Genomic DNA, 71,420 nt, shown 5'->3' on the forward strand with positions numbered 1-71,420 from the left:
AGTGGTCGGAAGCAGCTCGGTTGTGCTCGGCGCCGGAACCGTTGCCACTAATTGCTGATCTGGAGTTTTGTCAACCGTAGAATCTTCATCTTCGATGGAAGGCGTGAGCAGGTCTTGGACGAATACACCATGTGGGATTTTGGCTCGGGATGATCCTAACTTTGACAACGCATCCGCTGCCTGGTTCTTGTCCCAGACCACATGTATGTACTCGATGCCATAGAACCTGCCTTCCAGCTTTCTTATCGATTTGCAGTATGCGTCCATTTTTTCGCTGGTCGTGTCCCAGTCCTTGTTGAGTTGATTGATGACTAGGGCCGAGTCTCCATAGACATAGAGATGTTTAACACCAAGCTCAACCGCAATGCGTAAACCATGCAGGCACGCTTCATATTCGGCGGCGTTATTAGACGCTGGGAAATAAATCCTGAGGACGTACCAGAGCTGCTCCTTGGATGGTGACACGAAAAGAACTCCTGCTCCCACACCATCAATGTTGAGAGAACCATCGAAGTACATTGTCCAATATTCGTCGGATCCTAGAGAGGCAGGCGTGCTTAAGTCTGTCCACTCAACGATGAAATCGATGAGTGCCTAAGACTTGATTGTAGTACGGCTTGCAAATTCCAAGGAAACGATGCGTCCGTTCGCATCCTTATTGCGAATGATGTCCCCCAAAGGATACTCGGTCATGACCACCACACGATATCCATCGAAGTAATGTCTCTTTTCGAGATGTTATCAGTATGGCGTAGAGCAGTTTCTGAATCTATGGGTACCTGGTCTTGGATTCGTTGAGTACCTCACTAATGAAATAAATTAGCCGCTGTACCTTGTAGGCGTGGCCCGGCTCGTCGCGCTCGACCACCATTGTAGTGGAAACCACCCGATCGGTTGCCGCAATGTAAAGTAGGAGAGTTTCGTCTTCTCTGGGAGCAGTAAGCACCGGGGGTGATGTGAGGTATTCTTTTAGCTGCGTGAAAGTAGCGTCTGCTTCCTCTGACCACTCAAACTTCTCGGATGCTTTGAGCAGTTTGAAGAAAGGTAGCCCTTTTTCTCCTAATCTTGATATGAAATGGCTTAGAGCGGCTATGCATCCGGTAAGCTTCTGGACATCTTTCACCTTTTTTGGGGGCTTCATGTCTAAGACAGCTTTGACTTTCTCCGAGTTAGGGCGTATGCCATCGTAGCTGACGACGTTGCCGAGCAGTATGCCAGAAGGAACGCCAAAGATACACTTCTTTGGGTTTAATTTCCATTGGAATGTATTGAGGGATGCAAAGGTGTGTTCCAGATTGTCAACAAGGGTACGTACTTCCTTGGTTTTGACAACTACATCGTCAACATAAGCCTCGACGAGGCCGTCTTTTATCTCGTCGTTGAGACAGGCCTATATAGCGCGTTGGTAGGTAGCTCCGGTGTTTTTGAGCCCGAATGACATAGTCGTGTAGCAGTAGGCGCCGAAAGGCGTGATGAAAGATGTCTTGATCTGATCATCCTTTTTGAGAGCGATCTGGTGATAACCAGAGTAGCAATCGAGAAAGGAGAGCAGCTCGCAACCGGCGGTTGAATCTACGACCTCGTCTATGCGAGGTAAGCCGAAGGGGTCCTTAGGGCAGTGTTTGTTGAGATCAGTGTAATCAACGCACATTCTCCATTCATTATTCTTTTTGCGTACAAGAACCGGGTTGGCTAACCATTCCGGATGATACACTTTGATAAATCCAGCTGCCAAAAGCCGTGTAACTTCTACCCTAATCGCCTCCTTCTTATCGCGAGTGAACCGTTGTAGCTTCTGCTTGATTGGTTTGGCCTTGCTGTTGACATTTAAGGAGTGCTCAATCAAGTTCCGAGGTACACCGGGCATGTCGGAAGGTTTCCATGCAAACACCTCCGCGTTGCTCCTCAAGAACCTGACGAGCGCGTCTTCCTATTTGGGATCCAGGTTGGCCCCGATGAGGGCCGTTTTGCTAGGATCACCATCGACCAGTTGGATCGTCTTGTGCTCCTTGGACCTGATGTTCTTGCGTGGAGCCTCGAGCTCTGGGATCTCCAGGTGGTCAGCCGAGGTCTTCTTAGCGTCAAGCATGGTCTCGGCCATAGGAATAGAGAGGTCGTGGGCCTCTGCTATTTTGAAGCTGTCATCCTCGCAGGTATAAGCTGCGTATACGTTGCCCCTGAGGGTTAAAACTCCTTTCTCGATGGGCATCTTGAGCACCAGATACTTGTAATGAGGTATGGCCATGAACTTGGTGAGCGACGGTTGACCAAGAATAGCATGGCAGGTGTCGTCGAAGTCAGCGACCACGAAGTTGACGTAGTCGGTGCGGAAGTGGTCCGGGGTCCTGAATTGCATAGGTAGCGTGATCTGCCCGAGAGGTGTAGAGCTCTGTCCGGGGAGAACGCCCCAGAACTATGCCTCGTACGGCTTCAGGTCCGCCTTGGATATTTTCAGGGCAGGCAGGCTGTTCTTGAATAGTATATCGATGGAGCTGCCGCCGTCGATCAGTACCCTGTCGAACTGAACCTTGTTGATACAAGGATCGAGGACTAGGGGAAAACGCCCTGGCTCAGGTATGGCGGCCCATTGGTCCTTCCTGCTAAAGTAGATTTCACGGTAAGACCATGGAGGAAGCCGCGGATCGGTGAGAAGGTTGTCGGTGTTTGCCACGTTCAAGCAAGCGCGGGCGAGGAGCTTGCGCTCTCGTTTGGTCTCAATGGACACCTTGCCGCCGATGATGGTGTGCACGCGATCAGTCGGCTTGACGTATTTATGACGAGGGTCTACATCGTCGTTGTCGTTGTCCTCGTTGCGCTGTTCCCCCGCGTCGTTAGGCTTGTCGGACGTATCCGGAGCCTGTTGACGCGTGTAGATAGTCTTGAGGACGTGGCAATTCTCCATGGTGTGGTTTGACTTTAGATGGAGCTGGCAGGGCCCCTTCAATGCTTTGGCGTAGTCGTCCTTGTAGTTACGACGTCCGCTGCCCTTTTTCACGGTATTGACTTCGCCGTCATCTTCTCGAGCACGCTTGCTCCTGTAATCGTCACGGCGGTTGCGCCGCTGATTACGTTGGTCACGGTGGTCGCAGGAGTCGTTGCGCTGGTTGCGGCGATCAAAATTGTCGTTCCGACCACGATTGCCGCGGTAATCATCGTGGTATGGAGGGTGGTCGGAGCGTGGAACCCTTGCTGCTTCTTCAACGATTATCTTTTTAGCGTCGTCGGCGTCCGCGTATTTCTTAGCGGTGGCCAAGAGCGCTGTGACTGATTCAGGTCTCTTCCGGAGGAGCTTGTCTCTTAGGGCGTCGTGGAAGTGGAGGCCGGTGATGAAAGCCTCGATTGCTTCATTGTCGGAGATTGATGGGACCTTGATGCGCATCTCCGAGAAACACCGAACGTACTCGCATAGTGGTTCGTCTTTCTGATCTCAGATCCATTATAGATCGTACTTGTTGCCGGGTTGTTCACAAGTAGCGATGAAATTGTCGATGAAGGCCTGCTTGAGCTCCTGCCAAGAGTCAAAATAGTTCGTCGGTAAGCTAACCAGCCATTGGTGACCTGCATGATCAACAGTGACTGGGAAGTAGTTAGACATGACATGCTCGTCAGCCATGGCTGATTGGCACGCAGTTTCATAGAGCATGACTCATAATTCGGGGTTTTCCTTGCCATCGTACTTCTGAAGTTTTTCGAGCTTGAAATTCTTGGGCCATATGACTTGGCGAAGGTGTGGAGTGAATTGCTTCAGACCCGGTGGGCCGTGGGCGGTGTCATACTCCATACAGCGATAGCTTTCATGGGATGCACGATCGTTGGCTCTCTGGTTGATGCGAGCACGCAGATCACGTCCACCGAGGTAATGGCGGAGATCATTATTGCCATCGCGGCGATCTCGATTGCCATCTGGATTAGCCCTGCGACCGTGGTTATCACGGCGATTGTCGTGGTTATCTCGGCGGTTGTCGCCTCGAACGTCGTGGCGGTTATCCTCCCGGCGGCGGTTTTCGTCCCGACCACCATCATGACCACCGTTTCCGCCTTGACGGTTGTCCGATGGGTCGTTGTTGTGCGAGCCACGTTGGTTGAGCGGCTCTGAGCGACTTGAGTATTGGCAGCTGTGGCTTGATTCAACTGAAATGGATGGTGCCCGGGCTTGATTTATCTCTACGGTCTGAGCCATAGCAGCCGTCAGATAAGCTTGTATGTCATCACGGATCACTTGGGTCTCAGGAGTGTTGGGCAACCGCTGCATTGTCGCCATGGCGACGGCTACGTTGACGCTTGGGGTCTTGAAGACTTGTTTGTCCCCCACCCTGTCGAAAGCATCGTTGAGGTCACGTGGTTGGACCCTTATGCGTCATGCCTCCTGGTCTGCTTCAGCTTCGATTTGTCGGCGATTAAACCGGTCAATATTACGTGCTTCGCGTGTAGTCTTTTCTTGTTCTATTTCACCGACTGCCGGCGGCTCGTTATTGCTGACAACATGGATCAAATCCCCTCGTCTTGGCGGGAAAGACGGAAATTGGGGGAAACCCGGGGCGTGGTCTGGTAGATCCAGATCGTATTTGATGCATTCCTCTTCGTGACGCTGAAGCTCGGTGTGGACAGATGCGTTGGATGCGATGCCGGATGAGGAGCTGGAGTCACCCTCTCAGATCGTGTGGACGGATCCTTCTTGATAATCTTCAATCCGGACCATGTTGACGATGTTACATGGCTTCGGCTGGGATCGATGTATAGGACACAGATTCGAGCGGCGTCGTAGATTGTACGCGTAGCTGGAGGCAGCGTTTTGCAGGCCGTAGGGCTGGACCTGGTGGTTCTCTGTCGAGACTTCGTACTCGCAGAGTCGGAGACTCATCGCGAAGGCTGGCTGGCGATGAGCGAAGCGCCCCTCAGGAGTAGATACGACCACAAGATCTATTCCAAGTCGCGCAGGACAACTGGTCCGAGCTGGTCGGGTAGATCTGTTGTGGGGAGCTGTTACTTGCTCATTAGGTTGGCTTTGAATCGTACTTACCAGAGCTAGGGTTTCAACGAGTTTGATGCCGACCCGATCGACGGAGTCGAGCAGGTCGGTGTTGTCGATTTGCCTTCCTCTGTAGCGGGGAAGCGGATGACGGGTTGTCGGCATGGCTGTAGGCGTGGTCAGAGCCAGATGTACCATGGTCGGAGCCAGATCCATCGTGGTCGGAGCCGTATTCTTCGTGGTCGGAGATGTGTTCACCATGGTCGGAGATGTGTTCACCGTGGTCAGGGCTGTGTTCACCGTGGTCGGAGCCGTGTTCACCGTGATTGGAGCCGTAGCCGATGCAGGTGAAGTAGTCGTCGGCATAGGTTGAATCCACGCCTCCTCCGTGGTCATGGCGATGAAGTCGTCGGAGCCGGTGGTCCAGGTGATCTGGCCAACGGTGAACGTGAGGCCGTTGGGCGTAGCCATGGAGCCGGAGATGGTGACCATCTTGTTTGCTTGGAGAGCAGTACGCACACCCCCTACCTGGCACGCCACTGTCGACAAAATATGGTCGGCAGTCTACCTAGGGGTATGCCCAAGGTAGTAGATTATCGACAGACAGATGCGCAAGCCCCAAACAAGACGGTGACGCAAGACAGACACAAGGCTTTATCCAGGTTCGGCCGCCGAGAAGGCGTAATACCTACGTCCTGCGTCTGATTTTGTATTGCTGTATGTTAATGAGAGATGTTTTTTAGAGAGGTCCCCTGCCCGCCTTATATAGTCCAGGGAGCAGGGTTATAGATCTGGATACTAATCCTAGTCAGTTACAATTGCCATATGTGGCCTGATAAGGATTCCTATTCTAACCGACCAGGATCCTGCTTGGTCACCAAATCCGTCTTGATTCCTTGTGTGGGACTCCGATCAGGTTAACTGGGCCGTGCGTCGCCTTTCGGGTGGACCGAACTCATCGATCCGGGCCAGCCCAAGCTTAGCCGTAAGGGTATAGGGGTTAATACCCCCACACGCGGTGTCTAGGCGAACACCGCTCAAGAACTAGCACATTCCTCGCTAGTCTGCCCCCAAGTGGAGTAGCATATGGCACGACGTATACACTTGGGATCATGATTAGGGTAGCCAAAAAAACTGTCATCATCCTTCTCACTATGCTCCTAGGGCTAAACCCCGTGCACCTCTCCTCCCACAGAACTGGCTTAGTCCGCACTAACTCAACAGAACGGGCCCCGCCCATTCAGGGCCTGTGGCATGCACGTTTAACATAGCCCTGTGTCCCAGGCATCAATCCACGACGGTCCTTAATTAACCAGAGCAAGCACCTTCCACCAATATCACGTGGCCCACCTCGCACGGGTAGCCACCACGACATGCCTGTCACATCATATCCATCAAAACCAAATCTGGGGCACTCCACGCACCAAGTACACCCCTCCAGGGTAAATCCTCTCACTCTGGCCGGAATCACCAAAGAAACAGGTCAAGGCAAGGAATATCTCTAGAACTCCTCAATCACCACCACCCACACGGGATTCAACACTCCCGTCGCGCCAACCTACCATCTACCTCACGGGGAAGCCTCACGGCCAACCCCAATCCACCAACCACATCACCATCCAACCATCACATCACATAACAAGGCATATATGTAATAATAATGGAAGTAAATGCAAGCAAGCAGATAGGCAAAATATAAGTGCGAGCACGAAGCTAGGTTGTCAAGGTGAAGAGGTTTCAATCAAGGGAATCAAGGCTCAGGCAAGCATGCATCACATAGACTAGCAAAGGAATAAATATAAAGCGCTAGCAAATCTACTTGCAATGCCTAATAGGATTCTCTAAGATAAGGTTTTGCCATGACACATGCAATATCGAGGAAGTAGTGGTACGCGTCTCCAGGAGTCGAGGGCATCCACCAACAGGGTCCATCACCTCCGTGTGCGTCGTCGGATCCATCCGAGCTCGAGTCGTCGCTACGCAAAGAAAATGCCGAGAACAGCCACCAATAAGAAGCAATAAAACCACAATAAAAAACCTAACTCAACTAGAATAAAACACTGCACTGGGAGGTAGGGCAGTATTTTAGGAAAATTATGAAACTGGTTTCATAATTTTTGGAGTTAGGATGAATTTCCTATGGATTTTGGAAGGTGGAGAGGTTTTCTGAAAACAGATAAAAAGGAAAACAGGCGAGGTGGGCCCACTTGCTGCCTGTGGCCCAACAGCAAGAGAAAGCGCGGGCGCAGACTGGGCTGGGCGAGGCTCTGTCGCATGGGCCGGAGGAAGGCCTAGGCGCGCGTGGGCTGTGGAGGAGCTGAGGCTAGCTTAGCCTCTGGGCTTCACGCTCAATTCAGCTGCAGAGGCAGAAGTAACAGGGCGCCTGGCAGGTGCTCGACGGTAGGCCGGAGCGGCTTGCCGAGGCGTCGGGCTCGTGCTCGGTAGTCGGACAGAAGAAGGTGGACAAGGCCGGTCTTCTGCGCTCTCTTGGGCTAGGCGGCAGTGAGGAGGGCAAGGCAGCAATGGTGGTCGTCGACGTGATGCACGACACTGTCGTAGCTGCCGGCGGCGACAGTGGGCTCCGGGCATGGCCGTGGCCGGCCAGAGGCGCTAGTACGTGGTACTTATGTGCAGGTTCAAGGTCAAGGCGAGGTCGTGGCTCGGCCGACAAAGTAGTGGCAAGGAAGGCAAGGGTGGAAGCACGACGGCGCAGGGCTGGTGCCGTGGCCGGGCGGCGAACTGCAAAGCAGCGGTCCAGCCACTACCGTGCTGTGCGTGTGCGCTGCATGGTTGGCGCTCCGTGTTCCTCAAAGGCGTCAGCGTTGGGGTGGAACGGCGTGTTCGTGCGGCGGCCAGACGTGGGTGCTGGCGCGTGCCTAACGGTGCTCGGCCCTAGGCTCGCGAGAGCTGGGCGCGGCGTGTCTGCAGGGTGTGTGGCCGCGGTCGAGGGTGACCGGTGGCGATGGTGATGCCGCGATGTTCTGGCGAGGCGTCCGCGTGCTGGTCCGTGCCCCTGGGTGGCCGTCGGTGGAGACCCAGTGCTTGTGCATCGGTGTGCTGAGGCACCACAGCCTGTGTGTGCGTGCGTGTGATGGCGAGGAGGCAGCGACGAGCGTAGCTGTCGGCCATGGCTTCGTGGGCGCGGTCCAAAGGCCGGATAGGCCGAAACGGTGACCAAGGGTCGAAGGACGGGAGTTCGGGCTTGTGCAAGTGCGTGACCATGATCCGTGGCGGTGGCAAGGCAAAGGCCTGTTCGCCGCCGTGCTGTGCGTGTGCGCCGCGAGCGCTGAGCTGGGACGGGGCGCGGGCGAACGTGTGTCCGTGTGTGCGGTGTCCGTGACCGCGTCGCCGTGCATGACATGCGTGTGCGAGCGCGCCACTCGCGTTCGTGACGGCGCTCGGCCGTGCGGCGACCGTGGGTGGCTACCGGCGCGGTAGAGACGTCGTGCCGTGCACGATAGGCAAACAGAGCCGGCGTCAAAGGCCGGGACAGGAAGGCTTTCGAGGAACGAATAAGGGCTGGGGCTTTGGAGGTCCAGTGCAGAGGCGGTGATGTCCCCGTGCAGGACGGGCTCGGTGCAGGCAGGGCCGGTGCAGAGGCGGTGATGTCCCCGTGCGTGGCCGCGACGTCGTTGGCGCACGGTCGTCGCCTGGTCGCAGCACCGAGGTCTCGAACGGAGTGGCGTCGCGACCTCGTGGTTCGGTTCCGAACGCAGATCGCCACAGCGGTGTGGTCATGGACCGGCTCGGCGGTGCAGCTGGCCCCGAGACGGCTTCGTGTCGTGGCCGCGGCGACTCCCGTGGTACGGCTCAAGGTGAAGTCGCGGAGGTGGGGTGGCTACGCCAAGGAGGAAAGGTGCTGCTTCCCTGCGAGAACGGCGGGATCGGCACGGTGACGAGGCGAGGTGGTGACGCGGCCTCCGAGCGACGCGGCTTGGGGACGAGGCCGCCATGGCAGAGAACGCTGACGGCGTCGGGTGGTGAGGTCGTCGCGGTTCGGGGATGCTCGACGCTGTGACGTGCCCCGACACGCCGCGACGAAACAGAGGTGGTTGCCGTGCTCCCGTGCGGTGGGATTGGCTAGGACGGGGACGCCGGTGAACACGACATCGTGCCCTGCACAGCTTGCCATGGCAGCGTGATGTGGTCAGAGGCTCAGAGCGGCGAGGCTAGGTGCAGTCGGAGCTCCGTGGCGGAGTCGTGGTGGTGTTTAGTTCCCAAAATTTTGCAAAATTTTTTAAGATTTTCCGTCACATCGAATCTTTGGACGTATGCATGAAGCATTAAATATAAATAAAAAATAAAACTAATTACGAAATTCATGAAACAAATCTTTTAAACCTAATTAGACTATGATTGAACACTAATTATCAAATAACAACGAAAGAACTACAGTACCATTTCGTCAAAAATTTCGCTAACTAAACAAGGCCTTAGTGTAGCTAACAAGGCACGTTGATCTTCGATGATCGGAAATTCTGATGTCTGATTGCGATATGAAGTATCGTCCACACAACTCAGTATATAAGATAAGATATATAAATACTAACTCAGAAAATCCTTTTTATAAACACCGCCAGTATACCAACCCAACTCACCCAAGTCAAAATTTCTAGGTCAAAAAAGTTTGACGCAGCTACAATATAACAGGTAGTAGTAGTATAAAAGAATCCCCGACCAAGAAGATCGATCAGGGCTGTCAGAATCAGCAGCTGAAACGGGCCACCGACCAAAAGAATGAACGAATCATCGTGTCACAAGTCCAGAGGAGCAAACTCATCCCCACCGTCACCACCGGGTCGTCAGCCGTCGTTCCTCATAAGCGAGCTGTGCCTTACGGGTTCCTCATAAGCGAGCTGTGCCTTACGGGCTGTCGACCTATCACCTCTTTGAACCTCATGAGTGGAATTAGCCGTGCAAATCAGGTTTTCGCCATCGTCATCTCACATCGCAGCACCGGGCACTCCCGGACTGCAGCTTCCGCCACAGGCAGATCATGTGCTGCGGGGACTGGTAGTGTGCCGTGAAGTAGCCGTCGTAGCAGCCCGACTGGTAGAACCGCACGTCGTGCCGGATCTCCACCGGCCTCCGCGTCTTGTTGAACTTCTCCACCCACATGCCCATGCTCACATCCTCCATCTTAAACAGCTGCGCACCAAAACAACACAAACCATTTCAGCTATTGTTGCTTATTTTGAGAGCCATGTCTGTTGATTACTTTGACTCAGTTGATATGGTCAGATATTATGCTTACCCGAAGTGTCTGATTGTCGAATTCAGACACAACGTAACGAGCAATATCAGATGAAATTACATAGCCAGGTCCATTAGCATAATTCGGGTACACTTCTTCCGGCCATTCCTGCATAGGAAGGAGATACATTTTCAATGATAATGACACTATCTTTTAACTCTCTAGAATGTCAAGAAGATTAGACTAGGATAGAGAAAGAGGTGACAACTAAGGACAGTACAACTATGCTTGTGTACATAGGAGTAAGTCGCAAGCATACTCATTGTTTGCCACGAATGATATATAAATGCAAGATTTTCTTTTACTTTTCAAGAGTTCTGAGCTAGTGATACATATTTATTGTCTAAATGGTCATCATAGAGAAAAATAAACAAAGAAAACGTGCAGTTGGTCGATACACTAGATGTTTGTTTGCCAGCAGAAGAAAAAATATGGGCTCGATACTGCATGACAAAAATCCTATCACAATTACACAAGAGACAACAATTTACCTCATAAGTTACTGCCCACTTGCCAGATCTTAGTGGTCGATGGAAGTAGTTTATACTTCCGACATAAACGCTTTTATCATTTCGAACTTTCTTCACTTGATCCAGTACCGAATCAATTCTGACGAATGTATCATCGTCGCATTTCATTACGTACTTTGCAGGGACAACGTGCACCTGCATTAACAAAGATGATTAGCTGTAAATATGAATGAAATTGACCTGTAAGGAAATATGGCAGTGCTGCTTGCATGTACATATTACTTGGTTGCCAAATTGAAATCACTTACCCCATACTCAGCAATGGCAACAGTCTTCAATACAACGAGGTCATAGCTATCAATGAAAGGCACTATAACAATGTCCTGGAAGAACTCTGCCTCCTTCTTGAGCTCTGCGTTAACTTCCTTTTTTCCATTCTGCGAATTTTCTTAATCCGGTCAGCGTTTTGCAGAGTAAAAACATTTGATGACCAAAGGTGGTAGTAGTTACCAGAGCCACAAAGAACCGAGCTACAATATTGGATGATTTCCTTGTATACATCATCCATGATTTCCTTACAGCCATGCGCTCAGCAAAATGGCTGGCCGCAGAGAGAATGCCAATGAAAAGCTCAACAGGTTCAATGGGCAGTGGTGGGGCTTTCCACTGTTCAGACATCTCAAGGTATCGCTCGGGGGCGAAACTAGGATGCGAATTGGGTAGAGAACTAGCAAAAATTGACTCAATATCAATGTCTCCATTCAAGGATAATGCAGTTGCATCCTCAAGAGAGTAACCCTGAAGAGAGAAAAAAAACCGGCAACAATTAGCAATACATACCTGAGGACTACACACCAAGATTTATGAGGCTCTAACTGATAACTTACAGTGCGGTAAGGAAATGAAGCAACATGCCGCCCATCAACATTGACATGGTAACCTTCCAAACCAGCTGTTAAAGTCATAACAAATAGCTTGCCTTCTGTGAACGGGTATGGCCAACTGATGTGGACATCCTTTGGTCTGCCAATCAAACGTTTCACCCACCATTTCATCTTTGATTCCTCTGACTTGTTGTCATCGTCGCGAATCCATTTCTCACACTTGAGTTGCCCATCAACTGAAACACGAAAGCGACATATCCCATGAACCATAATGCCAATTTTGCAAAGCAAAGTCAGGGCCTGTATTCTTTAAGTAAAAGAAATCGTGGTTTTAACTTCAGTTTCAAGTTGAAGCGTTTGGATAAAAAATTCAAAGGACTGAATTGCTGGCTGCTGCAAGGAAAGTTCTCTCAGGTTCGCTGAACACCAAATCTTGATCATTGCTATGGTGCTCTACTCACTACAATGACTCATTCAACCATGGTTCACATCAGTAGGTCGCAAGCTTGCTTTAGCAGCATTGAATCATCCATAACTTAAAAGCAGCTGGAACTCATTGAACACAGGGACTCCTAAAAACACAGCACATGTGACACTAGAAACTGTTTATGTTCGATGAATCAGAGAAGGAACAACTATAGAACGAAGTTCAGGTTCCCACGTCAGTTGCCTCGTCAAAACTGAACAGCTCTACAACGCGGTTTCAGGTCAATGTGTACTTTGTAAGATTCCACTGATTTGAAAAATAGGACACGTCGCCATCAGGTTCAGGTCCCTCGCACGCATTTCTCCTCAAACAGGAAAATCAAATCTGGAAATGAATTCTTAACCCTTTCTAGAAATTTCCAGCACGAAGTTTGTACTTTCTATGCTGAAAATTCCACCAAGCTACGCTATTCCACGGAATTAAGACCCCTGAGACAGTCTTCAATTTCCGCAACTAACAAGACACCCATTCATAGTCGTACCAACCTCGATCTTTGTAGTTTAATTGAGATTCTAAACTGAACCAACCAACATGGCAGCTAGAACATTGGACGTTTGTTCAGATCGAAGAATCAAAGCAATCAAAACGTCGAATCAAAATGAACCCGAGAAATCCGGAGGTCGCTGGGGAGGTTGACGACAACTCACCGGTGTCCTCGGCGGGGCGGGAGGCGAATCCCTCGCAGCGTTGCGACTGCCCCCACTGCATCCGGTAGCAGCTGTTCATCTCGATGACGGGCTTCCGGCTGTAGTCCCCACGGATCCTGGGGTTGAAGTGCAGGATCCTGGGCGGCGCCTCGCCGTCGACGGCCTTGGTGCCGACCAGCTCGACCATGAACTGCGACACCATGACGGCGGCCTCCCCGTCCTTGCGCTCGGCGATCTTGGGGTCGTACTTGGGGCGGGCGGGGCGGGGCCGGGCCACCACGGTGACGTGGGAGCCCACCGCGAGCCCGCAGGGGAGCTCCACCACGCGGACGCCGTCGTAGGGGAGCTGCTCCCGGTGCACGGAGATGGACGCGGGGCAGGTCGGCGGCGGCGGCCACGACGCGGGCGCGGAGGTGGAGGAGGAAGCGGAGGAGGGGTTGGCGATGGCCTGGAGGTGCGGCTTGGCCGCGGCGAAGGCGGCGGCGGCGGTGGTGTCGAAGGGGGTGGCCGTGGCGTTGGGCCGCGGGAGGAGGAGGAGGGACGAGAAGATCGGGAGCCGCGGCGCCGCGGAGCCCGGGCCCGGTGCGGCGGCGGGGAAGGCTGGCTTGGAGGGGCGGGCGGGAGAGAACGGCGACGTGAACGCTGCCGCCGCGGCCTCCAGCTCCCGCCGCCGCGGGTGCTGGAAGGGGAGCGAGGAGGAGGTGGCGGCTGGGGAGGAGGAGGACGACGCCAGAAAGGGCAGCAAGGGGAGCTCGAAGAGGAGCACGAAGGCGAAGTACCCGGCCGCGGCGGCGAGGAGGCCCGCGCGGACCAGGCGCTTCTTCCGCGGAGCCGGCGCCGGCGGCATCGTCGCGGGCGGCGGAAGGTTCTGGAAGGCGGTGGTGGGAGGGAGGGGGGAGAGGGAGTGTGCGGGAGGGGGCGCGGGGTGGTGGTACTAATACTGCTAGCTGAGAGAGGAGGGTCGGGGTCGCCGGGTCGGGCCGCGGTGAGCTGTGACCGTTGCGGGCGGGGGGTCGCCGCGGCGGCGGCGCAGGGCCCTGGTGAGGAGGGAGGAACAGCGAACACAACGGATGGGAGGAGGAATTATATGTAACGGTTTTGTTGGGTTGGTTAGAAACTTCGGTAGTTTTACTTTTTACCACTGTGAAAATTGATGGCATCAAGCGGCGAGAGACGGAGAGATTTAAAAAATTTAACTGTGCAAGTACGGGCAAACAGTGATATTTAGTTTCTTTGTGTATAATAGTGAGATTAGGGCATGTTGGGCTGATGAAAAAACGGCTGATGCTGATGCTGATTTGTTTGAGAGGAGAACACTATTATTTTACTAAAACGGTACGACTGATAAGTTCAAGCAAACGGGGCCTATATAGGCAAGTGAAAATTTAGGAGCGACCACTTTATATGGTAGGTTTTACATGCCACTACAATGGCACTAGTTGACTCTTCTCTAGGGGACTTGGCCCATATAAATATGGCATGTTCCAGCAGAGAATAGATTGTCACCCTTGAATCAAAAGAAGAAAGATAATATCTTTCTGCACTTATTTCTTTCATTCTTGTAAGGAAATGAAACAAAATGTTGAAATTCAATATACAAAATTATTTTTTAGAATATATAATTGGTTGCGCTCGTGACAAACCATTACTGATTTGAAAGTACATTTGGGAAGTTCTCCGTTTTTCTAAACCAGAGGACCGACCAGGCGATTGGATGACACGGCTGTTTGGTGTTCGGCGGCAGCGCAGCGAGCGATTCGGCGCCGGGTTGGCAGTTCCGTACGGCCGGCCCCGTTTCCCGTTGGCGGGCAGCACGAACGCGGACAAAAGAGCCGAACCCCCGGCCACCGCCACTTCCGTCAGCCATCGATCGCGCGACCGGACCGGAGCGGAGCAGGGCAGCAGGCGACCCATCACCACAGCCCACACCGCGCGCCAGACGGTTCGCCGGCTGGCGAGAGCGCGGCGCGTGTGCCCGGCCCGTCGCGTGTTTTGGCCGCGTGGACTGGACCCCTCCGCTGCATGGCGGACACGTCGTCTGCCCGGCTCCGGCACGGCTGCCCCTGCCGCCGCGGCTCCCGGTCCCGCGGGCCCCGGCGCCGGCAGCGCGCTCACATGCTCGTGTCTGTCTGGCCGACGACGCCCGGCCCCGGGCAGGGAAGTTCTCTCGATCGCCCTTCGCCCGACGCAAGTCGGTCGCAACGCAACGGGCGAAAACTTGGTGGGGGCGAGCGGACCGCCACTTCCACGTGCCGCCGTGGCTGCGACGGCGAGGTGCGCCTGCCTTGTTGGACTGTACCTGTACCTGGACCTGGACGGCTCCCCTCCCAACTCATGAATGCCGCGGACACGAAGATGGTCACGCCACGCGCGTGCGAGAGAGCCGGGGCGAGTGAACGTGCTATCGGGCACGGCTGTCAGTACGTGAGAGCTAATTTATCTCCTGCTAGTCGTACTATCGTAGTATACTAGTACTAGCATACCACCATTGTTACGCTAGTACACCCATGCGACGACCTTCTAGAGTAGAGTGGTCGCCAATCTAGGCTCGACACGTTTCTTAGCGTATCGCGTATTTTGTTCGAGGAACTAAAGCTTTTAAATAATCGAATAATAATATCTTTGTAGTTGTAATAATATGTATAAAGTCTGCATCGATACATATATTTATGTTACAAGGAGAGCTTTTAAGATGGTGCTGATTTTCGTACATACGATACAGGAGAAAATAAATGCCCAACTATGTGGTTTTCAAGAGCTTTTGCATGATAATTATAATAAACAAATAAGCCAGCTGGTTGGGGTATGTACTAGGAATATTTATACACTTGTTTTCGTGTAAGCTAGTACGTACAACCTAGCTAGCAGCCTTCTAAAATAAGTGGCCACTAATTTACATTCTACTCGTTTATTTATTAGTGTGTCACCTATTTTTGTCGAGGAAGGTACAGACCTAGCTAGTTTACCGTGCAACGTCAAAACACGTGTACGTCCCCCCTCCCCCCAAACCCACCCACGTCAAAACACGTGTACGTCTTCCCTCCCTCCCAAACCCACCCACGTCAAAAACACTGGCTCGTATCGTTGCTAGTTCGTGAAGAAGTACTGCTAACTGATTTGTGTGAGAGAAAAATACTGTTCCGGTTAGAAATTTACGATCATTTACGACAAGCCACAACCAAACGAATAGGCTGAGTGTCTTTCCAGAAACTTTGCATCTCTCTCCTTCAACAAGATTCGTCATTTCTGCAGGTCAGAGAACATTCTGTGGAAGATTTCATTAGAGGATCGATCTTGGAACCTTCTTCTCTATCCCCATTTTATTTCTAACGTTCCACAAACTTCACAGCACTATGGGCAACACAGAAGAACTTTATGGTAATCTTTGTAGTCGAGTTCGTTGAAACCAATAATCAAAGGCCTCCTATATATAAGATTTCTTTGGAACCCTGTCCCACCCTAAAGCCTCCTTAAAACAAGTCGTAATGGTTTTTGCCATGTTCACTCACCCCACATATTTTCTTTCCAACTCCCCCCAGTCTGTAATCCATCTTGAATAACTAACCTCAAAAAGACTTTTAACTTCACTACTAGTATTATATTTTTCCAGAGTTTTGTCATCCTTCCACTGGCCACCCCCGTAAAGGTTAATCAGACATGCTGTATATTACAGAAGAAAATTTGTATTTTAAAAAAAAAAGCCACGTCCACGTGAGAAGAAAACACGGCACCAGACGACGCATCGGTGGCCAATCTATGCAGCAATCCATTGCCGTAAAGAAAACATTTGTCCATTCCAGATTAGTACACGCTCGCCAACCGCCTTACCGCCATACCCTGGCAGGCACCGGAACCACCAGTGCCCGTCATCATCGGCGGTTAGGATAACAAACATATGGCATCGAAAACTTTGTCAAGGCGACCATGATTAGATATGTATCAGCACGGTTGCCACTTGCTAGCTGTGCAGGGCCTTAGCCAGCAGAAGATCCTCTGATTAACTATGTCTATGTGCATTATTCAATTAATTAAAAAAATTATTCAATTAATTAAACCGAAACACTGGAGATGATGATTTGATTTTGTGTTGGGCGTGGACCCGGATCGGAATCGGATGGTGCGGTGCGCCGCGCTGTCTGTCCGTACGTGCTCTTGGGCTGGCGCCACTTGGAGAGGAATGCTGTCGCCAGATCATGGCCGCCTGTAATCCTTCTTATTCCCCTCTCTTGCCCGCCGGTGCTGATCTGGGTTGGGATGGCTTCCTTGTATCATAGATAATATACAGTACAACCGTCGTTAACTTTTGGCAGACACGCAATGTAGTGCTGGAGAAGAGCTTGGAGTTGCATATTTATTATTCATTCACACCGGTGGTGGGACCGTCCTGTTCGTTTGGTTTATAAGCCATACTTTTTTAGCCAACGAACAGTATTTTTCTGTCACAACAAATCAACCAACGGTACTTTAAGTCGTGGCTTATCAGCCAAGCGAACAGGGCTATAATGCACCACTTGTTTTGGGCCACTCGGTTGATCCAAGACTTACTACGAATGAGCTAAAAATGACATGTCGTGAAATTAGTTTAGCAAGATAACTAAATGACTGGAAAACACCATCGATTGATACGCACTTGCTTGCTTGGCTTTCTCCCTTCACTGACAAATATATATTTTGGACTGATTCTCTGCGATCCTATAGGCTTTTAGCTGGTATTCTAGTGGACACACCATTTCCTGTTTCTTTTCAATACTGTGGACACGCCATTTCTTTTCAATACTGGAGTATGTACTAGTTATTTAAGGTTCTAATAAACTGACCCAGCTTTGGCCGGATCAATCAAGCACAAAACAGAGGCATTTGGAGGCGCACGCGTCTATCCATCGGAATGGAAACTGAGTTATTGCACGGCCACTCACAGACGTTGGACGAAAGACGGAGCATCACACTCACACACACCATACATGCCAACGAGGCAAATGATTGGGTGGCTTTTTCTCAAATCATTCTGGAATTTGCAGCTGAAACAGGGGCCCGACCAGTAGGCGCGACCCGTAAGCAGCGATTCTGTATAAACAAACCATTCAAAAAAAAAAAATACCAACGCAAACTTGTGCGTGCCCGGTGCAATGCACATGGGAGCAACAGCAGGAGAGATATAGAGCAGTAATGCACTAATAATGTACAAGCATGTTTCCACACAATCAGACACTGCTGTCTCCCCAAGGTTTTTGTTTACATGACTGGAGCAAATCAATCCACCAGCTTATATGCCTAGACGTTTGCTCTGGCAAATCTTGAGCTAAAAGGCACATTAGCGCAAGCCACTACTGGGCTACAACAAGGCAATAATAATAACATGTGAAGCAGGAACACCCGAACACCTCACTGAAGAATCACAGCACCCATTACCCATAGTGGTCAGAGAGTATTGGTGTTTTGCACTAGATATCACCCGAGCGAAATTTACATCTTGGCTTGGCACCGGAGTAAACACACGCGATAAGCAGTAACACCTAGCAGTCACACATCAAGACGGCTGCGCGATTACGCCACCGCGCGCGCAGATCAGGTGTTACAGCAGGATGACCACCTCGACGAAGCTGCGCCAGCCTGGTCGGGATCTGGCCTGCTAATCTGAATAGTCGGGGGCTGCATAGTTTGGTGGAAGATTAGAGGTGACGATTTACATGACGATCAATGAAATGGGGATAACACTTGCATGAGTACACAAGCTACCTCAGTCGCAGTGGCAACAGTCTCAGTGAGTCTTTGCTTTATGTCCCTTGCCATGGTGAAGAAAACCTGCTCCACATTTTGATTTGTTTTTGCACTCTGCATACAAATATACAATGGAACTGAAATCTGAAACTAACCATCTGAGCAACATGATAATTTCATGAAGAAGCGACTATGACTCGGGAGGTATATCATATATTGCTCAGCTTAAATTAACAAACTACTTTTCAAAAAAAAAATTAATAAACTATTACCGTCTCAAAAAACTTGATCCCATATTCATCTGCAAGCTTCTGACCTTGAGCTGTGGACACTACCTGTTAACAGGGGAGCTATTAGGGCATGGAGAAGAAACCAGTCATGGATGCCTAGCAGTAGGTAATTTTGTGAAAACACGTACCCTCTTTGCATCCATATCAACCTTGTTGCCCACCAAGATCTTGTTGACATTATCAGATGCGTGCTGCTCTATGTTGCGAATCCAATTTCTAATGTCTACAAGTTAATTAAGAAAAAACAATAAATAAAGTGACTAGCATTTTCATCTTCTATCAACAAATGGGAATGCACATGCATGTTGCATACTGTTGAAGGACGATTCGTCTGTGACATCATATACAAGCAGAATGCCCATAGCTCCTCTGTAGTAAGCTGCAAAACAGGGGAGAAGAAAAGAACAATAAATCAAAGGAGCAGATATTTTGCTTAAAAATCAACAAAATGAATTGCTACTTTACATTCACTAGACTATGGAAAATATATGTGATCCAGTGCCCAATAACATGTTGCCGATTTACCATCCCATACTTGAAATATGTCACCATTGAAAGATTTACAGATGACCAACATATAACAGTTATAGTTTTAGAACTCTTCATGTGAAAGTGAAACTAGTCAAGAACAGATGTGGTAGTGGCATGCACTTCCTGAACCTTCAAGCTTAGGCTGCTGTCTGTATAGGCTTTATGGTCAAGGTGGGCTTTAGCTCTTTCGGTTCCGTAATAATAAACAAGATTCACTAATAAGGCATGGCTCAGCCAGCCCAGCTTGGCCACAAGATAGCTGTATTTTATGAATCATATCAAACTATTTTCCATTCCTTCCTCTTAAAAGTACCAGACGTGTATAATTTCAAATTGTTAAAGTTATTGGGCCTTCTTAAGATCAAGTATAGGGTGCTTCTGAAATTATGCCTACATCTCATCAGTAGTAGCCCCACAAGAGCATCATAGTTAAAAAAAAGGAGAAAATAATTACCAGTGGTAATTGTTCGGAAACGTTCTTGACCAGCAGTATCCCAAATTTGTAATTTTACACGCTTTCCATCAAGCTCAACTGTCCTAACCTTGAAATCGATGCTTTACAGAAGAGGGAAAAACTGAAGTTTAGAATATTAACTTACATAAATGAATGGCTAAAAGAGAGGATAGTGTAGCCTGGGTCCATACCCAATGGTGGTGATAAAACTTGTTGTGAATGTGTCATCAGAGAACCGCAGCAGCAAGCAACTCTTTCCAACTCCTGGAAATAGAAATGGGGCTCTCATTAGACTGTGCATTATGTTATGTGAGGGAAAATTGTTGCAACACATAAAAGTTTGACCAAACGGTATTGGTTAAGGAGAGAAACTACAGAATACAACACACGGACAAGGATGTGGATCATCAGGGAGTACATTCAACAGCAAGGGAATGGAATTCACAGGATTCTGACTGTCCAACCAAAAATTTAAGAGGAAGATCACACCTACTTTAATTAAGAAGACAAATGCAGAATTCTGTGCATGTAAATGTATATTGTTGGTAAAGGTCTTCATATTATTAAAAGTATAGTTAGTTTGTTAAGCAAAATAAGGCATTGCAGCTGCACAATGAAACCCATGCAGCTAACAGCTGCCAACATGTTGACAACACAATCATGTAGCATGCATATGAACATAATTGGACAGTGAAAAGAAGCTGGAGATGCCGATTTAAACATATGAAGGTAAAACAGCAGAGGAACACATTTAACTGCCTGATAAAAAGTAGAAAAAACAACATAAGGTGAGTGGAGAATGATTGTATCCCAAATAAACAGATTGTATGTGCAGACAAGATGTGACCATTTGTTCTGCTCCCAATTGTCTCAATAAGAAAGAATCAACATTGTCCTGTTTTTTTTTCTTATTTATGTTTCCATATACCTAGTTTTGAATTATTGATGTAGAGAATAATAATGGATAAATGTCCGTATCAAGTGTCATAGAAGTTACAAAACCAAATACAAACCATACTGACACAATCAACTTCAGGATTTGGCATGCACCTGAGGAAGTGTTCAAGGGCTCTATCACATAGTTGAGATTCAAAAGTACTAAATTCTAATGAGGCCAGCAGCGTAGATGTAAAAATATAGTGGTACAGGTAGGAGTGATTAGGAGCTAGGAGTAGGTGGTAAAACTAAACAGCAAACCTAACTCAATAATTCGACCCAACCTTAGCGATCCTACCAAAAACGCAGTCAACTGCAAGTCCAGTAGAGCTTCTTTATGGAATTCAGTTGGAATCCCCATGATAGCTGAGCAATATTTCACACCTCTCGACTTTTACGCCACCTGAATTTCTAGCCTACCAAACTCAGCAATTGACCTAGAGAATAACTCTGTTCTGGGAAATGCTCAGCAAACCACAACTTCAAGCAAGGTGTAAACATTGTACGGCTAGAAAACCACGGATGATCGCACCAGAAGCGTGTACCAAAAAAGCATCTGTTGGGGAATTTCTGGCTCCTGAAAAGAACAGGTGAAGGAGAGCACAACTGCAGGAGTAGAGTACAAATTCAGCTCTGATGCACAAATAAAAGGCCATCCATGTCTGATGTCTAGCACGGCTCCCAACCCAACCGACGGGTGTGTGTCAAGTCAAGTGTAGCAAGCAGCAAGAAACGAGGCACCATCTTACATCAGTAATAAAGCATTAAACTGCCACGCATCGCTCGTGAAGCTTCAACTTCAACCATGGGTTGTAGTACATGTACATCTAGCACTAGCAAGTCCACAAGCAACAGAAGTAGTAGAAAAAACCCTCCCTGCTCCCTGTTCCTTCAGCCCTGGGCGACAAACTGCCCCGCTCCGTACAGCCGACCGACTGCTCCGGAGATGCAAAAGGAAGGATCGGTAAACACACGCGCGAGCAGCCGCCTACATCGCCAGCCAATCGAGCTAATCAGGCGAGCGAGCATGCGGAGCCCAGCCCCACGCGCAGCAGGAGCGCTATTAAGAGCCGCGCGGAGGATCGGGGGGCAGCGTGTTCTTCGGGGGATTAGTTCAGGGGGTTGGGGAGGGGGAGTACGCACCGCTGTCGCCGATGAGCAGGAGCTTAATCAGGTGGTCGTAGTCGCCCCGGGACCTCGACGGCGGCGCCGCCATCCTCCTCCGCCTCCTCGCGCTCGCTGGCGGTCTCCGGGGTCCGTCCCTCCCTCCCTCTTTCTGGCCGAGGAGGTGGAAGCGAGGGGACGGAGGCGAGCAGGCAACAGCCAACAGCGAGAAAGGAGGGGGAGGAGGCGTCCAGCTGTACGCGACGAGCGAGAGAGAGGGTGAAGGGGGAGGGAAACGGAACAAAATAACGAGGACGGGAACGGGGAGCTGGAGGTGTACTGTTGCCGCCGCGGGGACGTCGCGTCGCCATCGCATCGGCCAGTGGAGCGCTGCCGTCGGGTCTGGTTGGTTGGACCTGGCGGCTGGCGGCGGCGGCGGCGTACAGCGGAACGGAACGGGCGTCGTTGCCACTTGGTGGTTGCCTTGGCTTGGCCTTGCTGCACTGCCAGCCATTTCAAAACTGCCAATTTGCGTCTTGTTTGTTTTCTTTATAAGCAGTATTTTTTCAGTCAATGAATAATATATTTTTCTCATAATAAATTAGTTAATAGTTGACTTATCAGCCAAACGAACAGAGCAAGCCAAGACTGTGATTTGGCTGCGACCATCACTGATTGATTCACTGCCAAAACGTAAGCGCATATGCCAACGGAACGGGGATCCTTTGGGACCAAAGAGAATCAAAGTCCAGTCTCATTTCGTTGTCATCCGGCCTGTTTGATCCAGAGACCTATGGTTAGATGCTGCTAATAATTAACTCTTTTATTTCTGAGTAGATTCATCTAATAGTCTAGCTAATTGTTAGATCATGTTTGGATCCATTCATGCATCCTGTTCGCTTGTTGGTTTCGTCCAGGAATTATCAGTCAGCCACAGTGTTTTTTTTTCTCACAACAAACCAGCACCAGAAACCAACCAGTGAACAGGCTGCGTAGCTAATATTAGCTGCTATTAGCTAGTTAGATATAATTAGTGAAATAGTTGTTATTAGTTGGATATTCAGCTAACAGTTAGCTAAATTACTAGCTAGACCTGTTTGAATAGAATGAGCTAATTATTAGCTGCTAACTACTATCTCTATGGGCCCAAACAAGGTCTTAATTAGCAACTAGCTTACTAGTTGACAAAACCAGCTAGTAGTTGCCTGACTAATATTAACTATGAGTTATTAGTTAGCTAAGTATTAACAGGCTTGGATCCGCCGAAACCACCCTGCGTATGCTTCATCCTGCCCCTTTGATCTTGTCACCTTCTCATTAGCGAGGTTCTCAAACACGGTTTATCATTTTGCATCCCGTGAATCAAATTGAAGCAAACAGAACTTAAGTAGATTAATTAATTTAATGCATAACCCGACCAATAACGTACACCAGCAGTCCGGGACGGGGAAACGAGAAGCAGACCGCAATGAGTCAGCACGGAGCAATGGAAACGACAGCTCAAAAGGTACATGAACAGAATATACGTACCTGTGTACATCGCCATCCCAGCGCGACGCATCGTCTATCAGAGCATAAAAAGAAGCGAGCTATGTTTGCCAGCTAACCCAAGATTATTTCTCACAATCAGCAGCAACCAGCAGCTTCAGCTTTCTCTATGCCAGTTCACTTCTTCGGCCGTTCCCTTGCATTATTATTATTATACTACCCCCCCCCCCCCCCCCCCCCCCCCCCCCCCCCCCCCCCTTGTTGTTTCAGACTTCCGTAGATAAGGCCCTTTGGGGGCCACTTGCAGAAATACAGCCACTGTCCTGGCAGGTACAACAACACACGCTTTCTACTTCACAGTTGTTCTGGTAAACGAAAAAAAGTTCGTGGTAATATGCCTGTAGCACACCTTAGCAAGGAGGTTCTCATAGAAATCGGTAAATTCAAGCATTCGACTTTACTCCGGTGAACGATGGGAAAAGCAAAGCTTGCGCCATCTATAGATGGCCAACGGGCCGGGCCAGCACGGCACGGCACGGGTCCGTCAAAAGCACGGCACGGCACGGGTCCGTCAAAAGCACGGCCCGGCGCTAACGGGCCAGGCACGGCACGTCGGCCCACCGGCCCGCGTCTAAAAGGGCCACGGGCCTAGCCGACGGCCCAGGCACGACCTGCTGGGCCGTTTTTCAGGCTGGGTCGGCCCGAAAAGCACGGCCACTCTAGCGTGCCGGGCCAGCCCGAGGCCCACGAGAGAGGGAAAGGGAGAGCAGGAGGCAAGGCAGCCACAGGAGGCGGCCGCGCGCCGTCGGCGTGCTCACGCCCAGAGGCAGATTCGATCGCCAGCGCGCTCGCCCTGGAGGTGGGGCCGCGCGGGGAGGCATGGAGGAGGCGGTCGCCGGTGCACTTGAATCCGGCCGTCGCTGCTCTAATCTGGCCGCGGACGCCGCGCGCGGGAGGAAGACGGCTGCACGGGGGAGGGAGACGGCCGGCGCGCTCGCCCCAGAGGCAGATCCAGTCGGCAACGCGCTCGCCCTGGAGGTGGGGCCGCGCGGGGAGGCATGGAGGAGGCGGTCGTCGGCGCGCTTGAGGGTGAGCTCGCTGAGGTGGGGGAAATAGACCTCGCCGCCACCGGTGCCGTCCTCGGGAAGGCGACAGTTGGTGAGCTCCGCGGTGCGGAGGGACCGGAAGGAGAGGAATGAAGGAGGGAGGAGAAGAGTCTCGTCGAAAGGGTGCCGGAGGACAAGTTCCAGGAGGTTTTTAGCGGCGAGGGAGCGGATCCAGGAGTCGAAGTCTGAGGCGGAGGGACAGGCGATGAGGAGATAGAACCTCACAGTGTTGCCGTGGTGGGGGGCGAGGATCCGGGACACGGCAGCGGAGAGGGAGGAGGCAGGGACGGGGAGGTGGGAGTCGAGAAGGTGGAGTGATGCGGAGGACCATAGGCGACGCCAGCGGTGGGATAGGACTTGGGTGCGCCCGGAGGCAGGGAGGGGGAGGAGGGAGAGGATGGTGGTGGCGGTCGCGAGCGGCGCGGCGGGGAGCGGGGTAGGATTTAGGGTTTGGGGGGAGGCGGCCGAGTGGGGAGTCCCTGCTTATATATGCGGGGCGCGGGGAGGCGGCAGGCCGGGCTGCCAGCGGGCCTCCGGTTCTGTAGCAGACCGTGCCATGTCGTCCCACGTGCCTGGGGTAAGGCCCAGGCACGGCCTGCTCCTCCGGGCCCTGCCAGCCCGGGCCTGCTAGTCGCCGGGCCAAAAAAACGGGCCTTGGGCCGGACCGACGGGCTCGGGCTGCATGGCAACTATGGCGCCATCGTGCAACCCATCCATGCGCCACCGTTACAGATGCTTCAAAGATTATCTTACATGTTGATGACAAAATTGGCCCAGATTACAAGGACTACAACTCACATATACCAGGACCTGAGAAACATCGTATGGTATGACAGCTGCAGATACAGCAAGCCATAGTCAAAGTTGCAATAATTTGTGCATTGTTCTTGTTCGATTACTCCTTGACCCAGCTCATCAGAACGCCCACCAAGACCTCTTACCCTCAGTTCTATTTTTCTTTTACATATTACATTGCAATATAGGTAAAGTGTTTTGTTTACGCACAGATGTATCCGATTGGTCCAAGTCCATTGCCCATCATGGTTTTGGAGATACAAACACTGTGAGGTTTACATTTGGTCAAATAGTAACTCTGGACATTTTTAAATTTACTTTTATTAATGGTGCATGTAGTCCTATGCACATGCTCCACCAAGCAAAACTAAACTGTGCTGTCCATCTTATTGTCATAATAAAAGATAAAAAGATTCAAAAGGGCCATGGCTTCGATGGTTAAAAACACAAAATAAAAGCTGCCATAGATGGCTCAGCAGTTTGCACATGTGTGATGCTTTACTTGGGATTCACTGAGTGAGAGATAGCAACCCAAATTTGTTGTCTTCAAAAGTTTAAGATGCTTGGTATCAAAGGCATATGTTCAATATGCTTCGGGGGGGGGGGAAAAAACTGCAAGCTAAGGAATAAATTACGCTAACAAAGTAATGTCATAACTGAATAAGATAACCCGTCAAAAAAAATGGCTGAAATCTTGAAGGTTGCCCTGCTACCTGGTGAGTTTAGCTGCAACTACAATCAGATCTTAAAGCCATATTGTAAATAGTAATAACTTAACTGAACCATTTCAAGTCTTCATATTTACAAATGAACTCCTTAGGCATCTCCAGAGCACCTGCGAACTTCTAACTATTTGGTTGGGGCCGAAAGAGAGCACGATTACTAGTGTGCTGCCTCACCCTGTCACCCACTGTTGTAGCTAAGTAGGGTCAGTTTTTAGCATGTGAGACTTAAGGAGGATAAACTATGTATGAATTAATCCCAGGTAATGGACATTGCTTTAACCTTCTAACTTCTTGATTACATGGGACTGGCACTATAGATGAGGGTCAAATGCTACTCATTCTTATTTGCTACTTTCTTTTCTTTTGAACTATGCCATAATTGTTATCTCATATTGCAACAGTCTGGTTTTCCTTCCAGTAACTTTTGCCACATGCATAACATCAGCCTTGGCGATTGGTAATGAGCAGTGTAGTAGTCAGGGACGCATCCAAATGGACAAAATTTGTCGCTGTGAATGTATTCAACAGGTCTTGTCCTATTGAACTGCTCAACCCACAAACCCAAGCTCACGTCTTCCATTTTGAAGAGCTGCATAGAGAGTAACAATAAATTAGCTTCTTCATTACTCTGAATTGCTATTATGAACTCTATACCTGTAGAGAGAGAGTTTATCAGTTTTCAAACAAGAGATCAAATCAAGTCTCATGCACAAATGTTATCTGCAAATAGCCTACTAGTCAGCAAATATTTAAAGAATCACATAAAGCTTCTATCGACCAATATAAATAATCCATTGCCTCTCTGTTCCTTATATTGACAATTTGCATAATCTGCTATATATAAAAATTAAAAAAGTGGCATTTTGGCAAATTTTATTCAAAGTGCTATTTTGACAAGTGTCTGACATCAAATGGAACTTCCGTGAGCTGTAAATAAAAAAAAATGCATGGGGGGCCTTTTTGCTGTGATGATTCTACGGAGGAGATTTTCTCAAGAGGAGAATATAAGATTGTACCGTCAGCTTTTGCTTCATGAATTCTGACATGATAAATTCAGCAATATCAGATGATATTACATATCCAGGGCCATTTGCATAGGACGGATACACCTCTTCTGGCCACTCCTGTGAAGTGACAAACAAGATTAACAATATCCACACTATAAATTAAAATGTGTCAAAAGGAGCATCAAGTGTAGCTAAAACATGTATGATCCAGTCACAATATGCTAGCAAAACATGTCCGGACAAGATACAGTAGCCCAGCTTCTGTAAACATATTACTTAATGCTGACTTGTTAGATGAGGAACTCTACAACATGAGTATGGGTCCGACTGACCATAAAATGCTATCATGCTGCCTAGATAGTTAAAGATGTTAACAGCTAAACAACAATGCAAAGAATCATATGCCAAGTCTCCAATAATTGACCTTTGAGGGGCCTGCTGTCAGATGCAGACATGCAACAAGTGATTTTCCAATTCAGTTTACAAAGACTGATAACTTATTATATGAACAAATAAAGAGTAATATGGTAATTTTCAAATAAATGCATCGGGGAAGACATCCAACATCCCCATCTTGACAAGGATATACTATGGTTTCAGTGCGCAAATCTCTGAAGATAATATGACATTGGGTGACAGAAGAGAAATAGAATTCCAATTCATTTATTGTGAGACAAATTAGTTGCATTCGAAACAGAATAAATGTTAAAGTAAATAAACAAAGAAATGCTGCAAACTCTGCACTTCCACAAAAAATTGCAAACACACAACCCAATGTTAAAAGAATTCAATATCAACTATATCTATATCACTGTATGAACATAGGTTTAAGCAGTCTTCTCAGTTAACACATCAGTCCAGTGCAGAACTACAGATGAACATAGCTTTTATGGAATCATGACTGCAAAGAAGTAATTTAGCTTTTGCTTCAAGTTTATAAGAAATGTTAAGGTGGTGCTTGAAGAATGAAATCCAATAACTGTTACGACAAACATTTCATAAGCTTCACCTCATAATTCACGGCCCATTTCCCATGGCGTAACGGCTTGTGTTGTACATTCATACTCCCCATGTAAAGACTTCTCCCACTTGGTACCTTCTTGATTGCAGTGACTACTGAATCAAGTCTCACAAAAGTATCATCATCACACTTCATTACATATTTAGCAGAGACAACATGAACCTGAGCAACCAAGTTCACTACTGTCAGAAAAATGCGAATACAACAGCTACAGTACTCCAAAGAAGATTTAGTTCAAATAGCAAGAAATTCTCTGCCATACCCCATACTCGCATATTGCAAGAGTCTTCATAACAACAAGATCGTAGTTGTCCAGGTAGGGCACAAAAACAATGTCCCCAAAAAATTCAGCTTCCTTCTTCAGCTCCACATTCACTTCCTTTCTGCCATGCTAGAGTTAAGAAACATCTTCAGCACAAGCACACAAAACAAATGAAGTAAGCTAAGCATTTGGGATTACATTGAAGTGTTTACCAGTGCAACGAAAAAACGAGCCACCCTGTTTGGTGACTTGAGGACAGCAGACATCCATGTCTTCCTCACACCCATACGCTCAGCAAAATGATTGGCTGATGACAGGACGCCAATGAAAATATCAACTGGCTCATCAGGCAGCGGAGGGGCCTGCCAAACAGTAGAAAACTCCAGATAATTCTGTGGCGCAAAGCTTGGGTGTGTAGTCGGCAAAGACCCTGCAATCACTGAATGCACATCGAGGTCCCCATTCAGTGACAGGCCTGTAGCATCCTCCAGCACAAACCCCTGCAAGGGCCACAACAAACATAAATTAACTGGACAAGTAGAGGCCAAAGTACCATACCGAAAATCTCAACTGTCCCCAACCACTAATTATTTGAACTAACTGCAATAGATAGTGCACGGCAATTAACAAGCATTCCCCAACATTAAACATATGCACTTACAGTGCGGTAAGGAAACGAAGTGACATGTCGCCCATCAACGCTCACATGGTAACCCTCCAACCCAGCACTGAGAGTAAGAACAAACAGCCGGCCCTCCACGAAAGGAAATGGCCAACCGAAATTGACCTCCTCCTTCTGCCCGATCAGCCGATTCAGCCACCATGCCGCCGTCTTTGACGTTGTCTTTGATTCCTCCAACCTGTCATCATCATCCCTAATCCACTTCTCACACTTCACCAACCCATCCACTGCACATCAACAAAGACATTCATTCATTCATTCAGCATGTTCTGAACAACAGAATCCACCTGAGGTCGGTCAAACAATTGAAAACAAATGAACTGACAGGGGTCCCCAACCAGTCTCCTCATCCGGGCGTGACCTCCACCCATCGCAGCGCTGCGCGGCGCCCCAGTTCATGCGGTAGCAGGTGTTCTGCTCGATCACGGGCCGGCCGCTCCAGTCCCCGCGGAGGCGCGGGTTGAAGTGGAGCACGCGGGGCGGGTCCTCGCCGTCGACGGCCCTGAGCCCCTGCAGCTCCACCATGAACTGCGACACCATGGCGGGCCGCTCCCCGTCCCTGAGCACCGCGATCGCGGGGTTCCGCTCCTCGTGCGGCGCCCGGGGCGTCGCGGCGACCGTGACGTGGGACCCCAGCGCGAGCCCGCAGGGCAGCTCCACCACGCGGCGGCCCCCCCGCACGCCGAGCTCCTCCGCGGTGAGTGCGATCGAGTGCGGGCACCTGGTGGCCGCCGCGGCGCCGCCGCCCTCGCCGGAGGAGGGCGCCGCGACGGCGGAGGGGTCGAGGCCCTCGAGGTCGGCGAACGCGCGGGCGCCCGCCGCGACGGCGTCCGCGACGGACCGGCGGAGCGCGCCCGAGCGGGCGGAGTCGAGGAGGCGGACGTCGAGGCCCGTGGCGAAGCGGGAGAGCCGGCGATCCTGTCCGCCGCGCGCCGACGCGCCGCCGGGGACGGAGATGGACGCCGCCGCCAACGCGGGGCGGGGCTCCTTGGTGGGGCGCGCGGGAGCCCCGCGCGCGCCCGCGCCCGTGCCGATGGAGAGGTGGAGCTTCCGCGCGGCACCGGCGCGGGAGAGCCGGCGATCCTGTCCGCCGCGCGCCGACGCGCCGCCGGGGACGGAGATGGACGCCGCCGCCAACGCGGGGCGGGGCTCCTTGGTGGGGCGCGCGGGAGCCCCGCGCGCGCCCGCGCCCGTGCCGATGGAGAGGTGGAGCTTCCGCGCGGCACCGGCCCCGGCGCCGGCGCCACCGCCGGAGAGCGAGGTGGAGACGAACGGCGACTCGAGGGCGAGCACGAGGACAGCGTAGAGGAGCAGCACGGCCGCCAGCCCCTCCATCGCGCGGCGGCGGAAGGAAGCCCCTGCCCCCGCCCACGAAACCCCCGCCGACGCTGCCTTCCTCATCACTCGACGCAGTAAGAAACAGCGTGCTGCTACGTCGTCGCGGGCGCGCGGCGGGGGCGAGGGCGGGTGCGGGTGCCGCGGCGGAGCATGAGGAGGAACGACGGGGCGGGCGGTTTACTTCTCCTACAACTTAAAAACAGAGTGCGGACATTTTTTTTTTTTGGCGATATTTATTTTAGTCTATTCAGGCCTCCACTCTTACGATCCCACGATATCTATCGCATGCTACATTTTTTTTTGTGCAATTCTCCTTGATTAATTATTACCTGTCATATGATGGAGAAATCATGATAAAATAGGAAGTAGAAAATTATTATGCTATTCATATACACATTACATGTTTGCATGCACCAATATACTTGACAACGAGCAAAAGAAAGAGAATTAAGATAAAATAAATATTTTTGTATTTATTGGAAACTTGCCAAATCTACCTACATTTAATTATTTCTCCTCTTTGCATTTGCAAAAGGGACAACTTTTTTCTCCTTTTATTTGGGTTCACGCTCGCATGTTCTATCGCACTCGCTTGTTGTTTCTTGCTGAAATTGCCCTTGTGTCTGTTCATTTTGAATCATTTTTCCATATTCTAATTAAACTATAAAATTTTAAATTACGATACGAGATAAGACATGCAAACAGATATTTCAAAACTACCTATAAAGTCTAAAGAACTTAATAAATAAATTCTTCTGGAGACAATGCAAATTTTCTCTAATATTTCATTTGGTGTAGTTAGTGTTATCATAGTACCCGCATATATTCATGGAAAATAAATCAAGGAATCATAGTACCCGTATGTATTCATGGAAAATAAATTGTGGACAAAACGTGGACATTTTTTGATGCGACATTCCAACATGGATTCATCGTTCTGCCAATATCCTTGAGGCAAATCACATAAAGGATGAGAGTCCATCTATGAGATTGCTCACAAGAGACTCAAACTTATATCTGATCATGGTAATATTGAATTGCTTTGCATCAAAAATATCGGCAATGATAAACAGAGACATAGATTTTAGTATGCATAGTGGAGGAAAACTCAACCTTGGCCTTCTCAGTAGCTTTTCTGAACCTTTGCAGTGCTAACTTATCCTTACTTAGATAGTCAAAAGGTGCACCATAAAATTATACTACACTAAGAAAAATGTCATCATTGGTTGTCTTGACCTGAAAAATATATCGAAATTAAGAATTACAACATCTAATTCAATATCTTAGAACATATACTCAAATGGATATCTTATTCTACAATATATGTCTGTGTGGAATAATCCTAAAGCCACATATATTTATACGGTGAGTATAACATACTTTGTTTTAAAAATTTATGAGAGATTTTTTAAGACATGCAGTATTATCTAGGTGACATGCACTAATATTTATATATATACTCGAACCTGTATGTACATGATTATATGGAGATGCAGTGGAACTTATTTATAGATTTATTGGCGCGTGAAAGAAATGGATATCGGAGAATTCTTTCTGCTGATATAAAATATTATCTTAGCCATATCATGAAAAAGTCTATAGAGTAGAGTTTGTGAGCCTACGACGTCACGCTCTCTGTGACTGTGTTAATTTCATAAACTTTGCTTTTTAAATTAAATGTGATTTTAACGTCGGTATTTAATTTAACAGTATTGTTATCTTATTGTGTGATCTGTATATTTTTAGTATAAAAGATTTAGTTGTTCCATAACGGCACGCTAGTGTAAATAAAAAAACAATGGCGAAACGGGCGATTAATGAGCTGCTACTAAAAGACGGGGTTGCTTTTGAAAGGATTTGATTATTGCTTAGCTAGCGATGATCCCCTTGGACCTTGGAGGCCTCTCGCTAGATAGCTGATCGCGGCGTGTTTAGGAATGGGATTAGTGTGGGGATTTGTTCGATTCGATACGCCTACGCCGCGACGGCGGTGTGGCCGGTGCGGGCGCGCGGACCATGGGCCTCCTTGTGTTGTGACTTGTGCGTCGTGAGGTGGGCAGTGTGGGCTGGTGGCGTTCCGCGTTGGGCAGAGCCGGAGGGGTGATGTGGCGCGTGGACTCAGACCGACGAGGCAGGGGTGCGCGGCGACCGAGAGAGAGGCGGGGAACACGTTGTCCAGGGCTCCAGGCGTATGCCGCTGTTGTCTTGTGGCAACGACGTGGAGTGCGTGACGTGGTCAACGTACGTACGTCGTTAAGAGAAAAAAAAAGTTAGCCGTGCGACTTTTTTAATAACAATTATATATAATTTGTTATAATAGCTATGTTTTGGTCCAACACGTCGATTATTTGTAAACCGACGGAGTAAACTTTTGTATTTATAGCTTCACTTTCGTGTACCTGTGTTCATCAATATGCAAGGAAAAATTTTACTTATTCCCGTGTAGACAGAAACATTTATTTATTTTTTCTTGGCATTAACTGCTACCCCTCCTTTCTAACATTTATTTAGGAATGTTCTGTAGTTTTATCATAAATCAAACTAGTCTAATTTTGTAGTACGCGTTTATAGAGAATGGATCAACTCTAGCGCATCAAAGTACTCCCTCCGATCCAAATTATAAATTATTTTAGTTTTTCTAGATATATTAGTTTTACTATATATTTAGACCGCATGTGCTCTCATGGGCGACTGGTTACTGGGGCTCACTCTCAGTCCAGAGACCTAGGTTCGAGTTACATTCTCTTAATTAAAAAGCAAGGGTAGGGTCTACTCCTCCCTATCAAGTTTTTTCTATATATTTAAACATAGTGTATTGTAGAGATATCATGACTCCTAAGAGGAGGTGAATTAGGTGACTTAAAAATCTAACTCTTAAACTATGGTCTCATTTTCTAACCCTAGCAAAACTTATGCAAAAGATAAACTATCTAAAAGTGTAACTATGGTTTTGCTAGTGTATTGCTATCTCTACCGCAAAAGGAGTAATATAATCAATGTAAATGTAAAAGCTAAAAAGCAAGGTAGAGATATGCAAACTCCCGTCGACGACTCCGGTATTTTTACTGAGGTATCGAGAAGTGCGTAAGCTTTCCCCTAATCCTCGTTGGAGCCCCTCACAAGGAATCCCTCGCAAGGGCCAAGCTCCCGGTCGGGTAACTCCGTGGATAGCCTCGGGCCTTCCCCATGCGCAATTGGGTCTCCGACGTGCCTTCCGGCAAGCCTCTCCCGGATGCTCCCCGCCGTCTTCAATATCAAGCTTCCGGCCGAAACGCCGCGGGCCTTGTTCCCTCCGGTACATGGTGGCGGCCACACCACAAACGCGGTTGGTGTGATCTCGCAAGACTACAAGCCCCTCCGATGTACAACAATGGTGCGCGTAAGCACCGAGTGGTAAGAGGTATGCAAACCTCACTAAACACTAGGTCTAAATCTAGAGCAAGCGCATAAACGGTGGTCTAATCAACCTAAGCACTTCGCAAAGCACCTACGCTAATCACCTAATGAATCACTAAGCACTATGCAAGTGGAGATCATTAAAATGGTGTATCAACACCCTTGATATGTTTCCTCAGCTCCACTCTTACCAAATGACCGGTTGGAGATTGTATTTATAAGCCCCACTGAGAAAGTAGCCGTTGGGGGATGAAATCCCGTTTTTCTGCTACTGACCGGACGCTAGAGTTGTCCTGATCGGACGCGTCCGATCGTCCCGACCGTTGGAGCCACGAACAACTGATCGGACGCTGTCAGCGTCCGGTCGCAAGTTCGCCGCTCTGGAACCTCTCTGTACTCGCTCGGACTTTGCTGTCCTACGTCCGGTCGATTTTGCCACCAGTGTCCAGTCCAGTGTCCGGTCGCTGCTGCTGATGCCTGTTTACCGAGCCTCTTGATCGGAGCGTCCGGTCATTTTCCTCCAGCGTCCGGTCACTTCTGTGAGCTCGTTTCTTCGTGATCTTGCGTACAGCTTGATTCCTATCTTCATGCTTGGATTTTGCTTGATATCTTGGGTCTTCTCTTGTGCTTCTAAGGTCTTACTTATGGTGTTGATCATCGGATCATCACGTTGCCTTCGTCCAAGTCACATCTTGCACCCTATTGAACTACAAAACAATCACTTGCAAATTCATTAGTCCAATTTGGTTGTGTTGGTCATCAAACACCAAAATCCAAAGTAAATAGGCCTAGGGTCCATTTTCCTCACATGTATATCTAAGTACATGTATTATTTGGTGATTGATGACAACACAACCAAAACAAGCAAATAATAGAATTTTGAAATTTAAAAACTACCTACTTGCTAGGATGCAATGCAAGGGGCAAGATTATATGATGCTAAAAAATACTACTTGTAAGAGTATATAAAAACTTATCTTGCCCTTTCAAATGTCCCCATGTGATATTATGGATTTAAGCCTTGCTTCCTACAAATTCTCCCCATTACATAGGCTAATCCATAATCCACTATCCTTCCTTTCTCGGACCATTATTATAAATTAATGCTTGCTTTTGGTCCTCTAAATTCTTCCCCTTTGGAATCAAACATCAAAAGGAAGACATTAGTAGCATAAGGGAGGGTCAAACTTTGTGATCCTTTGTGTGTAGAGTGAAATAGATCATAAAATTTGACTCTCACATTATAAAGACTAAGCTCTCCCTAAATATATGCATACATATAATAGAAGGCAAAGCATATGCATAATTGGCAAAGTATTGCACAAGGGAATTTAATCTATATAATGCATGGAGAAATCATATAAATATCAAAATGAAATCAACATGATGATATTAGTTTAGAAATACCACATGTAGAAATCAATTTGATTTCTACCACTTGCAATCGGTGGTGGATATTTGAAGTATGATGCTTAACTCCGGGGACTCCATTTTCCTTGCAATGAGACTACTACACACTTGATAAGCTTGAAAATGTGTTAGTCTCAAAGCATCCAACTTGTAGAGTAATATTTCCTTAAATTTGTGCACACAAGTATGGAATACTTATAGGAAACATGCACATTGATTTTAGAATAAAAAATACCACTTGAAAGATGACATCACATGAATGTGAGAGTCATTTTCGAAGGCGATATTCGGGAGAAATTATCTACAATTTGGACTTTGGCACATATTAGATGAACAATTGAAGAACAAGCTATGTGTCGTGCTACTAAATAATTTTAAACCATGTAGGCTTGATCCAAGGAATAAGAATGAAACCGAGCAAGCCTACCATATGAAATACCTAGTGTATGCATGACAAAATATATAAGAATGCAAATGCAAACCTAGGCATGAAGAGTAACTAGATGCTAAAAGATACCAATTGTAGGAAAATTTAAATCTAATACCAATTGAAGTAAATTGAATCTAGTTACCTAACATGGGAATAGGAATTTGGGTCCATAGTATTCACTAACCCACTTGGCAATATCTTTGTCCATCATGATGCACCCCATGAAATGCATCCACACTTTGCCAAGTCTCCAAATTCCCCAAAGTCCATTGGACTTCTCACTTCCCTTTCGGGATTCAAACATTTTTGGTGCTCTTCATGTTGAAAATAATTTCCTTTGGCACCCAAAAGCGTTTGACCCTATTGTTGGCTTGCTTGTTCACCTTGATGGCCACCACCTTGTCATTTTTTTTCTTCTTTAGCAAGTATGGTGTGGAGGCCTTCTTATCCACTTTGTTGGTGTAGGTGTTGGAGAGCTTGCTTGTTTGCTTCTTCTCTTTCTTCTTTGCTCCTCTCCCATTCTTCACATTGCACTCATAGGACTTGTGACCTTTCTTGTGGCACACATAGCAAACCACGATTTGTCCTTCATCAAGCTTCTTCACTCCCTTTACGGTGTTATCTTGATGAAGTTGTACTTGCTTAGCCTTGCCTTTCACTTGAGTCAAGTCCTTGGTGAGGCGAGCTACTTCTTGCTTTAGTTGCTCATTCTCCTTTGCAACCTCTTATGTGCATGTATCTACAACAACTTTCTCAACACAAACCTAGTTGCACAAAGATGAGTCTAAACATAAATCATTACAAGAAGTAGAGGCATCCTTTTTAGACATGTTAAAGGTAGAACTTTTCTTTTTAGATGTCTTGGTGGGGGTTGGATTCAAGATTAGCAACTTTATTAGTTAGCTCATCATAATGTTTGCACATAGTTTCCATTTTAGCAAGCAAACTTTTATAAGCATCTTGTGAGCTAGCTAACTTTTCTTTTAATTTTTATTTTTCTTTACAAGTTGCTCATCATTGATTGTGCATGCATTTGTTGTTGCACTAGCCTCAAGTCGCTCAATTTTAGTAGATAGTTCAACATTGAGATTAGCAACGTTCTCATATTGTCCAAGCAATGTTTTGTAGGCTACTTGTGAACTATCTAGCTTTTCTTTTATCTTTTCGAGCTTCTTTTGTTGACTAGTACAAACTTTAGCATAATTAAGATTTTGTTGCACAATTTCTTCATAAGAAGGCATTTCATCATCACTATCACTCTCACTAGAGGATGAGCTTTCGTTACCTCGTGCCATAAGGCACACACGTGAAGAGCTTGATGATGAGTGCTTGTGCTCTCGCCTCTTGTGATGGTGTTCTTCTTCACTTGAAGAATCATCCCATGACCTTATTGATGTGAGGGCTTGGTTCTTGCACGCCTTCTTCTTTGTCTTGGGTGTAGGCTTGTTTGGACAAATTTCCACAAAGTGCTCCAATTCACCACATCCATAACATCCTCTTTTTCTTTGCTCATTTCTTTGATTGGTGAAGATGATATCTTGAATTTGGATGGGCACACCCTTGACATTGAGCCTTTGGATCATCTTCTCCACCTTGTTGATAAGTTTGATTGATTCTTTATCAAGTTTGGAGGTGGAGGAGGAAGATTGATCATCATCACTTGAATTTTCATCATCCTCATCATCCTCATCTTCTTCTTTTTCTTCACTTGAGGAGCTTGAGCTTGAACTTGTCTCAACTTGCTTGCCCTTCATCTTCTTATTGCCACGTGCAAGAGCTTTACCTTTGCTTGATGAAGAGGCTTCTTCTTGACCTATTTTGCGTGACATTTCAAGTGCCACTATCTTGCCAATGACTATGGCCGGGGTCATGGTGCTTAAGTCCTCCATGTTATGCAGGATGGTGATGAGGTTTGCATATTTCTTTTATGGTAGCACGGAGATGATCTTCCTCATGATGTCCGCATCATCTAGCTTTGTTAATCCTATAGAATGGAGCTCATTGATAATTAGATTCAAATGAGAAAACATATCACAAACAAGCTCATCATCATTCATTTTGAAGGAATCATAGTTTTGTTTAGCTAGACAATATTTTTGCTCACGGACATTACTTGTGCCGTCATGGAGCTCTTGAAGTTTTAACCAAATTTCATGTGCCATATTTAAAGTGAACACTTGGTTAAACACATCCATGCTAAATGATTCAACCAAGCAATTTTTTGCTCTAGCATTGAAATGAATTTTCTTTTCATCACTCTTCATGGGTTTATCAGGATTCTTAATGGGTTTCATCCTGTCTGGAGTGACTCTCCAAACTCCCAAATCAACCGCCTCAAGGTAGCAAGCCATTCTAGCTCTATAATAGGGGAAGTTAGTGCCGTCAAAGTGCGGAGGCCTAGAGGTATCTATCCCAACCACTCTAAATAGTGTCGGCTCAACGGCGGTTAAGCCAAAGGTCTAAATTGAGCCAACCGGATCTGATACCAAATTATAGGGAGACCGTGACGCCTAAGAGGGGGGGGGGGGGTGAATTAGGTGTCTTAAAAATCTAACTCCTAAACTATGGCCTCATTTTCTAACCCTAGCAAAACCTATGTAAAAGATAAACTATCTAAAAGTGCAACTATGGTTTTGCCAGTGTGTTGCTATCTCTACAGCAAAAGGAGTAATATAATCAATGTAAATGCAGAAGCTAAAAAGCAAGGTAGAGATATGCAAACTCCTGTCGATGACTCTGGTATTTTTATCGAGGTATCGAGAAGCACACAAGCTTCCCCCTAGTCCTTGTTAGAGCCCCTCGCAAGGGCCAAGCGCCCGGTCGGGTAACTCCGTGGATAGCCTCGGGCCTTCCCCACGCGCAAGTGGGTATCTGACGTGACTTTTGGCAAGCCTCTCCCTGATGCTCCCCACCATCTTCACTATCAAGCTTCCGGCTGAAACGCCACGGGCCTTGTTCCCTCCGGTACACGGTGGTGGCCACACCATAAACGCGGTTGGTGTGATCTCGCAAGACTACAAGCCCCTCTGATATACAACAATGGTGCGCGCAAGCACCGAGTGGTAAGAGGTATGCAAACCTCACTAAACACTAGGCCTAAACCTAGAGCAAGCGCATAAGCGGTGGTCTAATCAACCTAAGCACTTCGTAAATCACCTACGCTAATCACCTAATGAATCACTAAGCACTATGCAAGTGGAGATCATTAAAATGGTGTATTAACACCCTTGATATGTTTTCTCAGCTCCACTCTCGCCAAATGGCCAGTTGGGGGTTGTATTTATAAGCCCCACTGAGAAAGTAGCCGTTGGAGACGAAATCCTGCTTTTCTGCTACTGATCGGACGCGTTCGGTAATACCGATCGTTGGAGCCACGAACAATTGATCGGACGCTACCAGCGTCCGGTCACTTGCCACCGGATGCATCTGGTCGTAAGTTCGCTACTCTGGAACCTCTCTATACTCGACCGGACTTTGTTGTCCTGCGTCCGGTCGATTTTGCTGCCAGCGTTCGGTCCAGCGTCCGGTCGCTGCTGCTGATGCCTGTTTGCCGAGCCTCTTAATTGGAGTGTCCGGTCACTTTCCTCCAGCGTCCGGTCACTTCTATGATCTTTTTTTCACGATCTTGCGTACGACATGGTTCCTATCTTCGTGCTTGGACTTTGCTTGATATCTTGGGTCTTCTCTTGTGCTTCTAAGGTATTACTTATGGTGTTGATCATTGGATCATCATATTGCCTTCGTCCAAGTCACATCTTGCACCCTATTGAACTACAAAACAATCATTTGCAAATTCATTAGTCTAATTTGGTTGTGTTGGTCATCAAACACCAAAATCTAAAGTAAATGGGCCTAGGGTCCATTTTCCTCACATGTATATCTAAGTACATAGAAAGCCTATAGGATCTCTGATTAGCCTAGAGGGGGTGAATAGATCTGTTAAAACAAAACTTAACCAAACGTCAAATTCTACCCGTGGCACTGCCGCTCTGAGCCCGCGACACTACCGCACCTACAGACAACTTTGAGATACAATTCAAATCCGTGTATGGAAACTTAGATCACATAAATTACTAAGGTTCCTGTAGGTATGTAGTTCACTGATCAACAACTAGAAGTGGTTGGAATACCATACACAAGTAGATCGGCTACAATCCCTAGAAATCACCTCAACAACAATATGAATCACAAGAAAGTAGAACAAGCACCTAATGACACAATGATTTATCACATGGTTCACCTCACCACAAGGCTTGCCTAAGTCTATGTTGTTGAGGTTAACCACTAAGGCTTAGGGCTTTGCAAACCTTCCCCATTCTCAAGTCAAGAGAGTTAACTCTTGAGATTAGGAGTGAGTTTACCAGCTTCAAGAGTGTCGACAGAAATTGTTCATGACTAGGGTCACTTAAGTGGTTATTATATCAACTCGATGTAATAATTGTGAATTAATAAAATTCTTTCTTTTCGAAAAAAAACTTTCCAAGTGACGGTAACTACTACATATAGGATATATGTGACACATAGAGAAATAGCTAAAATGAAGAGGAAAATTTCAAATTGAGATGGTGCTTAAACTACGTATTTACTAGTGTGTTAAACTGATAATGTAGTTAAGAATATTATATGACACACACACAAATTAAAACACAGTGAAGATTTGGTGCATCCACTTTCTATTCTCGATCCAATTGAATAGACACTACAACTACAAGTCTACAAGTCTAAAACTGGCTGACATATCTCAAGTGGGAGGCTGTGTACGTAGCCCGAGCAGACCAACAGGATCCTAGTGGAGGCCAAATGCCTAGTAATCGCGGGACGGGAAGTGCGGCCTGTGGGGCTGTGGATTGCAAACGTGTCCGTATGCCACACGGTGGAGTGCCGCGGGTCATGGAGGATGCCGTAGGAGTTACAGTAAGTCTTGTCATTGGCAAGCTCGGCATCGGCGAGTTAGCTGGGTTGTTATACACCGGCATACCCACTCTTGGCATGGTTGGTTATTGGTCAATGGGCTCCACAGGTACGTGAGGCTGGGTAGGAGAGGGTGCGTAAGAAACGTTTTCTGCTCTGAAAAATCAAGTCAGGTATTTTCGAAATTGATTTAATCGTTTGAGAACTTTGACATTGCGCCAAAAGTTGTAGAAAAATCCTAAAATTGTAACCAGTTTTGTCAGCTTTGTTATGATGTGCTCTATTACGTACTCCTCACGTTCTAAATTATAAATCATTCTAACTTTCTTGCAGAGTCAAAGTATCTCAAGTTTGACCAAATTTATATAATAAAATAATAACATTTATGATACCAAATAGGTCCCATTAGATTTTTTATTAATTATATTTTTATAGTGTACCTATTTGATGTCATAAATCTTTGCAATTCTCTCTATAATTTTGGTCAAACTTAAGATGCATGTTTTGACTCTCTAAAAAAGTTAGAATGACTTATAGTTTGGAATAGAGGAAGTGCAAACCATAAAATTATTTTGTTCGCTATAAAATTAAATAGAGTTAAATACACCAGAGGTCCGTTAGCTTATGTGTGTCTGGGAGGGGGGAGGGGTTCAGTTCACAAAATCAACTATAAAAGTGTATTTCTAGGTCCATAAAATTTTTAAGTTGTGCTACTTTGGAGTTTGGTCCATACCCCCACCACGTGTGCTTCTCATACTGATGTGGCATTGTGACTCGGCCCTTTAAAGCAAGTTCTGAGTTCTGGCTATTGTATTTTGTCAAACAACAGGTTGTGGGCGACACGAGCTCCGCCATTGACAACATCACCGATGCGCTCTCCCATGAAGAGCACCTTAACAAGCTCTAATCACCATCAGTGGTGGAGGACAGATAAAAACCAAAGTATGGCCTTAGAGTTGACAAAGTTTGATTAATGATACAAACATTAAGAAAAACACATGATGCAGACAGGATAAAGAAGAGTAAAACAAATTTGAGGTAGGGCAGCTACCACACCTAGCCCTACGGAGTGCTCCGCCACTAATCACCATGGCCACTGTTGCGAGCTCAGAGGTGTGGATTAGCTGTGGTGACCCCATCCCACCCGCTCGGAAGCAATGTTCCTCCTCGTCGACGAAGGATAGGTAACAGATGCCAAGGTAACTCTTGTTTGGGATATCGTTGATGATCTGGGACTGGTGCAGCTCCAGGTAATGGTTGTTTACCACTTTAGCATCAATGCGGGAGCAAATTGGTGGAGAGGTCATAAGAGCAAGCTCGGGTTCGAGTTCAAATGCTGGCGACGCCACCCCCATACGAGCGTTGGAGATCAGAAGCAGAGGCACTCCATGACGCACCACCACGGTCCCTCGGTTTTTGTTCTATGGCAATGTGAGGAGGGATAGCATGATCTTCAACCGCCGGCGATGGAAACGACTATCCCTCATCCGTAGTGCTAATGAACATCTTCAGTCCATGCTTTAGAGTTCAGACATAAGCTAGGGCAAGGAACGAGGTCGGTGACATCGTGCAGTACCCTAGCAGCGACTGTTAGTGGTGACGTGGCATGGAGCCCTGCCTCCGGGTCCCATCATGAGGAGTCTCTAAGGAGACGCCCTCTCGTGGATCTCATAGAGGCCTCGGCGAATGGCGCTCTAGAGCATGTGGTGGCACACCGACGCAGTTGGTGTGAACTAGGGTGATATCCACGGTGTCAACTAGTGTCTCCACTATATGGAGTTCATGTAAGGTAAGGGCATCATCATTCTGTACCACAACGGAGGCCGATGCCTCCTCCCTTTCTTCACATCAAGTTCTCCAGTGAAGTCCTTCGGCGAACCGCTTCTTCAGCCTTCCTTTCAGAGAAGAAGAATGTGCCTGATAACGTTTGAGAAACATAGCACCAGAGATCTAGTGAATAATTGTGCAAAATAAAAACTCTTGTATTGCTGCGAATACTATTGTACATGTGCACAGGGCCAAAAAAACGACCGTTTGCTTGTTAGGGAGCGTAGACCCATAGAGAAGACAATATAAAATTTATTATAAGTACAACAGGACTGGTACTAAAAGAATAGGCCGAAAAAAGGAACAGATTAGAGTCACTAATACAGAGACGGGCTTTACTCCCGGTGGGGAACCCTCTTTAGTCCCGGTTCCCCACCCGGGAGTAAGCATCCGGGACTAAAGGGGGTCCTTTAGTCCCGGGTCAGGAACCGGGAATAAAGGGGGGACCTTTAGTCCCGATGGGTAACACCAACCGGGACTAAAGGTCCTCCCAGCTTTAAAAAAAATAATACCTCCCACCGCTGCGTCCCATGAGAATCGAACCTAAGACCTCATGCATTGCCTCGCGCGTAGCTTACCACCCCACCTACACAACATATCTGACAATAGATGGGATGCTTCCCTTTTGAACTAACCCACCGGGGGACCTTTAGTCCCGGTTGGTGGCTCCAACCGGGACTAAATGGTCCTTTAGTCCGGGTTGGTGTTACCAACCGGGACTAAAGGGTCTACCTTTAGTCCCGGTTGGTGTTACCAACCGGGACTAAAGGTTGAGGACTTTTAGTCCCGGTTGGTGGCTCCAATCGGGAGTAAAGGTCCACCTTTAGTCCCGATTGGTGTCTCCAACCGGGACTAAAGGTCCCCTGCCACTGTGCCGAGCGCAGTAGCCGTTGGCCAGGGACCTTTAGTCCCGGTTGAAGACACCAACCGGGACTAAAGGTCTCTCTAGTCCCGGGCGCAAAAAATGTCGGGACTAGAGTCCATTTTAGCCTCGGATGAAAGGTCTGTTCTCTACTAATGAGTTTACTTTACTAATTAAGTACTAAATTACGAGCGTACTAGTAGTAATCTTTTACAAGCTACTTCCATTAGTAGGTCCTGACTGACGTAGGGCGGCTGGATACGACAAACTACGTGGACGTCATCACCGTCTCATGTGTCCATCTGTACACAGTTGTTACTTATCAGCTAAACTTTGTTAGCCTTCTGTGGTATAGAGATATATATCTACACACCATGACTATACAAATACAGAGCACCAATAATTTGTGCTTTGATGTCATAACGACGACAATATTGAAAACTACAAGAAAGACAAAGTTTGTCTGATCTAATTGTTTGTTTCACTATATTTAGTATAATACAATATTGGATCAATCATCACATCCTAGTCAACTTAATTTCTGCAATAGAGTTTTACAAAAAAATATGTAAGAAGGAAAGAAGCTAAGTGACCAAAATTATGGCAAATAAAAGAATGGAGTGTATATAATATTAGACATTGGACTAGAACTAGATAATTGTTTCGCATGTTATCACTTCTAGCACCTAAATGTATATACTTTCTAATCAGATGGTTGTTTGCCAGTTGTGTACACATATCTGGATCAGGGAAGAATAACAAAAGACTTATCATATTTTCTGTGGTCAAAACTAGCTTATTTTTCGGTTATGAATGGAGAGAGAGAGAGAGAGGGGGGCAGAAGATCTTTTGCACAACTACTGCAAAATTTATGAGTATGTACTTGGTGGATTTCTTCATCCAAAATCAAAGGTTACTTCTAACGGTTCGGGAGAACACTTCTTGGTGGTTTTCGAGATCCACCTCCGGCGATCCTTTTGGGAGTTCTGAGAGTGAGTTGACTCTTTGAACAAAGAAACAGCTGTATCCTATGCTACTGAATTTCAATTAAAAAAAATCCCTCGCCGTGTTCGGCTGCACTCTTTTGCAGCAGCAATTGCTGTTTGTACAGTGATAGTACTGGCCTGTGAGAGTAGGCTGCACATGCAGCCACAGCAGAGAAGTGATCTTTGTAGTTTATGTATATATAAACTCTCGCTCATTCCATGGCAATCACTTTTACACCAGCAATTTATGGTATTACACGCATAATTAATTAGAATCTGGACCGCGAGGAATCTATATACGCATGTCAGCATGTGGAATTAGCTAGGGAAGCGCAGATCGATGAAGCTGTTCTACCCTAAAAACACATGGATGAAGCTGTAAGTGATTAACTAAAAGCAGCAGATAGGTCACTGCCAGATCGGAACATATGATTAGTTAATGAACAACAGGTAGTAGAGGGTCATACAAATATTTGTAGCATGTACACTTTTTTTTTCTTATGATTACATAAAAAGGGTAAAGTAGCGCTAGATTCGCGGAAAGAGTTCCTTGCTTCCAGATGCATAGTAACGTGAACATGCATGATACTATCTCCAATAGCACATACTTAAACTAGAGACCTATTGCATGACTTAGGTCACGCACAGTAAAAGAGTCACGCACCCAGAACCTATCTTCTTCAACAGCCTAGGCAAAAGTCCTCCCCAAGCACCGCCTGATCCTCAGAACGCAAAACGTCGTCCAGCCAAGCACCGCCCGCTCCTCGCCGCGCCGGCGGCTCCCCGCCACGGCCCCGCCTCGCCGCACCGGCCACGGACCCACCTCACCGCGCCGGTGGCTCCTCGGCGGGGTTGCACTGGCCGCGCTCCGCCGCGGACCCGCCTCCCTACGCTGGCTGCTCCTCGCCGCGGCGCAGGCCGCGCCCACCACGGACCCGCCTCGCCCCGCTCCCTGCCTCGCCCCGCCCCTCCTCGCCGCACCGGCGGCTCCCCGCAGCGGTCCCGTCTAGCCGCGCAGGCTGCGCTCGCCGCGGACTTGCCTCGCGCCCGCTCCCTGCCTCGCCCCGCCGGCCGTGCCCCGCCGTGGACCCGTCTGGAAGTGCCGGCGGCTCCCCGCCGCGGGCTCGCCTCACCGAGCCGGTCGCGCCTCACCGCGGGCCCACCACTAAGGGCACCAGAGATTTGCGTTGTCTCTCTCGAAGACGCTTATTTGCGTTTCGCCTCGGGTGGTATGCAAAATGGGTCCTCTATTTGGGTCTTCTGTTGGACCGTGTTTTTGGGTACGCAAAACACTGTGTACGACGTATTTTGCGTTTGGGTTGCGCTATTGGAGACAGTCTAATGGAGTATATACATTGAACCTGCTGGCACCATAATATAAACATACCCTTTTTTATGACATATATATTAGTATTGTAAATTATCTGTTCGTTGCTCTATCAGGTGTGTAGTTGCTAGGTAGCTGCAAACACTGCTAGTTGGGTTTCTTAGGTCAGTGCAAATCTATAGCTAGCTAGGTTTTTGTAACTTGACATTTTTTTTAACATGAGAATACCTATAACTAGGTACTATTCTTGGAAGTATATTGAATCACTCTTTATTTGAAATTTTGATGATATGGTGTATTCAAAATGAGCTCATAGAAAGAAAGAGAAATAGACCATGAATGATTACTTTTGACTTTTTTCTTATCAAATTTATGGAATGTGTAGTTTTTCTATTCTTTTTTGTATATGGTGACAAAATTAAATCTGAAGCTGTAATTTTATATATGGATGAGGAGAGGGAGCTCATGCAGACCCAGTTGTTTACCTCACTTGGATTTCACCTCTGCCTGTGCGTGAGATCCATTGCCACTGCCTCCTAGGCTTGCTCGCGAGAGCCGCTCTTGCATTCTACTTGACGCATGTGTGAGTTCCAACACCTCCTCCTCACGAGATTTGCCACTACCTCGTCCTCATGAGTTTTGATGCCACTGTGCCACCTCCTCACGAGATCCACTACCACCTCCTCCTCATGAGATCTGACAATTTGGCCTTCTCATGAGATTTGTCACCTCCTTGTCCTTCGCTCATGTGCGAGTTTCACCGCCGACACCTCCTTAGCGCGTGCCGCTATGGAGTTGGGAGTCTGTCCGATAGGGATTCGTCGCTAGCTCCTTATAGGATTAATTGGGAGAGGTGGTGCCAACCTCGAGCTAGGGAGACAGGCCCTGGCTTTGGAACTAGGGAGAGGGAGGCGCCAGTGTTAGCAAGCCAGAAGACAGGGCTTGATGATCTGGAGTGTACCAAGGAAGGGAGTGCGGTTGCTTGAGAAAGAGATAGATAGATAGATAGAGAGAGAGAGAGAGAGAGAGAGAGAGAGAGAGAGAGAGATGCGTGGTAGGGAGGGGAGTGTGCGAGACTTGTGTGGTAGGTGCTAGAGTTAGGGTTACATATGGGTCGGCCTAGATTTTCACATATAGGGGTTAGATATGGACCGCCTCTATAAATAAAATGTCATTCTCCAAAACGGATCTGTATTTTCAGTGATGACCATACAAATGTGCCACCTCTATTAACGAAAGTAGGAGTCTCCAAAAGTCGATTTTGTAGTAGTATTATTAATTAAAGCTTAAGAAGAGACGGGCAATGACATCGTTGTGGCCTATTGGTCAGGTTTCTAGGAAGAACACGGTGAACGATGCATGACTAGAACAAGCAAAATTAGGATGGTTAAGACGACTACAAAACAATAGAACTTGATAACAATTTCTCACGGATGTACAAAATATATTAATAGTAGTACTAATTTTTCTCTCACTCCCTGCCTCACCCATATGTAGTTCAAAATAACATTAGATTCAAGTAAAACTCCACATTTGTATTGCCTATTGTGATTTTATACTAAACACATAACATTATTAGGTGATAGAGAGGTAAGAATTGATTTGTCATAGATTATTGAAGGGCCGTGTACTGCTTCCCTAAACATGCACATCACTTGGAAATGATTAGTAGTCATGCGCAATTCTCTAACAGTTTACAAAATTGCAGCAGAGAATTGCATAAACATGCATGTATATCAAACGCAGCAGAGAAAAAAGAAAAATGTATCCGTTATGGCAACCATAGCTGAAACAGCAACACTAATGAAAACATCTAAGCCAAATTGCATAAATTGCGGGAGACATGGCAATGCATGGGTGGACAAACATTCGATTGATCGGTTCATCTTCATGGAATATAGCACAAATCACCTACAAGATTACCACGTCTCAATTTGCTGCTAGCTAGGCGTGTGCGCTACAAGATTATCTAAGCCTAGCTTTGGAAGTCTTTATTTTGGCCCAAGTTAGAGATTGAAACAGAACAAATCAATTTATTAGCACGATAGGGTTGAATTGAACCTAGCAACAAAATTCTAGCAAAAGGGCATGCTCATGAGTAGTGATAAATGTGTGTACCACTATACAAAGCATGAGTGCATGACACGTGTGCGCGTGCGCGCCCGCGTGTTTGTCCTTGTCCTTGTAATCGCGCATAAGTGCATAACCGCAGAACAGAACATCTACTTGAGCACACGATAATTCATGCATGTGTCAATGATGGATGACACAGATGATTTGCTCGGTGAATTTTCCTCATTGATCTGACAGGGCGAGCAGCTGCTCCAAGTAATCCGCCCCAAGGTCCTCCAGCTCCAGCACGCAAGAATCTGCCTGCTTTTGCATGACATGCCCATGTCCATGGCTGCTCGTCACCACCTTCGTCTGTTCCTTGCCAGCCGCCTTCTTGTTCTTGGGCAAGCGCTTACGGATGCAGTGGCGCCGCTTCAGCGCCAGCACCGGCGACTCCCCCGCGGCGCCGCTGAGCCCCAGCGCTTGCAGCGACTCCTGCACGTGCTCGACGGGGAAGTTGAGCACCGCGGCGGGGCCGCGCATGGAGTAGGCGGCCTGGTCGTAGGCGAGCGCGGCGGCCTCGGGGGTGTCGAAGGTGCCGATCCACACGCGCTCGCCATTGCGCGTGGAGTCCCTGATCTCGGCGGCAAACTTGCCCCACGGCCGCTTCCGCACCCCGATAAGCGGCGCGTCGCCGCCGGACGCCGCCTCCTCCTGCAGGTAGTCGCAGGGGCTCGCCCCGTGGACGGCGCTGGGTTGCACCGTCGTCATCGTCGGCGGCGAGGAATACGCGACTGGTGTGTTCGTCGTCGAAGTACTGGAGGAGCTGGTGGTGGTGGAGATGCAGGTGGCTCCCATGAGAGCGCTGAACTGGTCCATGTCCACCGCGCCCATGCCATCCTGCTGGTAGCTGTAGTATTCATCAACGCCGCCGCCAAAATGCAGCATCTGCTGCTGTTGGTTGTGGTGGTGGGAGGGTGTGGCGGCGCCCGACGACGACGCCCCCCACACCGTCGACGAGGAAGAAGGGTAGTGGTCACCACTGTAAGCGATAGCAGCATCGTCGTAGTACGCTGCCGAGGAGGGCTGGAAGAAGCCGGAAGACGCCATAGTGCCGGAGTAGCAGTAGGGGCTGTCGTCGTAGCCTTGTAGGCCGTAGTGGTGGCTATCACAATGCGCGTAGGTGGCAGAGACGGCGGTGCCGGCATCATGGCCATAGTAGTAGCTGCTGCTGAATTGGGGTTCCATGGATGGATGGGCCTGATCACACCACGATTTGTTCAAATTTGTGACAATCGATGCGTAGTAGAGCTATATCTAGCTGGCTAGAGTAGTATGGTATGGTCCAAGTTAACGAACGAGCTGCCTGAGAGTAGCTAGGCTTGTTTACAATTAAGCTCGCTGTCTAGGTGCTTATATATACATTTCTCGTACTAATGACATGCTTTAAAAAGTAGCTAGATCGATAGGACAAGTAACTAATGACAGACCCAATTTGATGGAATAGTTTAGTTTTGACTTTGTTCGGTAGTCGAGGCCATCGACAAGATGCTATCTTGGCAGGGGGACAACCGCAGCTATAATACTCTCCACTTGTTGCTCTAATATTTCTTCCTAAGTGTAGTACATGAGATATTTGCAGAAGAGGATTATTGCTCGTTAGTACTAATTAACACATGTGTGGAGAGAGATATTGGATGGCTGCGTACGGAGCGAGCGAAGAAGCACCGCAGAATTGTCATGGATGGTTCCATTGCATGCATGGCTAGTGTACATAGGAACAAGGGGCCCTGCACTGCAGGCAGCATGATGTTGCTAGGGTAGGCTGCATCCTGCATATGTCAACAGATGCATGCAGTTCATGGTATCAGATTATTCATCATCTCATCAACACAGCGGAATAGTCAACACTTTCTCCTCAGTTCGTATCAAGCGGGAGTAACATTTGATAAGACTTACCGAATCCGTCTATCACTTAATTATATTGTTTGAACATTTTCTAGTTTTACCAGTCTAAATTTACAGTCCAAATCGAAGACGCAAAATATAGTTTGCAGTTACAACCATCCACACTCATATATCATCGTCTTGCCACGCCGTGCCTTCTGTGAAACTCACCTAGCTGTACCAAACTTAATATGTTTCTATCATATAGTAGCTGGCCTAACTGCAATAAACTTGTGTCGTCCCAGGAGGACCGGTGAGTAAATTCAATCAAAAGATTTGCTGGTTCCAGATGATTAAATATAGTACAATAAAATTTGTGCTGTATTTATTAAATAGCTAGTATACTCAAGTCACGTCTAGAGAAATTAAGATTGTGCATCACTAATGTCCTCTAGCTAAGAATGTTATTACTCATGCATCTATTGCTGCTCCATGGTGCATCTCCAAACAAGTGACCTGCTTTATGTACTCAACAAACCCCCAACACCTCCCACAACCGTCATGCCAAAGAATTTGTAATAGGCAAGGACTTCAATTCCATTGGCGCCCCTTGAAACCAGAGCAAAAGAATTAGCAACCCCACAGATCTCCACAACACAACCAGGTTGATGAACTTTGAACTCATATAGTATAATTCAACAATGGATAACTTAATTTGCTCCCATCCAAATTTAACATTTTCTTTCCACTGCAATCATACAACTTAAACTTTTAATACTGCATATACTTATGTTTGGTACAACCTATATCTTATCCTCAATAAAGGGAATTGTAAACTATCACAGACTAAGGCCATGTTTGTTTTAGTAGTATTCTACTTCCTCTATCCCAAATTATAAGACATTTTGACATTTCTAGATTCATAGTTTTTACTATGTATCTAGACATAATATATATCTAGATGCATAGTAAAAACTATGAATCTAGAAAAGCTAAAACGTCTTATAGTTTGAAACGGAGGGGTATAAAACTTTGCTTTTATATGACGATGGGGTGGTGCCGAAAATGAGGGTCCAAATAAAGCTGAAACAAACATGGTCCACCTAGATTCCAGGTGTGTTATGTTACATTATTGGGTTGTTGTTTGTGGGTTTCCTTTAAGGCAACCTGCTGGATAAAAGGCTAGTATAGAGTTTTGGACTGTTGGGTTGTGGAATCAATGCGAGGGGTTTGGTGGATTTGTTAAAAGATATATAGATATTAATTTCTATATATCTCCATCTGAAACAAACAGGGCCTAATAATAAAAAACATATCACCTCGGTATATCACCCACACTTTGAACTCAAACCTTTAAACTCTGCACGCAGGAGCCGACATAATCTAATATTCTGAAACTTTTTCTCAGATATATGCAGTTGCCTCAGCAGTCAGCAGAGAGGAGAACCTTTTAGAAGTTTTCTGGAAATGTAGCCAGATAGTAGTAGTGGTAGGCTGCTGCTCCTGATGCAGTCCAGCTCGCATATCTGTAACAGATAGATTTGGCACGCACATTTAGTTGCCATATACGTATGGATGAAAACGGTACGGATATTTATTCGACCGTCCGTTCGAACAAATATGAAAACTTATCCGGATAGTTACTCGAATATCCGTATTTTTTTCGGATACGGATAATAAAACGAAAATCTTAGGCGGATATCAAATACGGATGTAATATCATCGATATCCGGCGGATATCGGATAATCCGATTAAGTATCGGATATATCCGGATATTCCAAACGGATATTATCCGGATATTATTCAAACGACCTTGGATGGAGAAATGATCTAAAATTTAAACCATCCAAACTTTCTCAAATGGAAAGTTGACCAAAACAACAATTGTAGATCTTGATGAGTTGAACAAACTTGGTATTCAAAACTTTTCAATTTGAAGTCATTTAGAGTTCATAATACTAGAGTCAAAGTGTTGTTTTTTCATTTGACCAAATTTGACTTGGTCAAACTTGCTCAAATGAGACACTAAATGACCTCAGATGAAAAAACTCTGAATACCAAGTTTGATCATCTTAGCAAGATCTACAATTGTTACATAGCTCATTTTTCCATTTGAGAAAGTTTTATCAAACACTAGTCACAAATTCTTGAATCTCATATAGACTTTCTAAAACTATGTCACACACTTGTGAAATTTGAACTACATTTCATTCAAACTTTCTTAAATGAAAAAATGTCCTATATAAGGATTGTAGATCTTGATGATCTGAACAAACTTGGTATTTAAAACTTTTCAATTTGAGACAATCTAGGGTTCCGAAAACTAGTTTGTAGGCATCGAAATTTAAAAATCATAAATTTGAACCGTCCAAACTTTCTCAAATGGAAAGTTGACCAAAACAACAATTGTAGAGCTTGATGAGTTGAACAAACTTGGTATTCAAAACGTTTCAATTTGAAGTCATTTAGAGTTCATAATACTAGAGTCAAAGTGTTGTTTTTTCATTTGACCAAATTTGACTTGGTCAAACTTGCTCAAATGAGACACTAAATGACCTCAGATGAAAAAACTCTGAATACCAAGTTTGATCATCTCAGCAAGATCTACAATTGTTACATAGCTCATTTTCCCATTTGAGAAGGTTTTATCAAACACTAGTCACAAATTCTTGAATCTCATATAGACTTTCTAAAACTATGTCACACACTTGTGAAATTTAAACTACATTTTATTCAAACTTTCTCAAATGAAAAAATGGCCTATATAAGGATTGTAGATCTTGATGATCTGAACAAACTTGGTATTCAAAACTTTTCAATTTGAGACAATCTAGGGTTCCGAAAACTAGTTTGTAGGCGTCAAAATTTAAAAATCACAAATTTGAATCGTCCAAACTTTCTCAAATGGAAAGTTGACCAAAACAACAATTGTAGAGCTTGATGAGTTGAACAAACTTCGTACTCAAAACGTTTCAATTTGAAGTCATTTAGAGTTCATAATACTAGAGTCAAAGTGTTGTTTTTTCATTTGACCAAATTTGACTTGGTCAAACTTGCTCAAATGAGACACTAAATGACCTCAGATGAAAAAACTCTGAATACCAAGTTTGATCATCTCAGCAAGATCTACAATTGTTACATAGCTCATTTTCCCATTTGAGAAGGTTTTATCAAATACTAGTCACAAATTCTTGAATCTCATATAGACTTTCTAAAACTATGTCACACACTTGTGAATTTTGAACTACATTTTATTCAAACTTTCTCAAATGAAAAAATGGCATATATAAGGATTGTATATCTTGATGATCTGAACAAATTTAGTATTCAAAACTTTTCAATTTGAGACAATCTAAGGTTCCGAAAACTAGTTTGTAGGTGTCAAAATTTAAAAATCACAAATTTGAACCATCCAAACTATCTCAAATGGAAAGTTGACCAAAACAACAATTGTAGATCTTGATGGGTTGAACAAACTTGGTATTCAAAACTTTTCAATTTGAAGTCATTTAGAGTTCATAATACTAGAGTCAAAGTGTTGTTTTTTCATTTGACCAAATTTGACTTGGTCAAACTTGCTCAAATGAGACACTAAATGACCTCAGATGAAAAAACTCTGAATACCAAGTTTGATCATCTCAGCAATATCTACAATTATTACATAGCTCATTTTCCCATTTATGAAATTTTTATCAAACACTAGTCACAAATTCTTGAATCTCATATAGACTTTCTAAAACTATGTCACACACTTATGAAATTTAAACTACATTTTGTTCAAACTTTCTTAAATGAAAAAATGTCCTATATAAGGATTGTAGATCTTGATGATCTGAACAAACTTGGTATTCAAAACATTTCAATTTGAGACAATCTAGGGTTCCAAAAACTAGTTTGTAGGAGTCGAAATTTAAAAATCACAAATTTGAACCGTCCAAACTATCTCAAATGGAAAGTTGACCAAAACAACAATTGTAGATCGTGATGGGTTGAACAAACTTGGTATTCAAAACTTTTCAATTTGAAGTCATTTAGAGTTCATAATACTAGAGTCAAAGTGTTGTTTTTTTCATTTGACTAAATTTGACTTGGTCAAACTTGCTCAAATGAGACACTAAATGACCTCAGATGAAAAAACTCTGAATACCAAGCTTGATCATCTCAGCAAGATCTACAATTGTTACATAGCTCATTTTCCCATTTGAGAAAGTTTTATCAAACACTAGTCACAAATTCTTTAATCTCATATAGACTTTCTAAAACTATATCACACACTTATGAAATTTGAACTACATTTTGTTCAAACTTTCTTAAATGAAAAAATGGCCTATATAAGGATTGTAGATCTTGAATCCATGACCATGACTCCATGAGACCCATGAAGCCATGAGCTTGGCTATTTCTACTCATGCCGTGAAGATTGGTGCTTGTATGATGTTTGATGTATGATGTATCTGTATCTTTATCTTATTTGTTGCTTTACTCTTTAGTCTTTTGGCTTAATCTAGATGGATTATGGACTCATAGAGTGGTGTAATGGTTTGCGCACGTATGATATATATATATATATATATATATATATATATATATATATATATAGAACTACTATCCTGTAGCTGGCTACAGAATAACTTATTCTGTAGCCACTTTGAGTTACGATAATTACTATGTTATTTTACGAGATTATAGTAACTCCTTACTAAGTGGTTTAATATAACGTTATGGTAAATATCCCCATGTGTTATAGTAACCCAACTATCGTAAATATGTATTTATATTATGGTAAATTAGTATATAAAATTATAGTAAATGGAGGTGGCTACAGAATAACTTATTTTGTAGCCGGCTACTGAATAGCCTCTCCCTATATATATATATATATATATATATATATATATATATATATATATATATATATATATATATATATATATATATATATATATATATATATATATATATATATATATACTGCTTTTACTCAATATCCGAATAGATATTTGTATCCGACCTTCTCCGAATCCGATTCATACCGTATTCGATGCTCATTATTCGTATCCGTAACCGAGTCAATCCGTATTCGTATATGTATCCGAACGCTATCCGTGTCCGAATCCGAATCCGAACAGAAATATGAAAACAAATATAATATGAGTGATATCCGTTCATATCCGATCCGTTTTCATCCCTACATATACGTATGGTTCTGGGAAGCAACCGGTAGCAAGTGAAGGATCGAGTACATACGAAGCTGCGGACGGCTGCTATAGAGCTATTAATAAATAAATATAGGCAAGTCGATATACATATATACATATACTATTATTGGCTTATTGCTACATTTATAGTAGTAGTATGTGTACAGATCGAGATGATGCTTAAATTGGTAGTACCTAAAAAGGATGCAGATTATGTATATCGTCGACATATATCTCTACCGGAAACGTCAAATTTGTCGAGTGTATTTTCTCGGGCACTCGGCAAACAAGTTCTTTGCCGAGTGTTCCCATAAAAACACTCGGTAAAAAGGTGGTTGCCGAGTGTAAAAACAAACACTCGGCAAAGACGGGGTTTACCGAGTGTGGGGTATTAACCCCTATACCCTTACGGCTAGGCTTGGGCCGGCCCGGACCAGGGGGTCTGGCTCACTAGAAGACGACGCGCGGCCCGGCCGATCTGCTCGGAGTCCCGCACAAGAAATCAAGACAGACTTGGAGATCAAGCAAGATCCTAGTCGGTTAGAATAGGAATCCTTATCCGGCCACCTATGGCAATTGTAACTGGTTAGGATTAGTTTCCAGATCTGTAACCCTGTCCCCCAGACTATATAATCAGATCTGTAACCTTTAGTCTCAAAAAACATCTCATTGACATATAGCAATACAATTAGACGCAGGACGTAGGTATTACGCCTTCACGGCGGCCGAACCTGGATAAAACCTTGTCTGTCTTGCGTCACCATCTCGTTCGTAGCTTGCGCACTTGTCTGCCGATAATCTACTACCTTGGGCATACCCCTAGGTAGACTGCCGACCATATTTCATCGATAGTGGCGCGCTAGGTAGGGGGTGTGCGTACTGCTCCCCAGAAGAACAAGATGGTCATCATCCCCAGTTCTATGGCTACACCGAACGGCCTCACGTTCACCATCGGCCAGATCACCTGGACCACTGGCTCTGACAACTTCATCGCCATGACCACGGAGGAGGCGCGGATCCAATCTGCGTCGACCACTGCTTCGCCGGCATCAGCTACGGCTCCGACCACATTGGACCTAGCTCCGGCCACACCAACATCGTCTTCAGCCATGCCGACAACCCGTCGTTCGCTTCCTCGCTACAAAGGGAGACAGATCGACAACACCGACCTGCTCGACTCCATCGATCGGGTCGGCACCAAGCTTGCTGAAACCCTAGCTCTGGTAGATTCGATTCAAAATCAACCTACCGAGCAGGTAACCACTACCCACAACAGATCTACCTGACTAGCTCAGGCCAGTCGTCCTGCACGACTCGGTATGGATCTCGTGGTCACGTCTAATCCTGAAGGGCGCTCCATTCGTCGCCGACCAGCCCCCGTAACGGGTCTCCAGCCCTCTGAGTGCGAAGCCTTGATGGAGAACTACCAGGCTCAGCCCTACGGCCTACGAAACACTGCTTTCAACTATGCACACAATATACAACACTGCTCAGATCTGTGTTTTATACATCGACCTCGGCCAAAGCCACGCAACTTCGTCAACATGGTTCGGATTGAGGAGTATCAAGAAGGATCGGTCCACACAGTTTAAGAGGGCGGTTCAAGCTCCCCGTCCAGCATCGCATCTATTGGCTCCGTCCACACTGAGCTCCAGCGTCGTGACAATGAAGAAGTTGAATACGATCTGGATATCCTAGACCACTTCCGCACCGACTACGTTAACTTCATGGTCGCTGACTTCGAAGGCACCTACCATGCTATCCTTGGCCGACCAGCGCTCACCAAGTTCATGGCCATACCTCACTACAGGTATTTGGTGCTCAAGATGCCTATCGAGAAGGGGGTTCTAACTCTCAGGGGCAATGTATACGTAGCTTACACCTACGAGGATGACAGCTTCAAAATAACAGAGGCTCATGACCTCTCTATTCACATGGCCGAGACCACGCTCGACACCAAGCAGACCCCAGCCGACCACCTAGAGATCCCAGAGCTCGAGGCCCCACGCAAGAACATCAAGTCTAAAGAGCACAAAGCGATCTAGCTGGTCGACGGTGATCCCAGCAAAACGGCCCTTATTGGGGCCAACCTGGATCCTAAATAGGAAGACGCGCTCGTCAGGTTCTTGAGGAGCAATGTGAGTGTGTTCACATGGAAACCGGTTGACATGCCCGGTGTACCTCAGAACTTGATCGAGCACTCCTTAAATGTCGATGGCAAGGCCAAACCCATCAAGTAGAAGCTATGATGGTTCGCTCATGACAAAAAGGAGGCTATTAGGGTAGAAGTTACACAACTTTTAGCAGCCGGATTTATCAAAGAAGTGTATCATTCGGAGTGGTTAGCCAACCCGGTTCTTGTATGCAAAAAGAATAACGAATGGAGAATATGCGTTGATTACACTGATCTCAACAAACACTGCCCTAAAGACCCCTTCGACTTACCTCGCATAGACGAGGTCATAGATTTAACTACCGGTTGCGAGTTGCTTTCCTTTCTCGATTGCTACTCTGGTTATCACTAGATCACTCTCAAAAAGGACGACCAGATCAAGACATCCTTCATTACGCCCTTCGGCGCCTACTGCTACACGACCATGCCGTTCGGGCTCAAGAACGCTGGGGCTACCTACCAATGCGCCATACAGGCCTGCCTCAAAGATGAGATAAAAGATGACCTCGTTGAGGCTTATGTTGACGATGTAGTTGTTAAAACCAAGGAAGCATACACCCTTGTTGACAACCTAGAATGTACCTTTGCAGCCCTTAACACATTCCAATGGAAATTAAACCCAAAGAAGTGCATCTTTGGTGTTCCATCTGGTATATTGCTCGGCAACGTCGTCAGTCATTACAGCATACGCCCTAACCTAGAGAAAGTAAAAGCTGTCTTGGACATGAAGCCGCCCAAAAAGGTGAAGGATGTTTAGAAGCTTACCGGATGCATGGCTGCCCTCAGTCGTTTCATATCAAGATTAGGCGAAAAGGACTACCATTTTTCCAGCTTCTCAAAGCTTTCGAGAAGTTTGAGTGGTCGGAGGAAGCAGACGCTGCCTTTACACAGCTGAAACAATTCCTTACATCACCTCCGATCCTCACTGCTCCTAGAGAAGACAAAACTCTCCTGCTTTACATCGTGGCAACTAATCGAGTGGTCTCCACTACCATGGTGGTTGAGCACGATGAGCCCGACCATGTCTACAAGGTACAGCGACCAATTTATTTCATTAGTGAGGTGCTCAATGAATCCAAGACCAGGTACCCACAGATTCAGAAACTGATCTTTGCCATACTAATCACATCCCGAAAGTTGAAACACTACTTCGACGGATATCATGTGGTGGTCATGACTGAGTACCCTCTGGGAGACATCATTCGCAACAAGGATGCAAACGGGCGCATCATCAAATGGGCAATGGAGCTATGCCCTGTCTCCTTAGAATTTGCAAGCCGTACTATAATCAAGTCTCAGGCACTTGTCGATTTCATCATTGAGTGGACAGACTTAAGCACACCTGCCTCTCAGGGGCCCACCGAGTATTGGAAGATGTACTTTGATGGCTCTCTCAACATCGATGGCGTAGGAGCAGGAGTCCTTTTCGTATCACCATCCAAGGAGCAGCTCTGATATGTCCTCAGGATTTATTTCCTAGCGTCTAATAATGCTGCCAAGTACGAAGCATGCCTACACGGTCTGTGCATTGCGGTCGAGCTTGGTGTCAAGTGTCTCTATGTCTATGGAGACTCAGCTCTGGTCATCAACCAACTCAACAAGGACTGGGATACGACCAGCTAAAAGATGGACACATACTGCAAAGCGATCAGAAAGCTGGAAGGCAAGTTCTATGGCATCGAGTACACACATGTGGTCTGGGACAAAAATCAAGCAGCAGATGCGCTGTCAAAGTTGGGATCATCCTGAGCCAAAGTCCCACATGGCGTATTTGTTCAAGACCTACTCACGCTCTCCATTAAAGAAGAAGATCCCGCGGTCGACAAGCCTCCAGACCAGCTATTGGTGGCTACAGTTCCGGCGTCAAACACCACCAAACCACCTCCGACCACTAAGGAGCCTGACTGGAGAGTACCTTTCATCAAATACCTAACAGATGGTAGCGGTTACACCGATCAGACAAAAAATGAACGCCTGATGCGTCGCAGTAAGCAGTATCAACTCATCGATGGCAAATTGTGGCGCAAGAACGTGAATGAGGAAATCTTGATGAAGTGTATAACCCAGGAGGATGGTGAACATCTCCTAGACAAAATCCACTCTGGCTCCTGTGGCAACCACGTGGCCTCGAGAACATTGGTTGGCAAGGCTTTCCGAGCAGGGTTCTATTGGCCATCAGCCGTAGCCGATGTAGAGAAGCTAGTCCGCCATTGTGAAGGTTATCAGTTTTTCACCAAGAGAATCCACATACCAGCACACGAGATTCAAACTATACCAGCCTCTTGGCCCTTTGCGTGCTGGGGACTGGATATGATCGGGCCTTTCAAACCGGCTCCTAGAAAATTTACATGCGTCTTTGTACTGATTGATAAATTCTCCAAGTGGATAGAGTACATGCCCCTGGTCATGGCATCTTTAGAAAAGGCTGTCGTGTTCCTCAACCAGGTCATCCACCATTTCGGCATATCCAACAACATCATCACTGATCTAGGTACTCAGTTCACCGGGAACATTTTTTAGGACTTCTGCGATGAAAGGAGCATAGTAGTAAAATACGTCTCGGTGGCACACCCTAGAGCTAATGGGCAGGTCGAGCGGGCAAATGGTATGATCTTGGACGCACTTAAGAAGAGGATGTACAGAGAGAATGACAAAGCTCCTGGAAGATGGCTCAAAGAGTTACCAGTCGTGGTCTGGGATGTATAGAGAAAATGGGCAGGTCGATTCTTGCGTACGTAGAGCCAAATACCTTGTTGTTTTGTGCAGGTACTACAACAATAACGTCAAGGAGCTGTTCTTCGTGGTTGGGGACCTGGTCCTGAAGTGGAAGATGAATCAGGCTGGTGTCCACAAACTCGCAACCCCATGGGAAGGGCCCTTCATGATCAAGGAGGTTACATGCCCTACATCTTATAGGTTAGCTCGCCTAGACGGAACAGACGTACCCAATTCCTGGCACATCGACAAGCTTAGGTGTTTCTATGCTTAGCTACTAAGATATGTACCCCTCTTGTACTTTTGATTTATTTCAAATAAAGCTATTATGATTTCTCCGACCACTCTAATGTGTCACTTCGAAGTCTATTGTTATTCTAACTCTACCAGTTAAAACCGACCACCATTCCTTCTTGGGTTCTCAGAGCAGGCCCTGTCTTCGATTCCTCCCAACGCGTGCACGGGATCCGCTCTCTACGCTACGGGTGATCGGTAGGTGCTCTCTAGTTTGACTTATGTGTTTCTACGTGTGCACAAGCTACGCACCTCACACTCTGACCACAAGGCAAACCAGGGCCATACAAACCTTTTAGGATGATGTGTCGACTAAACTGATACAACTAAATAGAATGCCAACACATTCTAACTTAGTTACATCAACACGATATCCGAGCTTAAACATGTTTTTTATAAAACAAACAAGCTTATGTTGAAATACAGTTATGTTATTACAAGCTTGCCTAAAAAGGTCCAAGTTTACAATAACCCAACTACATCTTCTTCTATAGCTATAGCCTACACTATTGGTTGGTCGGGGCACGCGGCGCCTACTGCTCGCTGGGCCTGACATCGTGCTCGGGTCTCGGGGACTCTAGCATTGATCGAGCTAAAGAAGATGGCCCCGTCGATGCCTGGCTAGTCGAGACCGCAGGCTTCGCCAGTTGGCTTGAAAGTGACGGCGCTCCTAGCTGACTTGTTGACGGTGCTCCTTGTATGGGTGGTGTCGCACCTCCACACATGTTAATATTACCAATTATTTTTGCCAACAAGTCCAGCTGGGTCATCCGTAACTCCTCGGCCTTGTCTAGATCTACCTCCTTCAGGTATCTAGCCTCCAGGCGCTTGAGATCAATTAGGGGGTAGTGAGCACGTACCATGCTTAGCACATGTGCGCCTATGTACTCTCCCGCCTCCTTCATGAACCCCTGGAACCATCCCCATGCCCTTTGGCATCTCTCGATCAATCCCAGCTGCGGCGTCCTTGGCACATCTTCTGCTAGCGCCGGATCGATGAGGTTAAGGACCGGCAAAATGCCCTTTGCCACCTCCTGGCATTGGCTTTTCTAGGTGTCACGGTCCTTGGTGATCTCTTGGCATTGCGTCTTCTAGCCGTCACGGTCTTTCATCATGGCCTCCAGATGCTTCTTTGCATTGATTTTTATAACTATAAACGATTTTTATAACTATAAACCGCACACGCCGTTAAGATGTTAGACCACGCCAAACTACGGTAGTCAACAAAAATGAGCAAAGGCGGTTGGACAACTAACCTTTCAGCTCCTCTGACATCTTGGTCATGTGGTCCTGGAGCTATGACTGGTCTTGCGCTAGTTTTCTGTTGTCCTCATTCAGACGATCACACTCCCCAACCACACGACTGTTCTCCTCTCAGAGACGGATCACTTTAGCTTCTAAGCCTGCACTACAGGTGCTACTACCAACAATGCAGTAGTACTTGTCAGTAGTTGGTATGATAAAATGGCTACTTACTTGTTCTTTCCTGCTCTTTCTTACTGAGCTGGATGACCAGGTTCTGATTCTGGGAATCTTGCACCGTCTTTTCATGATCGGCGGCTTCAAGTTACCGGCGCAAGCGGTCCACCTCTGTCGTTAGTTCCTTGTTGTTTGCAACGATCCCCTCGATCTGGTCAAAGCATTTCTTGCGGTACCTTGTGGTCTTCATTAAGTCCTGTGTGCAGATAGCTAAGTAAGACAACTATGACTAGACTGCAAGGCCAGGGGGTGAAGCAAAGCTTACCTGCATCTCCATCACAAGCCGTTTCGCCGCCCGTTCAACTTTCTTGGTTTCTTCGACCTCTGGGATTTCCTCATGGGCAACCCATTGGTCGTTCCGCCAATGCGACACATACACATGTTGTCGCTTGTCTTGCGGATGGCCCAGGACCTCCTCCACCTTGTCCTCTTTGGGCTCTTCTTCGGGTCCTGGTGTTGGCCTGGCGTCAGCAACATCTGTGATCACCACAGCCTTCCCATGAGCTGCAGCATCGGTAGATGTGGTCTGTGCTCTCACTTCTGGCCACTGCACCTTGGTCTGCTCTGTTACCCTCGACCCTGAGGTGTTGCCCTTAGCAGGTTTAGCGCTCGGAGCACTCCTACCTGGCTCGGCTGGTCCCTCAACCAGCTGCTCTGGGACTATTGTCTGACTGCTCGCTTGCTGAGGCCCCGACGGATCTTCTACTATGGGTTCTTTGGTGGTCGGCTGCTAGGCAGTCTACTCTGTACTTATTGGTGGCACCATGCACTTCCGGCTAGCTGGTCCGGACTTTCTGTGGACACCAAGCTAGTACATCCAAGATAAGTTCAGAAGGCAATCATATTAAATGCAAATTGCTAACTTACAACAAGGTTACCAATACTTACATGTTGGAACCATGGAATGATGTGGAGAAGGCATGTCTCTTCGGCCGTACTTGCTCCACGTGCTATGCGGATGACTCCTGGTCCAGCACTGTCACTGGGCCATGGTGCTCGACCCCTCCGCCACTTGTCCTTCGCGTTGCAGTGGTCGGTGGCGTGCTCGGTTGAGTTGTCGCTCCCATCGCCGGTCGCGTTCCTTGCCCAGGTACAACTGAGGTCGACCTAGCTACATCCTTCACCGCCATCGGCGATGTGGGTCCCATAGGCGTGAAGGACCCACCTTGCTCCATCGACTTGAGTTGTTTCCTCCTTTTTCGAGGGACAAGTTGAAAGGTGTCTGCATCTTCCCCCTCCTCTGCGTCATCGTCCGACCAAGAAAAAATTGCCTATCGACGCTTGCTGGCCAGGTTCTCCTCTGGGCCCTCCTTGGGCTCATTGATATTTAGCGCTCCCCCAGTGAGTAGGGTGGTTACTGATCTCTTATTCGACTGTTTGGGGGCAACCAACTTCTTACCAGCAGCTCTGGTCGCTGCCTCCTCTCCAGCTCCAAGCTCCGCCCAGTCAACATCCTCGTCCTTGATCTCGACGCTGGTCTGGGTGGTGGGATTAGCTCCTTGTGGCCACTCTACTCTAGGGGGTGGCGACACAAACACTATCGCTCTATCCTGACCATTAACCTGGGTAACAAAAGGGAGTGAACACAGTAAGTTTCCACTTATCCTACCACAATATAAGACTACGGGTACGCAGCAAGACGACTTACCTTTGGGGGAGGTCGGACAAGCTTGAAAGCATGCTCGATGTCGCTCAATCTGGCATAATTTGGATCGGCTAAGTTAAATAGCTCACCAATTCTAGCTTTGACTTTAATTTTGTCAAGCACCCTTTGCCTCGTCCTCGTCGGGTCTGCACTCCCTTGATACTCATAGCCAGGATGTACCCTCCTCTAGCAGGGCTAGATCCATCGGCTGATGAAGCTCCCAACCATGCTTGGACCGTCCAGTTTTTTCCATGGGATCATTCCAAATATTTCTGGGATTTGTTCAAGATGCTCAGGTTTCTCCGACCAGCTTGTCTTCTTCTCCAGAATGTAGCCCGCGTCGCACAGCGTGATCGTGTTTGGCTCTTCTCGGATGTAGAACCATTTTTGTACCAATCATCGAGTGACATGTTCCATGGGCAGTGCAGGTACTGGGCTTTCATGCCGTCACAAAGGTTGAGGTACACACCCCCGGCTATCTTCGAACCACCGCTTCCTTTCTTCCGTAGACAGAAAAGATGGTGGAAAAAATCGAAATGGGGCTAGAAGCCGCCATACGCTTCGCATAGATGAATAAAAGTGGTGACAAGGAGGATCGAGTTGGGATGCAGATTGCAAATCCCAATCTTGTAGTAAAGACGGAGCCCCTGAAGAAATGGATGTACCGGAACCTCAAATCCCCGTTTAAAGAAATCCTCGAACACCATGATCTCACCTAGTTGTTTATCGGGGTACCCCTTGCCCTCCAGCGCACGCCATCCTACGAGCTCCTTGTTGTGGAGTACCCCCATGGTGATGAGGTCTTCAATGGTCTGCTTGTTGCTTTTCGACTTCCACCATTCCTTCGCCATGACCCCTATTTTCTTCTGCGCATCACTTTTCACCATGGCTCCGGCCTTGCTGGTGAACGAGGAGTGTTCTGATCTTCAACAGCAGCGGGGGATTAGCATAAGCGGCAGTCGAAGTGGCGGCGAATTGATTGGTGGTGATTTTGGATGTGTTAGGGTTGGTTGGCGAGAGGAAGACGAAAGCTGCGGTTGTGAATGGCAATGGGGTTCAGTAAATAGTAATTGACCTATCATATACCGTATTTAACCCAAGAGTTATGCTGTTTCGTCTGTCTAGGATTCTTGGGGGACGTGTGCACGCGCCGCAGATGGTTGTTTTCACAGCCTCGAGATCTACGCCAATATATGTGCCTCTTCATTGCCAGTGTGGGAGGGCCCATGCTGACGCACCTACTGACAGGTGCCACACAACTGTTTGCTTGACAAGACAAAAAGGTAGCATGACGTGCTATACTCGTCTACATTTTTGACTAGACGTGTCAGACCGGACTTGTCAGAACAAATAAATAAATAAATAAATACATAAAATAATAGTACAAGTGGCATATGGTTTTTTGGTACACTTTTTTTTCGCTCGGGGACTGTTCCGACCACCATCGTGCTCAGGGACTGTTCCGACCACCATCGTGCTCGGGGACTGTTCCGACCACTCTCGTGCTCGGGACTGTCGCGACCACCACAATCATGCTCGGGGACTGTTCCGACCACTCTCGTGCTCGGGACTGTCTCGACCGCCATCGTACTCGGGGACTGTCCCGATTACCTTTGTGTTCGAGGACTGTCTCGACTACGGTTATTCTCGGGGATTCATCATTTTTCCCACGTTGCGTTCAGGGACTGCCCCGATCACTCTCTGACCATTGCTCGGAGACCGCTCTCCTCGGCTACATGTGATTTGTACTCACATATAGTTGAGAGGCATTTATTTTTTCTCACTTAGACCTTGCTACAAGGCTGATACCTCGCCTTCCAGCAAGCTCATGGACTACATCAGTACGATGCACCTGCCGGTGCATCTTGTATCGCTTATACGATGATTGGATTCTCAGCTTAACTGGGAATTCTTTTTAGACCCTGGCACCACGTGCCTACGTCACCTACTACCAGGCTTGGAGACTAAGTGGGCACACTTCACCTTGCGGTGAATGTGCTTATTTTATCGACCCCTACGCTCTGACTATTGCCCATAACTACTACTGTACATGGGTCACTTACATTTCTTTTTAGAAATACAAGTGGGCACACTTGATCAGGAAAGAAATCTTTTTCTTTTTTCTTTAGAACACCATGCATTCTTCAGACAACCAAAATCTTTGGCTATAATCGTGGTCTACTGCTCTCTGTGCTGACCAGAATACTGGCACATTTGCTTGGTCAACGTTTCAACTAGTTGGAGATGACATGAAGACAGACCACATTAGCCGAAGAAGATCAAACGACGTGTCGCAACATAATACATGGTGCTCGGGGACTAGCTGTGGTGGTATTAACCCCTATACCCTTACGGCTAGGCTTGGGCCAGCCCGAACCAGGGGGTCTGGCCCACTAGAAGACGATGCGCGGCCCAGCCGATCTGCTCGGAGTCCCGCACAAGGAATCAAGACAGACTTAGAGATCAAGCAAGATCCTGGTCGGTTAGAATAGGAATCCTTATTCGGCCACCTATGGCAATTGTAACTGGTTAGGATTAGTTTCTAGATCTGTAACCCTGCCCCCCCAGACTATATAAGGTGGGCAGGGGACCCCTCTCAAAAAACATCTCATTGACATACAACAATACAATCAGACGCAGGACGTAGGTATTACGCCTTCATAGCTACCGAACCTAGATAAAACCTCGTGTCAGTCTTGCATCACCATCACGTTCGTAGCTTGCGCACCTGTCTGCCAATAATCTACTACCTTAGACATACCCCTAGGTAGACTGCCGACCATATTTCATCGACACCGAGTGTTTTTTTTACACTCGGCAAAGGAAAAAATATTTTTTCTGGGAAAGAAAGAGAAGAAAAAATGAAAAAAAATCTTTGCTGAGTGCCCAGATCTAGGACACTCGGCAAAGTAAAAAAATATTTTTTTTCTAGGAAAGAAAGAGAAGAAAAAAATAAAATAAAAAATCTCTGTCGAGTGCCCAGATCTAGAACACTCGACAAAGTAAAAAAAATTCTGGGAAAGAAAGAGAAAAAAAAATTGCCGACTGCCCAGATCTAGGACACTCGGCAAACCAAAAAAACTTTTTTTAACCCCAGCGCCGCAATCGCACGCCACCTTCTCCCCACGCCGCGTCCCCTTCTCCCCGCGCCCCCTTCCCGTGCACGCGCGCGCCGCCCTCCCTCTCCGGCGCCGGCGCGGACCCGCCCTCCCCTCCTCCCTCTCCGGTGCCGGCGTGGCCTGACCTCCCCTCCTCCCTCGTCGGCATGGCCCGCCCTCCCCTCCTCCCTCACCGGCACGGTCCACCCTCCCCTCCTCCACCAGATCCAGCCCCTGTGCGGGCGGATCCAGCGACGGTGGCGCGCACCTCCCTCCCTCCTCCACCAGATTTGGCCCCGATGTGGCCGCCCCCTCCTCTCCCTCTCTTCCCACCACCGGCGCCCTCCCCCTCCTCTCCCTCCTCTCTCTTCCCTAGCAGCGGATCTGGCATGGCCTCCCCCTCCTCTCCCTCTCTTCCCACCGCCGGCGCCCCTCCCTCTCCTCTCCCTCCTCTCTCTCCCCCGGCGGCGGATTCGGCGCGGTCGCCCCCTCCTCTCCCTCTCTTCCCACCACCGGCGCCCCTCCCCCTCCTCTCCATCCTCTCTCTTCCCCAGCGGTAGATCCGGCCCGGCCGCCCCTCCTCTCTCTTCCCCGGATCCGATGGCCGCGCCCTCCTCTCCCTCTCTTCCCCGACGTGGCGGGTGGTGGCGTGGTGGTGGTGGCTCGTGGCGGCGGCCGTGAAGCCAGGGAGCGGAGGCGAGACGCAGGGGAAGGGCGCCGCCGAGGAGACCGACGGTGGCCGGCGGAGACCGCCGGTGGTGGCTTTTTTTGTGGTTGTTTTTTTTATTTTTTGAAAAAATATTTGCCGAGTGTATTTTGGGCACTCGGCAAAGTCTATTTGCCGATAAAAATTTACCGAGTGTCGTTTGCCGAGTGTCACACTCGGCAAACCCTTTGCTGAGTGTTTTTAGGGTTTGCTGAGTGCCAGGGGCACTCGACAAATCTCCTGATTCCTGTAGTGTATATAGATGTCTCTTAACATGGTATGCATATGTTATAAGTAGAGTACTACCTTCCCTAGACAAATGTTCAGACACAAAAACATCTACTAGAAAACATCATATAATATATGCATATATATAAATATAACCATGCAATGATGAATGCAGTCATACAGAAGTAATAAGGGGAAAGGTACTTGAGGCAACACTATTAAGATGGAATGTCCAGGCTTAAGGCCTCAGGCCCACATGTCATCCTCATCATGTCATGGATGTAGGTTTTATTTAGCACCATATAGTCGCACTACTAGAGACGACTTCTTTGCCGAGTGTCCCAGACTTTGCCGAGTGCTTTTTATCGGGCGCTCGGTAAAGAGGCTATTTGCCGAGTGCCAGAGAGAAAGCACTCGGCAAACAACTGGCACTCGGCAAAGAGGTGGTTTGCCGAGTGCCGAGCACTCGACAAACAATAACACTCAGCAAAGACTAGGTTTGCCGAGTGTCGGGCACTCGGCAAACCAGAACACTCGGCAAAGGGCCGCTGCCACTAACGGCCGGCAGCCGCCGTTAACCCTGTGCCGAGTGTCTTCTCCTGACACTCGGCAAAGCGGTGATTTGCCGAGTGTTATTTTTGACACTCGGCAAACCTTTTTTCACTTTTGACCTCCAAACTTTTTCTGCAGTCCTCATACAATACCTGGTACTCCATATTCCAATGTGGCACATTTCTCGAACTTTTTCTATATTTATTTAATTTATTTCATTTAATTGAATTTTCTTGGATAATTCAAATTATAACTACTAGTCATTCAAATAATGAAAAAATGAATGGAAAATGATATTCATGTCATTTAGTATAATGTGAGGCCGTATCTAGGAATAGACCATCAATTTTGAACATCTCATTCACGAAACATGACCATGAACTTGCGATCGAGTTGTTTTTAAATTCTATAAAAAGCAAACGAAGTCCGAAAATCATGAAACTTGTCAAGATGTCATGATATCATATGTGGAGGCTATGATAAAAATTTGAGAAGGTTTCGCATAAGTTTGTCATGTACGATGCTTGCAACCGAAGATCACCCCGCGCCCGAGGCCTGCCTCAAAGATGAGATAAAAGATGACCTCGTTGAGGCTTATGTTGACGATGTAGTTGTTAAAACCAAGGAAGCATACACCCTTGTTGACAACCTAGAATGTACCTTTGCAGCCCTTAACACATTCCAATGGAAATTAAACCCAAAGAAGTGCATCTTTGGTGTTCCATCTGGTATATTGCTCGGCAACGTCGTCAGTCATTACAGCATACGCCCTAACCTAGAGAAAGTAAAAGCTGTCTTGGACATGAAGCCGCCCAAAAAGGTGAAGGATGTTTAGAAGCTTACCGGATGCATGGCTGCCCTCAGTCGTTTCATATCAAGATTAGGCGAAAAGGACTACCATTTTTCCAGCTTCTCAAAGCTTTCGAGAAGTTTGAGTGGTCGGAGGAAGCAGACGCTGCCTTTACACAGCTGAAACAATTCCTTACATCACCTCCGATCCTCACTGCTCCTAGAGAAGACAAAACTCTCCTGCTTTACATCGTGGCAACTAATCGAGTGGTCTCCACTACCATGGTGGTTGAGCACGATGAGCCCGACCATGTCTACAAGGTACAGCGACCAATTTATTTCATTAGTGAGGTGCTCAATGAATCCAAGACCAGGTACCCACAGATTCAGAAACTGATCTTTGCCATACTAATCACATCCCGAAAGTTGAAACACTACTTCGACGGATATCATGTGGTGGTCATGACTGAGTACCCTCTGGGAGACATCATTCGCAACAAGGATGCAAACGGGCGCATCATCAAATGGGCAATGGAGCTATGCCCTGTCTCCTTAGAATTTGCAAGCCGTACTATAATCAAGTCTCAGGCACTTGTCGATTTCATCATTGAGTGGACAGACTTAAGCACACCTGCCTCTCAGGGGCCCACCGAGTATTGGAAGATGTACTTTGATGGCTCTCTCAACATCGATGGCGTAGGAGCAGGAGTCCTTTTCGTATCACCATCCAAGGAGCAGCTCTGATATGTCCTCAGGATTTATTTCCTAGCGTCTAATAATGCTGCCAAGTACGAAGCATGCCTACACGGTCTGTGCATTGCGGTCGAGCTTGGTGTCAAGTGTCTCTATGTCTATGGAGACTCAGCTCTGGTCATCAACCAACTCAACAAGGACTGGGATACGACCAGCTAAAAGATGGACACATACTGCAAAGCGATCAGAAAGCTGGAAGGCAAGTTCTATGGCATCGAGTACACACATGTGGTCTGGGACAAAAATCAAGCAGCAGATGCGCTGTCAAAGTTGGGATCATCCTGAGCCAAAGTCCCACATGGCGTATTTGTTCAAGACCTACTCACGCTCTCCATTAAAGAAGAAGATCCCGCGGTCGACAAGCCTCCAGACCAGCTATTGGTGGCTACAGTTCCGGCGTCAAACACCACCAAACCACCTCCGACCACTAAGGAGCCTGACTGGAGAGTACCTTTCATCAAATACCTAACAGATGGTAGCGGTTACACCGATCAGACAAAAAATGAACGCCTGATGCGTCGCAGTAAGCAGTATCAACTCATCGATGGCAAATTGTGGCGCAAGAACGTGAATGAGGAAATCTTGATGAAGTGTATAACCCAGGAGGATGGTGAACATCTCCTAGACAAAATCCACTCTGGCTCCTGTGGCAACCACGTGGCCTCGAGAACATTGGTTGGCAAGGCTTTCCGAGCAGGGTTCTATTGGCCATCAGCCGTAGCCGATGTAGAGAAGCTAGTCCGCCATTGTGAAGGTTATCAGTTTTTCACCAAGAGAATCCACATACCAGCACACGAGATTCAAACTATACCAGCCTCTTGGCCCTTTGCGTGCTGGGGACTGGATATGATCGGGCCTTTCAAACCGGCTCCTAGAAAATTTACATGCGTCTTTGTACTGATTGATAAATTCTCCAAGTGGATAGAGTACATGCCCCTGGTCATGGCATCTTTAGAAAAGGCTGTCGTGTTCCTCAACCAGGTCATCCACCATTTCGGCATATCCAACAACATCATCACTGATCTAGGTACTCAGTTCACCGGGAACATTTTTTAGGACTTCTGCGATGAAAGGAGCATAGTAGTAAAATACGTCTCGGTGGCACACCCTAGAGCTAATGGGCAGGTCGAGCGGGCAAATGGTATGATCTTGGACGCACTTAAGAAGAGGATGTACAGAGAGAATGACAAAGCTCCTGGAAGATGGCTCAAAGAGTTACCAGTCGTGGTCTGGGATGTATAGAGAAAATGGGCAGGTCGATTCTTGCGTACGTAGAGCCAAATACCTTGTTGTTTTGTGCAGGTACTACAACAATAACGTCAAGGAGCTGTTCTTCGTGGTTGGGGACCTGGTCCTGAAGTGGAAGATGAATCAGGCTGGTGTCCACAAACTCGCAACCCCATGGGAAGGGCCCTTCATGATCAAGGAGGTTACATGCCCTACATCTTATAGGTTAGCTCGCCTAGACGGAACAGACGTACCCAATTCCTGGCACATCGACAAGCTTAGGTGTTTCTATGCTTAGCTACTAAGATATGTACCCCTCTTGTACTTTTGATTTATTTCAAATAAAGCTATTATGATTTCTCCGACCACTCTAATGTGTCACTTCGAAGTCTATTGTTATTCTAACTCTACCAGTTAAAACCGACCACCATTCCTTCTTGGGTTCTCAGAGCAGGCCCTGTCTTCGATTCCTCCCAACGCGTGCACGGGATCCGCTCTCTACGCTACGGGTGATCGGTAGGTGCTCTCTAGTTTGACTTATGTGTTTCTACGTGTGCACAAGCTACGCACCTCACACTCTGACCACAAGGCAAACCAGGGCCATACAAACCTTTTAGGATGATGTGTCGACTAAACTGATACAACTAAATAGAATGCCAACACATTCTAACTTAGTTACATCAACACGATATCCGAGCTTAAACATGTTTTTTATAAAACAAACAAGCTTATGTTGAAATACAGTTATGTTATTACAAGCTTGCCTAAAAAGGTCCAAGTTTACAATAACCCAACTACATCTTCTTCTATAGCTATAGCCTACACTATTGGTTGGTCGGGGCACGCGGCGCCTACTGCTCGCTGGGCCTGACATCGTGCTCGGGTCTCGGGGACTCTAGCATTGATCGAGCTAAAGAAGATGGCCCCGTCGATGCCTGGCTAGTCGAGACCGCAGGCTTCGCCAGTTGGCTTGAAAGTGACGGCGCTCCTAGCTGACTTGTTGACGGTGCTCCTTGTATGGGTGGTGTCGCACCTCCACACATGTTAATATTACCAATTATTTTTGCCAACAAGTCCAGCTGGGTCATCCGTAACTCCTCGGCCTTGTCTAGATCTACCTCCTTCAGGTATCTAGCCTCCAGGCGCTTGAGATCAATTAGGGGGTAGTGAGCACGTACCATGCTTAGCACATGTGCGCCTATGTACTCTCCCGCCTCCTTCATGAACCCCTGGAACCATCCCCATGCCCTTTGGCATCTCTCGATCAATCCCAGCTGCGGCGTCCTTGGCACATCTTCTGCTAGCG

The 71,420-nt window shown here is 47.1% G+C and overlaps 4 protein-coding genes across 4 annotated transcripts; all 4 read right to left on the bottom strand.

Moving 5' to 3' along the window:
* Nucleotides 1-9,508: 9,508 nt before the first annotated feature.
* On the bottom strand, nucleotides 9,509-13,690 carry LOC136551088 (hydroxyproline O-galactosyltransferase GALT6-like). The gene is made up of 7 exons (XM_066542673.1): nucleotides 12,712-13,690; nucleotides 11,581-11,813; nucleotides 11,204-11,491; nucleotides 11,002-11,130; nucleotides 10,715-10,888; nucleotides 10,224-10,331; nucleotides 9,509-10,117 (listed from the first exon to the last, which is right to left on the bottom strand). The coding sequence occupies exons 1-7, from the start codon at nucleotides 13,556-13,558 to the stop codon at nucleotides 9,908-9,910; spliced, it is 1,989 nt and encodes a 662-aa protein (XP_066398770.1). The 5' UTR covers nucleotides 13,559-13,690; the 3' UTR covers nucleotides 9,509-9,907.
* Nucleotides 13,691-17,901: 4,211 nt separating this feature from the next.
* LOC136551089 (ras-related protein RABE1c-like) lies at nucleotides 17,902-22,210 on the bottom strand. The gene is made up of 9 exons (XM_066542674.1): nucleotides 22,085-22,210; nucleotides 21,784-21,998; nucleotides 19,896-19,968; nucleotides 19,705-19,805; nucleotides 19,033-19,098; nucleotides 18,848-18,942; nucleotides 18,702-18,764; nucleotides 18,448-18,543; nucleotides 17,902-18,360 (listed from the first exon to the last, which is right to left on the bottom strand). Exons 2-9 carry the CDS (start codon nucleotides 21,854-21,856, stop codon nucleotides 18,277-18,279), a joined length of 651 nt encoding a protein of 216 aa, XP_066398771.1. The 5' UTR covers nucleotides 21,857-21,998; nucleotides 22,085-22,210; the 3' UTR covers nucleotides 17,902-18,276.
* A 3,605-nt stretch (nucleotides 22,211-25,815) lies between these two features.
* LOC136551090 (hydroxyproline O-galactosyltransferase GALT6-like) lies at nucleotides 25,816-30,345 on the bottom strand. The gene is made up of 8 exons (XM_066542675.1): nucleotides 30,026-30,345; nucleotides 29,169-29,863; nucleotides 28,810-29,057; nucleotides 28,361-28,648; nucleotides 28,149-28,277; nucleotides 27,875-28,048; nucleotides 26,875-26,982; nucleotides 25,816-26,447 (listed from the first exon to the last, which is right to left on the bottom strand). The coding sequence occupies exons 1-8, from the start codon at nucleotides 30,229-30,231 to the stop codon at nucleotides 26,241-26,243; spliced, it is 2,055 nt and encodes a 684-aa protein (XP_066398772.1). The 5' UTR covers nucleotides 30,232-30,345; the 3' UTR covers nucleotides 25,816-26,240.
* A 17,267-nt stretch (nucleotides 30,346-47,612) lies between these two features.
* Nucleotides 47,613-48,227, bottom strand: LOC136551091 (ethylene-responsive transcription factor ERF094-like). Its single transcript, XM_066542676.1, has one exon. It carries the CDS (start codon nucleotides 48,225-48,227, stop codon nucleotides 47,613-47,615), a length of 615 nt encoding a protein of 204 aa, XP_066398773.1.
* Nucleotides 48,228-71,420: the final 23,193 nt, after the last annotated feature.

The sequence above is a fragment of the Miscanthus floridulus genome, chromosome 4 (genome assembly GCF_019320115.1).
Source record: "Miscanthus floridulus cultivar M001 chromosome 4, ASM1932011v1, whole genome shotgun sequence".
NCBI classification, from domain to species: domain Eukaryota; kingdom Viridiplantae; phylum Streptophyta; class Magnoliopsida; order Poales; family Poaceae; genus Miscanthus; species Miscanthus floridulus.

Bases quoted from the DNA above. Each gene is read 5' to 3' on its own strand.
- LOC136551088 (XM_066542673.1), bottom strand. From the start codon at position 13,558: ATGCCGCCGGCGCCGGCTCCGCGGAAGAAGCGCCTGGTCCGCGCGGGC. The intron at 11,814-12,711 runs GTGAGTTGTCGT...TTCGTGTTTCAG, and splicing joins CCGCCCCGCCGAGGACACCG to TTGATGGGCAACTCAAGTGT. The intron at 11,492-11,580 runs GTAAGTTATCAG...TTCTCTCTTCAG, and splicing joins CTTCATTTCCTTACCGCACT to GGTTACTCTCTTGAGGATGC.
- LOC136551089 (XM_066542674.1), bottom strand. From the start codon at position 21,856: ATGGCGGCGCCGCCGTCGAGGTCCCGGGGCGACTACGACCACCTGATT. The intron at 19,969-21,783 runs GTGCGTACTCCC...TTCTATTTCCAG, and splicing joins CCTGCTCATCGGCGACAGCG to GAGTTGGAAAGAGTTGCTTG. The intron at 19,099-19,704 runs GTAATTATTTTC...CCTGTTTTGCAG, and splicing joins TTTCCGAACAATTACCACTG to CTTACTACAGAGGAGCTATG.
- LOC136551090 (XM_066542675.1), bottom strand. From the start codon at position 30,231: ATGAGGAAGGCAGCGTCGGCGGGGGTTTCGTGGGCGGGGGCAGGGGCT. The intron at 28,278-28,360 runs GTAAACACTTCA...TCTTAACTCTAG, and splicing joins CTCGTTTTTTCGTTGCACTG to CATGGCAGAAAGGAAGTGAA. The intron at 28,049-28,148 runs GTATGGCAGAGA...TTGGTTGCTCAG, and splicing joins TTGCAATATGCGAGTATGGG to GTTCATGTTGTCTCTGCTAA.
- LOC136551091 (XM_066542676.1), bottom strand. From the start codon at position 48,227: ATGGGAGCCACCTGCATCTCCACCACCACCAGCTCCTCCAGTACTTCG.